This window comes from Rutidosis leptorrhynchoides, chromosome 4 (genome assembly GCF_046630445.1).
Source record: "Rutidosis leptorrhynchoides isolate AG116_Rl617_1_P2 chromosome 4, CSIRO_AGI_Rlap_v1, whole genome shotgun sequence".
In the NCBI taxonomy this organism is placed as follows: domain Eukaryota; kingdom Viridiplantae; phylum Streptophyta; class Magnoliopsida; order Asterales; family Asteraceae; genus Rutidosis; species Rutidosis leptorrhynchoides.
The window spans coordinates 503,007,020-503,079,108 of record NC_092336.1 but is presented as its reverse complement, the minus strand read 5'-3'; the positions used below and the strand labels follow the sequence as shown (position 1 = coordinate 503,079,108).

General features: G+C 34.2%; 1 protein-coding gene across 1 annotated transcript; it reads left to right on the top strand.

The window, feature by feature from the left end:
• Positions 1-42,868: 42,868 nt before the first annotated feature.
• LOC139844777 (protein PELOTA 1-like) lies at positions 42,869-63,533 on the top strand. Its single transcript, XM_071835000.1, has 16 exons — positions 42,869-42,995; positions 43,080-43,162; positions 44,960-45,035; positions 45,128-45,206; positions 46,737-46,789; positions 46,966-47,011; positions 47,108-47,183; positions 47,968-48,043; positions 60,124-60,156; positions 60,295-60,363; positions 60,505-60,611; positions 60,721-60,793; positions 60,948-60,986; positions 61,823-61,917; positions 62,342-62,448; positions 62,842-63,533. Exons 1-16 carry the CDS (start codon positions 42,945-42,947, stop codon positions 62,913-62,915), a joined length of 1,137 nt encoding a protein of 378 aa, XP_071691101.1. The 5' UTR covers positions 42,869-42,944; the 3' UTR covers positions 62,916-63,533.
• Positions 63,534-72,089: the final 8,556 nt, after the last annotated feature.

Below are 72,089 nucleotides of genomic sequence, written 5' to 3'. Positions count from 1 at the left end.
CTCGGCAAACCGTTGGTTATAAGCGTTGAGGTCGTTTCTGACCGCTTTCATACCTCTTAGCTCGCTTTCGAGCCTTCGAGTCTCTTCGCGGGGAAAGTATTCGGTGATCATCTTTTCTTTTAAATCGGGCCAAGAGAGAGCATGGGCTTCATCGGTACCCACCGATTATACATACGTGTTCCAACACGTGAGAGCGATACTGGCAAAAGTGTGGGTGGAGTATTTGACCTTGTCTTGGTCCAGGCAACCGCTTATGCTAAAAACGGCTTCCGTTTGCTCAAACCATCGAGTGAGAGCAACCGGTCCTCCAGTCCCATCGAAAGTGTGAGGTTTGCACCCCACGAAAGCTTTGTAGGAACATCCCTCATTTGAGTTACCGGCTCCATTATTGTTGTTGTGGTTGTTGTTATTGTTGTTGTTGGATGAGTGACCGGCCATGGCCACATCTACGGCGGGGGATTTCATTCGTTGAAGAGCTTGTTCGGGAGTTTCATTGCGTGGGACTCAGCGAGGAGGCATTGTTCCTTCAAGACACAAGAATATCATTGATTAGTATTCTCAATAATACTAATCGTGATATGAAATAAAGATAGAAAATTTTCCATGACTCGCCCTAAATTCTTTATGTTATAATGTCGGAACATCCATATGAGTCACCGTATCATAATCCCGGAAATTATATTACCCTAATTCATATGTGCATTCGACATTACCTCATAAAGTCAAGGTGGCGTGTCAATCAAATTAAACTACGAGAGATTAAGATGAAATAAGAGTTAGATACGAATAGAAAAGTTCGAGTATAAATGCACAAGTAGTCAAGTAATTCCTACTTCAAGTCTATATGCCAGTTGTAGTCTAAACTCACTAATGCCGTTTGTAGCGACCCAACAAAATCGTCATTGATGGCGCCGTCTACTTAGGTCCCGTTACGTGGTCATAAGTCTTTAAAATGACGTTTGACCAAAATATGTCGCATTCATTTCAAATGTAAAGATGTTTCAAGTTTACAAAAGTAGTTCAACGACTAGTTACATTACAACGTTTAACGTACAAATGAATCCTATGCGACACGATTTAAAAGTAAGTCAAAAGATGCTCCATGTATGCATGTATACTCGGCATCCAAGCAAGTATCAAAAATTGTGAGCGAAAGCATGTAACACCTATTGTTCAAGGACTTGAGAAAAACATAGAAATCTGTAAACGAAAACGTTGGTGAAATCATAGGTTTAAGTAAGTAAGTGAGTAAGTACAAATGAACCACAAGATTTATAACATTAAAATAATAGTAAACCATTATAAAATTGTTATCACGAGCACCCAATTATCAAGGCTTAACTTTTCACGAACCCCATACACATGGTGTTAGAACCTACACTGTTTCTCGAAAATATATTTCATCCGAATAACGGTAGCGAACCGTCCGAATGAGGGTTTGTCAAACCCATATGGCCATACAACATAAGTTCTCGCTTACACCCGGCAAGTGTAACTAATGATAATCGAATTGAGGATTTTTGTTCTAACTCGTACGTAGAATGTTTGTTTCCGTACTGTGTTCACTTTGTAAAACGAAACGTTTATGTTTTCTCATCCCAAATGTAAGTTTAAAAGAGTAAAAGTGGGACTATGATCTCACCTTGAGTGCACGAAGGTAAATGTACTTCACAAAGTAAACGTGTGAAAGAAATAATGCTAGTCTTGACCTAAACAAGTAGGTCGTATCAATAACGGTAAACACGATTGGTCAAAGTTGTTCAATTAGTCCTATGGCTCGTTACAACTCGATTATATATAGCATGTGAATCACGTTGTCAAGTTTCATGCAAGATACAAATATAAAAGCATGTTAGAATGATTGCATAAATATCTAGTTAAGTTTGAATGAAAGTCAACTTTGGTCAAGTCAAAGTCAATAATAAAGTCAACACGTTCGGGTCGGGTCTCGGACAATTTTTCTGAGTTTCATAATCATATATGAGCATGTTAGAATAAGTTACATGTTAATCGGAGGTGCGTAGCATAGTTGGAATTAAACGAAAAATGACCAAGCAAAGCAGAATCTGGCAGTTCATTTAGACGGCGTCCAGATTGGCTGGACGGCGTCCAAATGTGAAGGGCTGGACGGTGTCCCAAATGTTTGGACGGCGTCCAAACACCTGATCTGTTGCAGTTGCTGAATTTTCACAAGTGCTCGAACCAAACTTCAAACAATCACAATTTATGATCCGCAAACAATTAGAACATGTATCTTATATCATCGAAAAGGTATTTTGATGAGGAAAACAACTAAACACATTTTATCAATCAATTCAACATTTACAACAACCAAATTTGCATTAAATGTTCATCATTCATTGCATTCAAGACCATAAATGCACATTGATGATTCGGGAATTAAATGCACATATATAATACACTGTTTCGTAGGTAATTATGCATACAATACAACTAAACACTTACCAATAACATTTCAAGGCTTTTAATGGATCAAAAATCACATTCAAGGCTACCAAACCCTAACTAACAATCGATAAATCCTTAATCATGTTAGTGAAGTTTTCTTAATCAACCTACACATCAAAATGAATCTAGTGATGCTAGTAACACATTTAATACATGCACTTTTAATATCTAACAACATTTAAGCGACCAAATCTCAAGATCAAACACACCCATTTCAAGTTTAAGCTAGTTACATCAAAATGACAAGAACAAGCATACAAATCATATATTCGTGTTATACTTGAGCCATAGACACTAATTAACACTTTTATAAGTTAAAAACATCAAGAACAAAGAATCTAGTGATTTTAAAAAGTTACCCAAACTAGATGAAATCGGTATGGAATTGAAGAGGAAGATGCAAGGATTCCAAATATGTAAATTGTTTTGATGAGCGCTTGCTAGATCGGATTTAGATGATGATTCTTTGTTTAAGGGTTTGAGAGCAAAAGTTGGAAGTAAAAGGAAAAGTGGAGGATGAATGAATGGAGGAGGTGGGTGTTGACCATTTGACCTAGTCACATCTTTGGTCACTTGGCAACTTTAGTCCCTCAAGTTTAAAAGCGGGTGCGTGAATTACCTAAACGAAATATTTTAAAACGCGTATTAACGGAAGATGTTAAAATTACATAACGGACTTTAGAATAATTAAACGAAAAGTAAATGGAAAAAGACGGGATGTTACATAATACATATCATAAGTCTTTTAACAATATTAATTGCTTTTAACCTAAAGTTATTTTTATAGCTTAAGTTTTAATATCAACTTCTTCGGGTCATAACTTGGGTCTCGGGTGTCGGTTTTTGACGAGTCTTACATATATCCTTGTCTAAAAACCTTCCCGACACCTTAGGATGCTCAACAACATCCCAATTCAATTCATATGGTTGTGATGATTAGCCATATACCAAGCATCACTTTAACTCGATTCAAAGTTTGTTTAATTCATAACGGGTGATCCGTAGCTCGAATTTTGATGTCCCGAACATATAAATTCGTCCAATCATCAATCTTAATACAATGGTTCACCTAAATATATCATATTATGGCTCTAAAGTCAAGACAGAACCTAGTTTTAAAAGTTTATGCATTTCAATTCAACAAAACATTGATTCATGCATAGAATTTGATCCGTAACTCCAATTGAGACAAATCCTAAATGAAAAGTTATGTACTCAACATGAGAAACACATTGAGACACTTTAATTGTTCAAAAACATTTGTCTAATTCACTGATTTTAACAATATATCTGCTGTCCCAAATTGATCAACCGAAAACATATACAATAAAGCATTTCAAAGCAATATAACAACACCATAATAACATACAAGCACTAATACATTAACATACATATAAAATCAGTAAATAAATATAAAAATTAAAAAGTTAGGGTTTATGATTATACCCTAATCAAGAATCAAATGGTATGAGTGTGTAGAGCTTGAAAAGGAGATTCCGTATGTGAAAAGCCCCAATTCTTCAAGCCAAAAACGATTGAGAAATGAGATTATGATGTTGGTGGTGTCGAAGGAAATGGGAGGGAGAAAGGAGGAGATAAAAATTAAATGTTTTAGGTTTAGGTCAAATGTGCATCAAGTAGTGTAGAAATGTAAGTGTAGGAATAATTATAAAAATGATAAAATCAACCCCTTGTGTACATGGGGGGATTTCGGCCAATCCAAGGGAGAGGGATGGGCTCCCTTAGCCCATCTTGATACAATGTGTAATTGCTTGTGGCCCGAAAGCCTAAACGGATCTCGATTCGCGAAAACACGGTTACGTGATTAAATATTCGGAAAGAACACGCATACGCGGAAAATAAAATATAGAAATATTTTATATCTTCATATGATATAGAAATATCATAGATAAAATAATTCATATTTGAAAATCACGAAAGTCTGATCATTGGTTTGAAACCGAAACGATTTACCGGATAGAAAACCGAAACACGTAGAAACGTATAAATATATAAACCACACATAATCATATAACATATAATAAGGAAAATATTATTATTTAAATAATAATATAAGTCATAGAAATGACGTGGCAAGAATACCAATTAACATAAGTTAAATATTAACGGAACATAATAACGGAAAAAGTAGGGTCGTGACACTGCAGATCTCAATTCTCTCATGATCATTCTGATATGATCATAGTTGTTTAATATAAACATTTTGTCCATGACCATTGGTAGTTTCACGAATTTCGGACCCTGACTGTTGGTCGGAATGAGTTTGGTAGTTGATATGGCCAAAACAGACGGTTTTATTTGTGCGGTGTCGTTAGGTCGCGACACGTCAAAATTAGCTACCACAAGGGCGTAATGGTTTTATCATTTATATTTAGATGGGGTTTCCTAGTTATAACTTACCTATTTGTGTTCCTTTTAATGAGTAAGTGGTAAATATAACTCAGGTTCGTATTTTTGTATGTTTGCTCAGTAATGTGGGACCAAAGTGCCTATATAGCTAACCCTAGTGACAAGAGGTGATAGATTAAGATTAACTACGAATTATATTAGTATAACTATAAAGATAAGGATAGATAGGTATGAAGAATAGAGTTCTGATGGGGAGTTATCACAAGAGTTGTCTTCCTAGAATAAACACTAAACCTCAATCAATTGGGCTATGAACCTAACCGATTTGTCACTAAGAGTTTAGGCCTTGAAGATTCTGGCTAAGACGGATATCCCTACTCCCAACGTTAACCCGGAAGGTTTAAACGACCTTATGGAAAGAATCCTAGGTACATGAACAAAGTGGTATATCCCTAAAGGAAAGTCTCAGCTTTTCTTAATCCTAGTTGGTTTAACTAAAGTAATATTTCACCACTTAATACTATGCTATGCCTTAACATTAATAGATGTTCAATCTTAGATATTCTAAGGTACTGTTAGTTGGGTTATAAGTCTCTCCTTTTGCGATCACTTATTCAACCCCGAATCATCTTACAACATCTCAAGAACGTTGCTTCTGACGCGAATCATGCTTCTAAGCAGACCAGTGTTCACTGAACTCTATATTGTCTACTCTAATCACAACCTAAATGGGCAGCTCTTCTTTGACGAATAAATGATTATTCGTACCTATGTACTATATCCCTATTGTGACGTTAAGCACACATAACTACTTACCCGTATCCTAGGGTTGATCAGGTCCTAATACTAGGTTATAGCCACGTGAATAAGCGGAAAGGGTGATCCGTAAATTAAACTTCTAAACCGTCAAGGTTTTAGCATAACAATAGCATAAGTTTCAGATAACGTATTCAACATATAATAAACATTTGCAATAGATAGATAGTCATGCAAGATGAAAGCAACTTAAGATAACAAGATAACTTTATTAAATTAAGGAAAGCATTCACCGTTTACAGACGAGATCTGGACCATTACAAGTGCTGACATCCTCTAGACCGCTCCTATTACAATCTTCGGCGTTCGCCTCCGGGTACTTAATTTCCTGCTCGGAGGTGAGAAGACCTTGAAAGCTCTAGTGAGAGAAAGTGTATTGTAGTGAGAGAGTGCAGACAAGTGTGTTGAAATTGGATGACAAAAAGCCCTTTAAATAGACTTGAATTTTGCCTGCAAACGGCTGGCAGGCCGTTTGCCAAGCCAGCCCGTTTGCAGGGGCCGTTTAATCTGAGCGTTTGGCAGACCATTTGCCATACTGGCAGACCGTTTGGCAGCCCGTTTGGCTTGCTGAATCCATGGATCGTAACTTGATTTCTTGTCTTTCACCGTTTTCACTCTAGAATCTTCGTTTTAGTTCTGATTTTCTCGATTCTTTTTGCATCGTCTTCGTAATTACTTTACCTACAAATCTAACCGAAAAAGTGATTATTTTGCCGACAAAGCTTTGAACTTTATGCTTTTTGGGACTCAATATCGGGGGTAAAAACATGACTTTTTAGCCGATATTAAATATCTCACACTTAGACTTTGCTTGTCCTCAAGCAAACTTTTGAACTTTAGACACCGAGGACTTTTATTCGTAGAGATCAAGTGATTTTTGATCCGCAAAATGGAGGAGCGAAAACTTGGTGTTATTTCTTTTTGTTATTCCCAAACCTTTTTCCCGCAATCATGAGAGGAGGTTACATAACTGAGGCTATCTCACTCGGGTCACTCAATTCACTAAAGTGTTGTGGGTGTCCTATAGTTCTAAGAAATGAAATTGCGCATAGCCAGTCATGCTATCATTCTTCGTAATACGCTTGGTCGAGACTCAAATCTCCATCACTTATTTGAGAGAACTTTCGGTCATGAACCCAGATTGTATCGCGAAGATATGGTGGTTTGGAAGTTTTCTGAGATGTGAAGGGTTTGATAGATAGAAGTTCCTTTGAAAGATCGAATTTTTGATGATCCTTTTCAGCTTTTTGTAAGGAATTTCAGGATCGAGCATCCCTCTTTTTGACTGCCAGGAGTTCTTTTCTCGAATCTTTCTTTGGTTCTGCTATTATTAGAACCAGTTTTTTTTTTTTTTTTTTTTGCAAGCATCTTTTGCTTCTTTCTCCGAGGTCTCCTTTTGGAGGTCTCTTTGATAGTTTGGCTTGGGTGCTTGCGTTTTCTGAAACGGTTTTTATAGAGGTTTTCCCGAAAGAAATGATTTTTATCGAGATTTATTTCTTTATTTATGAGGTGGCTAGAATGGATGGGTAGTGGTGAATGGAATTGTAGAGCGGAGATGGAAATGGTTGTGTGAAACAGGGGTGTTTTTGTCTTCACGAGTAGCTGAGGTTCTAGCTTAGTAATCCTCGTCAAAATGTGTGATTCCGAAATGTAGATCAAGAGCAAGTTCTGATTCCGAGATGGTAACATCGGCGCGCTCAACGGAAATATAGTGAAGCACTAAAAATGAGTGCTTATAAAGCCTTATTTGGGGGTGCCTCACGACAATTATAATGGGTCGAATAGCGCCTTTTGTTATGCAATGCTCTTTTGGAATACTTGGTTTGATTTTTCGCAAAAAGTTTTAACCTCGTTTTACTCTTTGGTCTATTTTGTAGCAAAAACTTTTGATCTTTTATAGAATTTTATAATCCTTGGTGTTTTTATAGTTCGAAAAGTTTTAAATTTTTGTGAAAAACTTAGTTTATCAAGGTTTTACAAGAATCGTCATGTGCAACGTTTGCTATCCCACACTTTAAAAATAACATTGTCCTCAATGTTAGGGATACGGCGTATCCCACACTATAGGTTTTGAAAGAGGCATTTTGTTATTAAAAGTTTATGTTGGTGGGGTTGCCAATCCCACACTTAGTTTTTAAAGTGGTATAGTAGTTTGCGTATATTCTATTTGAAAAAGTGGTGAAGACGTAGTACTCCCCTATGGTCGCAAGGCGTGCAGTCGGATAGCGTGCCAACTATGGGGTCTTCAATCCTTGTGCCGGTGTCATCCTCGTTCGATTCGTCCTTGCTCCAAGTCATGCTTCCATCTCGTACAGTCTCAATCGTCGTTTGTTTGTGACGTTTTATTCATGCAATTCTTATTCTAAATACCATACATACTAAAGACATAAAATAGTTATGCCCGAAGTCAGGCGTACAAACATAGAGTAATAGAGTATCATAAATAATTACCCAAATATTCAAAAATAAATACGGTCATGGCTGAGGTGGTGGGTACAGAGGAGAGTAGATTACACTGGTGCGCGGCCTCGTCGGGTTTCTCAATGCGGACTGACCCTCGTCGGTCATCTCCTCGTCTGTGGTGAATTGTTGTGCCAATTCCTCCGTATTCACACCTGAGGATATCCTGAACTGTATCTCGTCCGAGCGTGCGATCAACCCTGTAAGTGATGAGGTGCTTGTGTAAACCATAGTCCCTGTACGCCAACCCATACCTTCCTGTAGATCCCTACCCCACTACGGGTTAACATCCATACCATCTATACCCTATGCGATTCCCTCAGTCGTATACCTGTGTGCAACCTGATCCCATACCGATTTCTGAGCATCGGTGGATGTATCTCTGTTAATGTTCAAATGGGAGGTGTCGAACAGGTTGTCGACAAAACTTGCAGCCCCTGTGCTCTGTTCCCTAGGAGGAGGCGGAGGTAGAATGACTGTGCGCTGTGTGTAGTGATGCCGAGGTGGAGATGGATGTCCTGTTCTGACGGCTTGGGCCTGCACCTCTAGGGTCCCTGTGGGCATACATTACTGGATACTCGTGAGGATATGGTGGAACATTGAGATGTCTGCCTGCATAATGTGTGAAGTGGTCCAGTTTTTGAAAGATAGCGTGCTGGGCAAACCAACTTTCATGCCTAGGCAAGTCTCCCATATGATAGTGGTACGGTGGAAAGCGCAGCCTATCCCCTTATCCTACTGATGAGTGTCGGCGGGTGTCAGTGGGCCTTCCCTGTATGGTGGGATCATCCTCATCCCTTGGTTCCTGAGAACCTCACTGTCTCCTACCATCTCTTATCCTTGTATCAGGCATGAACCCTGTTACTCTAACCCCTGGCCCTGTCCGGTCTTCAAAATCCGGTATTGCCGGATTAGCTGTAATGATCAACTGTTCACCCTCAATACGAATGTATTCCCAAGTGCTCAGTATCTTATACCCTATTTATTTCGACTCGACCCCGATTCTATACCCAAACCTCTCAATACTCCCCAAAACATGCATCCGACGGAGGAGTTTAGTAACAACTGCTCCTAAAACTGGCACAACTGTCCTTGCTGAATTCTTTTCATTAGTAAATGCCTGGGCCAAGAGGTGCGCAACTTGCATATTCTGGTTGTGTATCATGGCGTGCATTAGGCGCATATCATTAATGGTAACGGCACCACCATGTTGGGCTTTTAGGTGAAGGGTTTTAGTGATAAGGTGGTGAAGGATGCGGTGTACGGGGTTGATGAATTTTGAGGCCTTTTTAATTGATCCTACGGCTCATCATCGGAGGTGTATTCGTGCCAGAAAGCTTGGTAGTCTATATTGTTCAAGGTGGTGTAACCCCTCATGAATAAAGTACTGTTGAGCTGTGATGGTTTGTATAGTTCCAAATACCTTGCAAACCGTGCAAGAGATAGGCGGTACATCTGATTTTGGTGGTGAAAGTGGATACACTCTTGATCACCGTAATCCTCTTGATCAACGTCTGAATTAAACCTCCAAGTAGCCATAAATTCCGCGTATGGCTCATTGTACGTTTCCTCATTTATTTCAAACAAGTTTTGCCAGGCTCTGTGTGTTCTCCCGATTGCTCTAAAGTTCAAGATTACCCTAAGCTCTTCGGCCCATCCACACTGTTCCATAATCGTCCAGTTAATATACTTGTTACCCCTTTTTGGCCGATTAATCCAGGTACTCATAAATGGCTCATTATCTACTGGATCATCTTGCCCGCGAAGGTAATGGGGCAACTCATATTCTGCTGGTATGCGATTAGCCATCTGCGAAAGTCAAGTAACGTAGGTTATGTTCCAAAAGATTAAGACTTAGAATTTAAAAAATGCATATATTTTTCGAAAAAAATTCGAAATGAGGGCTTTGAAAATGGCATTTTCCAAATTCCTGTTATAGTCAAATATAGCCAAAATTACCACAAACAATATCTAATCCAACTACAAACTTATTTTTAAGCAAAATTCAAAGTGTACCCGTGATTACAATAAATAATGCTAAAAATAATAATTATAGCGAGTTAGTCGTAATAAGCAACTTTGATCAAAATGTGGTGATTTTTAAGTATACAATGGTTCTAATGACCACTTTTGATTACCTTAAATATTTTCAATCACCAATCTTGAGCTATAACATTCTTAAGTCAAAGATTAAAGCCGTTTTTCCAAAAAATATTCATTTTGTTCAAAACGTACAAAATAAGGGAAATCAAAGACTATGCTATATTTTTATGAGCAAATCAATGATATCTTTATTTGAACTAGTTTTAAGGCAATCCTAAGTTTTAAAAACGTTTTAACTATAGGAGAAACCCTAATCCTAATTTAGTGTAGTTTTACCAAAATGTCAAATTTAAGCAAACAAGCATATTTTGTTCCAAAATTAGTTTCTAAGCATTCTAAATGAATCACTAAGCCTAATTAGGTTAGCAAAATATCAATTTTCCAAAAATTTCGCCAATTTCTACCCCAAAACCTTAACTAACGAATCGAGAGCTAAAACTATCTAAAATGCTTCAACCAAGCCTAAAAACTAACAAATAACAATCACATTATCTAACTAAGCATAAAGGAATTCAAAATTCGGTCTAAAACAAAGTTTTTCTCAAAAGTCAAAAATTTGACTTTTGGTGAGTGATAATGCTAAAAACGAACATATATTTTATAGCATTATCCCTCAAGAAAGACAAGCTTTTAGTTGCAATTGTTCTATTTACAAGTGATATTCGTTTAAATAATAAAAGGTGAAGACAAAAGATAGATTCGACGAATTGAAGACGCAAACGACCAAAAAGCTCAAAAGTACAAAATACAATCAAAGTGGTTCCAATTATTGATAAGAAACGTCTCAAAATTACAAGAGTACAAGACGCGAAATGCAAAGTACAAGATATTAAATTATACGCAAGGACGTTCGAAAATCCGGAACCGGGACCAAAGTCAACTCTCAACGCTCGATGCAACGGACTAAAAATTACAAGTCAACTATGCACATAAATATAATAAGATATTTAAATAATTCTTATAATTATTTATATATTATATTTATTTATAAAAATCGTCGGCATACAAAGAAACAAAGTCTTGTGAGCTGGAAAAAGTGGCCATGCGATCGCATGGCCTGGAAGCACATTTTCCATGCGATCGCATGGCAGTAGGTGAGAGGCCACATGCCTATAAATTCGCAGTTTGGTGAACGATATATCCATCTATTTCTTTCCTTCTCTCAACGTAAACATATATATATATATATATATATATATATATATATATATATATATTAATTTTAATTTTAATTTTAAATTCTAATAATAAGGGTATGTTAGCGAATGTTGTAAGGGTGTAAGTCGAAATTCTGTCCGTGTAACGCTACGCTATTTTTAATCATTGTAAGTTATGGTTAATGTTATTTTTAAATTAATGTCTCGTAGCTAAGTTATTATTATGCTTATTTAATACCGAAGTAATCATGATGTTGGGCTAAAAATATTAAGATTGGGAAATTGGGCTTTGAACCATAATTGGGGTTTGGACAAAAGAACGACACTTGTGGAAATTAGACTACGGGCTATTAATGGGTTTTATATTTGTTTAACTAAATGATGGTTTGTTAATTTAATGTAAAGATTTACAATTGGACGTACCTATAAATAACCATATACACTCGATCGGACACGATGGGCGGGATATTTATATGTACGAATAATCGTTCATTTAACCGGACACGGGAATGGATTAATAGTTAATAGACTTATTAAAACAGGGGTGAAATTATGAACAAGGACACTTGGCGTAATTGTTAACAAAGTATTAAAACCTTGGATTACACGCAATCGATATCCTGGTGTAATTATTAAACAAAGTATTAAGACCTTGTTACAGTTTAAGTCCCCAGTTAGTTGGAATATTTGACTTCGGATATAAGGATAATTTGACGAGGACACTCGCACTTTATATTTATGACTGATGGAATGTTATGAACAAAATCCAGACGGACATATTGAATAATCCAGGACCAAGGATAATTAACCCATGGGAATAAACTAAAATCAACACGTCAAACATCATGATTACGGAAGTTTAAATAAGCATAATTCCTTTTATTTCATATTTAATTGTACTTCTAATTATTGCACTTTTATTTATTGTCATTGTATTTAATTGCACTTTTAATTATCGTACTTTTTAATTATCACAATTTTATTTTATAGCACTTTTATTTATTGCAATTTCATTATCGTTATTTACTTTACGTTCTAAATTAAGTCTTTTATATAATTAATATTTTACATTAGGTTTTAACTGCGACTAAAGTTTTAAAACCGACAAACCGGTCATTAAACGATAAAAAAAACCCCTTTTATAATAATATTATTACTTATATATATTTTTGTATTTTTACAAATATAGTTTAAACTAATATAGCGTTAAGCTTGTTTAATTTTCCTTGTGGAACGAACCGAACTTACTAAAAACTACACTACTGTACGATTAGGTACATGCCTATAAGTGTTGTAGCAAGGTTTAGGTATATCCATTCTATAAATAAATAAATATCTTGTGTAAAATTTTATCGTATTTAATAGTATTTCGTTGTAAAAATAATACTATTTCCTAGTACCCCTCACACACATCAGTGAGAATTCGAATTTTAACCAAGAAAAAGTACCTTTTACACCAAATTGATGATGGAAACGTGTTTAGGAGGCACGAGAGAATAAGATTTGAGCTTTGAATCGCTAAAAATGATGAAGATTTGATGGTGTTGGTGATGGTTTGAGGCCGTCGGCCGTGGGTGCCCAAGGGGGAAGAAGAAGAACAAAAAGAAAAGAGGAAAAAGAAGGAGAAAGGAAAGAAAAAGGAGAAAGAAATTGGCCCGTGTGGCTTGCAGGCTTATTTTCCCGACCCGACTCGCGAATTTTTTTTATATTTTTAAAATTTTAAAATTTTAACTGTATTAATAAAAGGTAAATAAAAATTTGCTTCGGATCTTAATCCTGTTATTTTATTAATTAATTTAAAAGACAAAGACAAGGAGTAAAATTAAAGAGAAATTTAATTTTATTAATAACTTAAATTACACAGGTTCCACAACTAAGTTTCAGAAATGAAGCTGAAAGAAAGACAAGTTTAAAGCTTCTTTGACCATCCAGAGTAAATCAGCGGAGTGTACTGAAAATATATCAAAATCACTTAGAATTTGATGCTCGCGCTTTTGTAAATCTCCAATGTCGTCTATAAATTTAACCAAAGCCCTTCTAACTTTTTTAATGTTTGAAATTCCATCCCTTGGTCCAGTATCTCGATAATTAAGTTCAAAAAGAAGTTTTGATACTGTGTCTTGAAATAAAAGATCTTCCGCGCAGTCAGTTTCAACGATACTAAATTTAAAATTTGTAGATATTTCTCAAATGATCTTCCTTTGCGGGATTGTAAATGGAAATTTTGACATAGTGAGGATTTGTACGAGTTCAGAATATATTTTCTTTCTTTTAGCGAACAAATTCTGATGTATTCTTTCCTCGGTGGAATCCGGAAAAACTTCAATTAATCTTTTGATAAGAAATGAGGCTGGATCAAAGTAAAAGAAATCTCGATTTCTGTATTTTGAAATAAGGTTAGGTTTCTTGCTTTCAGTCCAAAATTCTAATTCAGTAATCATTGCGGCAACATAGCGGTTGATATGATTTGGAGAAACTTCCTTATTGGTGAAATGAGGGAGAAAACTGACGAATGACTCTAAATCAAATTTGAAATCAATTTTTGCATCCCGATACTTGACAAAAATATCATCCCCACATTCTTTTAATAGTTTATGAAGAGAACGAATTTGAGAACGCAGCTCTTTTAACAGATTGATTTGAAATGTTGAGAATGAGAAGTCTGAGGAATAGAGGTACCTAATGAATTCTCTATAGACGTCTAACCTTCTACTAGGATTTAACAGATTTCCAGTAAACGGAGCTTTTGTTTTATCAGTGTTTCGTTTCTCTTTTGGGACATATTCAAACAAGTCTGGATATTTGAAAATAGTGGGATATTCTTCCCGTATTTCATCTTCCATAATCAGGAGTTCATTAAGGCTGAGTCTCCCTTTTGGATCGTAAAGAGGGTTGAATCCTGGTTCATTTGAGTAAAACTTATCCAAAAGCAATGAAATCTCAAAGTCAGATGAAATTATCCGGCTTCTTGGACTACAAGGATCAAGAACTAATTCTTGATGAGATTCATCAGGGTTTAGATTTGTTTTTGGTTTATAAAGAAAAACTTCTCCGGTTTCCGAAGTTGCGGGAGAACAACTGACATTCGCACTTTCTTCGTAGTCGGTTAAGTTGAAATCTACAGAAATTAAGACCATAATTAATATTTTATTTTTATTGTTTTGAAAAGGGTTTACTGTAATGGCGACTTTAAATCCTATACTGACAAACTCTCTGTGTAGTGACTCGAACTTTTCCATGTTTATATATATATTAAATGAAATTGTTATTTACATGATTAAGTGTTTTCAACATGTTAAGCAATCAAACTTGTTAAGACTTGATTAATTGAAATAGGTTTCATATAGACAATTGACCACCCAAGTTGACCGGTGATTCACGAACGTTAAAACTTGTAAAAACTATACGATGACATATATATGGTTATATATATAGTTAACATGATTTTATTATAAGTATGTATCTCATTAGGTATTTTAACAATGAGTTATATACATAAAAATGAGACTATTAATTTAAGAAACTCGAAAACGATATATATAACGATTATCGTTATAACAACGTCTTACTAGGTACATATGAATCATATTAAGATATTGATACACTTGGTTAATTATGTTAAATGATAAGTAAATATATTATTAAATGTATTAACAATGAAATACATATGTAAAAATAAGACTACTAACTTAATGATTTCGAAACGAGACATATATGTAACGATTATCGTTGTAACGACATTTAACTGTATATATATCATACTAAGATATATTATATATCATAATATCATGATAATATAAAAATTTAATATCTCATTTGTTATAATAAACAATGGGTTAACAACATTCAACAAGATCGTTAACCTAAAGGTTTCAAAACAACATTTACATGTAACGACTAACGATGACTTAACGACTCAGTTAAAATGTATATACATGTAGTGTTTTAATATGTATTTATACACTTTTGAAAGACTTCAATACACTTATCAAAATACTTCTACTTAACAAAAATGCTTACAATTACATCCTCGTTCAGTTTCATCAACAATTCTACTCGTATGCACCCGTATTCGTACTCGTACAATACACAGCTTTTAGATGTATGTACTATTGGTATATACACTCCAATGATCAGCTCTTAGCAGCTCATGTAAGTCACTTAACACATGTGGGAACCATCATTTGGCAACTAGCATGAAATATCTCATAAAATTACAAAAATATGAGTAATCATTCATGACTTATTTACATGAAAACAAAATTACATATCCTTTATATCTAATCCATACACCAACGACCAAAAACACCTACAAACACTTTCATTCTTCAATTTTCTTCATCTAATTGATCTCTCTCAAGTTCTATCTTCAAGTTCTAAGTGTTCTTCATAAATTCTACAAGTTCTAGTTACATAAAATCAAGAATACTTTCAAGTTTGCTAACTCACTTCCAATCTTGTAAGGTGATCATCTAACCTCAAGATATCTTTGTTTCTTACAGTAGGTTATCATTCTAATACAAGGTAATAATCATATTCAAACTTTGGTTCAATTTCTATAACTATAACAATCTTATTTCAAGTGATGATCTTACTTGAACTTGTTTTCGTGTCATGATTCTGCTTCAAGAACTTCGAGCCATCCAAGGATCCGTTGAAGCTAGATCCATTTTTCTCTTTTCTAGTAGGTTTATCCAAGGAACTGAAGGTAGTAATGATGTTCATAACATCATTCGATTCATACATATAAAGCTATCTTATTCGAAGGTTTAAACTTGTAATCACTAGAACATAGTTTAGTTAATTCTAAACTTGTTCGCAAACAAAAGTTAATCCTTCTAACTTGACTTTTAAAATCAACTAAACACATGTTCTATATCTATATGATATGCTAACTTAATGATTTAAAACCTGAAAACACGAAAAACACCGTAAAACCGGATTTACGCCGTCGTAGTAACACCGCGGGCTGTTTTGGGTTAGTTAATTAAAAACTATGATAAACTTTGATTTAAAAGTTGTTATTCTGAGAAAATGATTTTTATTATGAACATGAAACTATATCCAAAAATTATGGTTAAACTCAAAGTGGAAGTATGTTTTCTAAAATGGTCATCTAGACGTCGTTCTTTCGACTGAAATGACTACCTTTACAAAAATGACTTGTAACTTATTTTTCCGACTATAAGCCTATACTTTTTCTGTTTAGATTCATAAAATAGAGTTCAATATTAAATCATAGCAATTTGATTCACTCAAAACGGATTTAAAATGAAGAAGTTATGGGTAAAACAAGATTGGATAATTTTTCTCATTTTAGCTACGTGAAAATTGGTAACAAATCTATTCCAACCATAACTTAATCAACTTGTATTGTATATTATGTAATCTTGAGATACCATAGACACGTATACAATGTTTCGACCTATCATGTCGACACATCTATATATATTTCGGAACAACCATAGACACTCTATATGTGAATGTTGGAGTTAGCTATACAGGGTTGAGGTTGATTCCAAAATATATATAGTTTGAGTTGTGATCAATACTGAGATACGTATACACTGGGTTGTGGATTGATTCAAGATAATATTTATCGATTTATTTCTGTACATCTAACTGTGGACAACTAGTTGTAGGTTACTAACGAGGACAGCTGACTTAATAAACTTAAAACATCAAAATATATTAAAAGTGTTGTAAATATATTTTGAACATACTTTGATATATATGTATATATTGTTATAGGTTCGTGAATCAACCAGTGGCCAAGTCTTACTTCCCGACGAAGTAAAAATCTGTGAAAGTGAGTTATAGTCCCACTTTTAAAATCTAATATTTTTGGGATGAGAATACATGCAGGTTTTATAAATGATTTACAAAATAGACACAAGTACGTGAAACTACATTCTATGGTTGAATTATCGAAATCGAATATGCCATTTTTTATTAAGTCTGGTAATCTAAGAATTAGGGAACAGACACCCTAATTGACGCGAATCCTAAAGATAGATCTATTGGGCCTAACAAACCCCATCCAAAGTACCGGATGCTTTAGTACTTCGAAATTTATATCATATCCGAAGGGTGTCCCGGAATGATGGGGATATTCTTATATATGCATCTTGTTAATGTCGGTTACCAGGTGTTCATCATATGAATAATTTTTATCTCTATGTATGGGATGTGTATTGAAATATGAAATCTTGTGGTCTATTGTTACGATTTGATATATATAGGTTAAACCTATAACTCACCAACATTTTTGTTGACGTTTAAAGCATGTTTATTCTCAGGTGAATACTAAGAGCTTCCGCTGTTGCATACTAAAATAAGGACAAGATTTGGAGTCCATGTTTGTATGATATTGTGTAAAAACTGCATTCAAGAAACTGATTTCGATGTAACATATTTGTATTGTAAACCATTATGTAATGGTCGTGTGTAAACATGATATTTTAGATTATCATTATTTGATAATCTACGTAAAGCTTTTTAAACCTTTATTTATGAAATAAAGGTTATGGTTTGTTTTAAAAATGAATGCAGTCTTTGAAAAACGTCTCATATAGAGGTCAAAACCTCGCAACGAAATCAATTAATATGGAACATTTTTAATCAATAAGAACGGGACATTTCAGTTGGTATCCGAGCGTTGGTCTTAGAGAACCAAAATTTTGCATTAGTGTGTCTTATCGAGTTTATTAGGATGCATTAGTGAGTCTGGACTTCGACTGTGTTTACTTGAAAAATGATTGCTTAACAAATTTTGTTGGAAACTATATATTTTTAACATGTGAATATTATGTGATATATTAATCTCTTAACGCGTTTGATATTATCTGATAGATGTCTACCTCTAGAACAAGTCCCATTGACTCACCTAATAATAATAAAGAGTCAAATGTAAATTGGAATGATTCGTGGACTGATTCACAAGTTCCCGAAGAGGAACCGGAAGAAGAGTCGGAACCGGAAGAAGAATCAGAACCGGATGAAGAAATAGAACTGGTGGGGGAAATAATAAAATGGTTAAGTAAAAGAAAATCCTCAACCAACCGACCAAGGTTAATTATGGTCAATGGTGTTTCCGCCAAGGAAGCAAAATATTGGGAGGATTACCAATTCTCCGATGAATCGGATTCCGACGAGAATTCCGATGATGTTATAGAAATTACCCCAACTGAATTTAAAAAGGCAAAAGAAAATAATTAGGGAAAGGGCATAAAAATAGAGAAATCTAATTCCAACCCCGATGAACTGTATATGTATCGTCAACCCTCGAAGTCCTTAAGTTGTAACAATGACCTGGGAACCTCTAAACCACCAGGTTTTTCTAAACCAATGTGGAAAACGACGGCTCGTATTAGGGGAACATCATATATCTCTAGAAACTTGGCAAAACGAACCAAAACCGAAGAAGAAGAAACAAGCGAGTCGGAATAAGATAGTTGTATTCGTGTGGTGTAATATATGTAATATAGTGTGCTTATACTTTATGATATATGTAAAAATTTCTTGTATTAATAAGTATTTTTTTTTATGAATCTAACTCTTGTCTATTTTACAGTATAAAAACACAAAATGGATAGACAACCCAATATTTTAAGAGACCTACCCGGAGACATGATTGATGAAATCTTGTCTAGAGTCGGTCAGAATTCTTCGGCACAACTATTTACGGCGAAATCAGTTTGTAAGACATTCGAAGAACGTTCCAAGAATGTCTTGGTTTATAAGCGACTTTCGTTTGAAAGATGGGGGATATCACATTGGGAAACCCATAAGTTACGATGTGTTTACTTTGACGCATATATTGCGGGGAACCCAAATGCTATTTTACGCAACGGGTTAAGAAATTATTTTGACTCAATGTATCCGAATATAGGACTTTATGATTTAGAAAAAGCGGCTAACATGCAACATAAAGAAGCATGCTATGCTTACGGGGTAGTAATGTTCGCTTCTCACCAAAGTGAGAAAAAGAACATTGGGCTACAACTATTAAACAAAACGTTCCCACAAGTGACAGAGTCGGTAATTGGGGTAAGAAATGAGGTTTTTAGGTTATTACGAGACTGTTGGTCATTACGTAACCCTCGTCCCTTTGACGACGTTACAACACGCTGTCTTATCAACGGCCATAACGGTTATGTTCCACAAGACCAAGGATGGGAAGTAATCCTAGTAAAACCAGAATGCATGACTTGTTTCTGGACGTATGAATTACGTGTATTAATTGCCTTTGCTGAACGACTTGTGTACTAGCTAGAATTATCTTCACAACCATCTTGTATCAAATTTATTGTGTGCTATATTTCATGCTATATGTAAAATAAGCGGTATTGTAAGTTTGTAAAATATTGTGTAAAAGTTTGAACGCGAAATATTATTATAATCAGTTTTTCATATAGAATTGTAGTAGTTAAATTGTATATTAGCTACTAAGTATGAACTTAACGGGTAGGTACTACCCGAATTTAAACTTATAAAACGCTAATATGAAGAAAAAGCTTTTATAAATGAGTTCATATTATGCTACGAAATACTATTAACTACTCTTAATATTCTGTATGATTAACTTGTTCCATTTGACTATTTTGAAGGAAATGGCACCGACTACTCGACACACCATGAATATGAATGAAGAGGAATTCCGTACTTTTCTAGCTTCAAACATAGCCGCAGTACAGGCTGCGCTACATACCAACAATAACCTTGGATCTAGTAGTACAGGAAATCGTGTAGGATGCACCTACAAAGAATTCACTGCCTGCAAACCTTTGGAATTTGATGGAACCGAAGGACCGATCGGATTGAAACGGTGGACCGAGAAGGTCGAATCGGTGTTTGCCATAAGTAAGTGTACTGAAGAGGACAAAGTGAAGTACGCTACGCATACCTTCACAGGTTCTGCGTTAACTTAGTGGAATACCTATCTAGAGCAAGTGGGACAAGATGATGCGTACGCACTACCGTGGTCAGCATTCAAGCACTTGATGAACGAGAAGTACCGTCCCAGAACCGAGGTCAATAAGCTCAAGACAGAACTTAGAGGGTTACGAACCCAAGGATTTGATATTACCACGTACGAAAGACGATTCACAGAATTGTACCTATTGTGTCCGGGAGCATTCGAAGATGAGGAAGAGAAGATCGACGCGTTTGTGAAAGGATTACCAGAAAGAATCCAAGAAGATATAAGTTCACATGAGCCCGCCTCCATACAACAGGCATGTAGAATGGCTCACAAACTAGTGAACCAGATTGAGGAAAGAATTAAAGAACAGACGGCTGAAGAGGCCAATGTGAAGCAAGTCAAAAGAAAGTGGGAGGAAAACGGTGATAAGAATCACCAATACAACAACAACAGCAATTACAATAATAATCGCAAAAATTATCCCAACAATCGCAACATCAATCGCAACTACAACAAACGGCCCAACAAAAACAACAACAACAACAGCAACTACAACAATCATCCCAACAATAATAACAACCGCAACAACAACAACAATCAGAAGCAGCTATGCCAAAGGTGTGAAAAGTATCACTCGGGGTTCTGCACCAAATTTTGCAACAAGTGTAAAATAAATGGTCATAGTGCGGCGAAGTGTGAGGTCTACGGACCAGGGGTTAACAGAACGAAAGGAACAAATGGTGTCGGAACGAGTAATGGCGGAGCAAGTAGTGTCGGAGCAAGTTATGCCAATGTAGTTTGTTATAAATGTGGAAAATTGGGCCACATTATTAGAAATTGCCCGAACCAGGAGAACACGAATGAACAAGGCCGCGGAAGAGTTTTCAATATTAATGCGGCAGAGGCACAGGAAGACCCGGAGCTTGTTACGGGTACGTTTCTTATTGACAATAAATCTGCTTACGTTTTATTTGATTCGGGTGCGGATAGAAGCTATATGAGTAGAGATTTTTGTGCTAAATTAAGTTGTCCATTGACACCTTTGGATAGTAAATTTTTACTCGAATTAGCAAATGGTAAATTAATTTCAGCAGATAATATATGTCGGAATCGAGAAATTAAACTGGTTAGCGAAACATTTAAGATTGATTTGATACCAGTAGAGTTAGGGAGTTTTGATGTGATAATCGGTATGGACAGGTTGAAAGAAGTGAAAGCAGAGATCGTTTGTTACAAAAATGCAATTTGCATTATACGAGAAAAAGGAAAACCCTTAATGGTGTACGGAGAAAAGGGCAACACGAAGCTACATATTATTAGTAATTTGAAGGCACAAAAACTAATAATAAAAGGTTGCTATGTTGTTCTAGCACACGTCGAGAAAGTACAAACTGAAGAAAAGAGCATCAATGATGTTCCCATTGCAAAAGAATTTCCCGATGTATTTCCGAAAGAATTACCGGGATTACCCCCACATCGATCCGTTGAATTTCAAATAGATCTTGTACAAGGAGCTGCACCAATAGCTCGTGCTCCTTACAGACTCGCACCCAGTGAGATGAAAGAACTGCAAAGCCAATTACAAGAACTTTTAGAGCGTGGTTTCATTCGACCAAGCACATCACCGTGGAGAGCTCCTGTTTTGTTTGTCAAGAAGAAAGATGGTACATTCAGGTTGTGTATCGACTACCGAGAGTTGAACAAACTTACCATCAAGAACCGCTACCCACTACCGAGAATCGATGACTTATTTGATCAACTACAAGGCTCGTCTGTTTATTCAAAGATTGACTTACGTTTCGGGTATCATCAAATGCGGGTGAAAGAAGATGATATTCCAAAGACTGCTTTCAGAACACGTTACGGTCATTACGAGTTTATGGTTATGCCGTTTGGTTTAACTAATGCACCAGCTGTGTTCATGGACCTTATGAACCGAGAGTGTGGACCATACCTTGACAAGTTTGTCATTGTTTTCATTGATGACATACTTATTTACTCAAAGAATGACCAAGAACACAGTGAACATTTGAGAAAGGTGTTAGAAGTATTGAGGAAGGAAGAATTGTACGCTAAGTTTTCAAAGTGTGCATTTTGGTTGGAAGAAGTTCAATTCCTCGGTCACATAGTGAACAAAGAAGGTATTAAGGTGGATCCGGCAAAGATAGAAACTATTGAAAAGTGGGAAACCCCGAAAACTCTGAAACACATACGACAGTTTTTAGGACTAGCTGGTTACTACAGAAGGTTCATCCAAGACTTTTCCAGAATAGCAAAACCCTTGACTGCATTAACGCATAAAGGGAAGAAATTTGAATGGAATGATGAACAAGAGAAAGCATTTCAGTTATTGAAGAAAAAGCTAACTACGGCACCTATATTGTCATTGCCTGAAGGGAATGATGATTTTGTGATTTATTGTGACGCATCAAAGCAAGGTCTTGGTTGTGTATTAATGCAACGAACGAAGGTGATTGCTTATGCGTCTAGACAATTGAAGATTCACGAACAAAATTATACGACGCATGATTTGGAATTAGGTGCGGTTGTTTTTACATTAAAGACTTGGAGGCACTACTTATATGGGGTCAAAAGTATTATATATACCGACCACAAAAGTCTTCAACACATATTTAATCAGAAACAACTGAATATGAGGCAGCGTAGGTGGATTGAATTATTGAATGATTACGACTTTGAGATTCGTTACCACCCGGGGAAGGCAAATGTGGTAGCCGATGCCTTGAGCAGGAAGGACAGAGAACCCATTCGAGTAAAATCTATGAATATAATGATTCATAATAACCTTACTACTCAAATAAAGGAGGCGCAACAAGGAGTTTTAAAAGAGGGAAATTTAAAGGATGAAATACCCAAAGGATCGGAGAAGCATCTTAATATTCGGGAAAACAGAACCCGGTATAGGGCTGAAAGGATTTGGGTATCAAAATTTGGAGATATGAGAGAAATGGTACTTAGAGAAGCTCATAAAACCAGATACTCAATACATCCTGGAACGGGGAAGATGTACAAGGATCTCAAGAAATATTTTTGGTGGTCGGGTATGAAAGCCGATGTTGCTAAATACGTAGGAGAATGTTTGACGTGTTCTAAGGTCAAAGCTGAGCATCAGAAACCATCAGGTCTACTTCAACAACCCGAAATCCCGAAATGGAAATGGGAAAACATTACCATGGATTTCATCACTAAATTGCCAAGGACTGCAAGTGGTTTTGATATTATTTGGGTAATAGTTGATCGTCTCACCAAATCAGCACACTTCCTGCCAATAAGAGAAGATGACAAGATGGAGAAGTTAGCACGACTGTATTTGAAGAAAGTCGTCTCCAGATATGGAATACCAATCTCTATTATCTCTGATAGGGATGGCAGATTTATTTCAAGATTCTGGCAGACATTACAGCAAGCATTAGGAACTCGTCTAGACATGAGTACTGCCTATCATCCACAAACTGATGGGCAGAGCGAAAGGACGATACAAACGCTTGAAGACATGCTACGAGCATGTGTTATTGATTTCGGAAACAGTTGGGATCGACATCTACCGTTAGCAGAATTTTCCTACAACAACAGCTACCATTCAAGCATTGAGATGGCGCCGTTTGAAGCACTTTATGGTAGAAAGTGCAGGTTTCTGATTTGTTGGAGTGAAGTGGGGGATAGACAGATTACGGGTCCGGAGATTATACAAGAAACTACCGAGAAGATCATCCAAATTCAACAACGGTTGAAAACCGCCCAAAGTCGACAAAAGAGCTACGCTGACATTAAAAGAAAAGATATAGAGTTTGAAATTGGAGAAATGGTCATGCTTAAGATTTCACCTTGGAAAGGCGTTGTTCGATTTGGTAAACGGGGGAAACTAAATCCAAGGTACATTGGACCATTCAAGATTATAGATCGTGTCGGACCAGTAGCTTACCAACTGGAGCTACCTCAACAAATCACGGCTGTACATAACACTTTCCACGTCTCAAATTTGAAGAAATGTTTTGCTAAAGAAGATCTCACTATTCCGTTGGACGAAATCCAAATCAATGAAAAACTTCAATTCATTGAAGAACCCGTCGAAATAATGGATCGTGAGGTTAAGAGACTTAAACAAAACAAGATACCGATTGTTAAGGTTCGATGGAATGCTCGTAGAGGACCCGAGTTCACCTGGGAGCGTGAAGATCAGATAAAGAAGAAATACCCGCATTTATTTCCAGAAGATACGTCAACACCTCCAACTGCTTAAAATTTCGGGACGAAATTTATTTAACGGGTAGGTACTGTAGTGACCCGAACTTTTCCATGTTTATATATATATTAAATGAAATTGTTATTTACATGATTAAGTGTTTCCAACATGTTAAGCAATCAAACTTGTTAAGACTTGATTAATTGAAATAGGTTTCATATAGACAATTGACCACCCAAGTTGACCGGTGATTCACGAACGTTAAAACTTGTAAAAACTATATGATGACATATATATGGTTATATATATAGTTAACATGATTTTATTATAAGTATGTATCTCATTAGGTATTTTAACAATGAGTTATATACATAAAAATGAGACTATTAATTTAAGAAACTCGAAAACGATATATATAACGATTATCGTTATAACAACGTCTTACTAGGTACATATGAATCATATTAAGATATTGATACACTTGGTTAATTATGTTAAATGATAAGTAAATATATTATTAAGTGTATTAACAATGAAATACATATGTAAAAATAAGACTACTAACTTAATGATTTCGAAACGAGACATATATGTAACGATTATCGTTGTAACGACATTTAACTGTATATATATCATACTAAGATATATTATATATCATAATTAAAAATTTAACATCTCATTTATTATAATAAACAATGGGTTAACAACATTCAACAAGATCGTTAACCTAAAGGTTTCAAAACAACATTTACATGTAACGACTAACGATGACTTAACGACTCAGTTAAAATGTATATACATGTAGTGTTTTAATATGTATTTATACACTTTTGAAAGACTTCAATACACTTATCAAAATACTTCTACTTAACAAAAATTCTTACAATTACATCCTCGTTCAGTTTCATCAACAATTCTACTCGTATGCACCCGTATTCGTATTCGTACAATACACAGCTTTTAGATGTATGTACTATTGGTATATACACTCCAATTATCAGCTCTTAGCAGCCCATGTGAGTCACCTAACACATATGGGAACCATCATTTGGCAACTAGCATGAAATATCTCATAAAATTACAAAAATATGAGTAATCATTCATGACTTATTTACATGAAAACAAAATTACATATCCTTTATATCTAATCCATACACCAACGACCAAAAATACCTACAAACACTTTCATTCTTCAATTTTCTTCATCTAATTGATCTCTCTCAAGTTCTATCTTCAAGTTCTAAGTGTTCTTCATAAATTCTACAAGTTCTAGTTACATAAAATCAAGAATACTTTCAAGTTTGCTAGCTCACTTCCAATCTTGTAAGGTGATCATACAACCTCAAGAAATCTTTGTTTCTTACAGTAGGTTATCATTCTAATACAAGGTAATAATCATATTCAAACTTTGGTTCAATTTCTATAACTATAACAATCTTATTTCAAGTGATGATCTTACTTGAACTTGTTTTCGTGTCATGATTCTGCTTCAAGAACTTCGAGCCATCCAAGGATCCGTTGAAGCTAGATCCATTTTTATATTTTCCAGTAGGTTTATCCAAGGAACTTAAGGTAGTAATGATGTTCATAACATCATTCGATTCATACATATAAAGCTATCTTATTCGAAGGTTTAAACTTGTAATCACTAGAACATAGTTTAGTTAATTCTAAACTTGTTCGCAAACAAAAGTTAATCCTTCTAACTTGACTTTTAAAATCAACTAAACACATGTTCTATATCTATATGATATGCTAACTTAATGATTTAAAACCTGGAAACACGAAAAACACCGTAAAACCGGATTTACGCCGTCGTAGTAACACCGCGGGCTGTTTTGGGTTAGTTAATTAAAAACTATGATAAACTTTGATATAAAAGTTGTTATTCTGATAAAATGATTTTTATTATGAACATGAAACTACCAAAAATTATGGTTAAACTCAAAGTGGAAGTATGTTTTCTAAAATGGTCATCTAGACGTCGTTCTTTCGACTGAAATGACTACCTTTAAAAAAATGACTTGTAACTTATTTTTCCGACTATAAGTCTATACTTTTTCTGTTTAGATTCATAAAATAGAGTTCAATATGAAACCATAGCAATTTGATTCACTCAAAACGGATTTAAAATGAAGAAGTTATGGGTAAAACAAGATTGGATAATTTTTCTCATTTTAGCTACGTGAAAATTGGTAACAAATCTATTCCAACCATAACTTAATCAACTTGTATTGTATATTATGTAATCTTGAGATACCATAGACACGTATACAATGTTTCGACCTATCATGTCGACACATCTATATATATTTCGGAACAACCATAGACACTCTATATGTGAATGTTGGAGTTAGCTATACAGGGTTGAGGTTGATTCCAAAATATATATAGTTTGAGTTGTGATCAATGCTGAGATACGTATACACTGGGTCATGGATTGATTCAAGATAATATTTATCGATTTATTTCTGTACATCTAACTGTGGACAACTAGTTGTAGGTTACTAACGAGGACAGCTGCCTTAATAAACTTAAAACATCAAAATATATTAAAAGTGTTGTAAATATATTTTGAACATACTTTGATATATATGTATATATTGTTATAGGTTCGTGAATCAACCAGTGGCCAAGTCTTACTTCCCGACGAAGTAAAAATCTGTGAAAGTGAGTTATAGTCCCACTTTTAAAATCTAATATTTTTGGGATGAGAATACATGCAGGTTTTATAAATGATTTACAAAATAGACACAAGTACGTGAAACTACATTCTATGGTTGAATTATCGAAATCGAATATGCCATTTTTTATTAAGTCTGGTAATCTAAGAATTAGGGAACAGACACCCTAATTGACGCGAATCCTAAAGATAGATCTATTGGGCCTAACAAACCCCATCCAAAGTACCGGATGCTTTAGTACTTCGAAATTTATATCATATCTGAAGGGTGTCCCGGAATGATGGGGATATTCTTATATATGCATCTTGTTAATGTCGGTTACCAGGTGTTCACCATATGAATGATTTTTATCTCTATGTATGGGATGTGTATTGAAATATGAAATCTTGTGGTCTATTGTTACGATTTGATATATATAGGTTAAACCTATAACTCACCAACATTTTTGTTGACGTTTAAAGCATGTTTATTATCAGGTGAATACTAAGAGCTTCCGCTGTTGCATACTAAAATAAGGACAAGATTTGGAGTCCATGTTTGTATGATATTGTGTAAAAACTGCATTCAAGAAACTGATTTCGATGTAACATATTTGTATTGTAAACCATTATGTAATGGTCGTGTGTAAACAGGATATTTTAGATTATCATTATTTGATAATCTACGTAAAGCTTTTTAAACCTTTATTTATGAAATAAAGGTTATGATTTGTTTTAAAAATGAATGCAGTCTTTGAAAAACGTCTCATATAGAGGTCAAAACCTCGCAACGAAATCAATTAATATGGAACGTTTTTAATCAATAAGAACGGGACATTTCACTCTGTTGTTAAGCATGTGTGGTTCCAGTCAATTTATCTTTGAAACAAGTGGCCAGGCTGACAATGGAGAGGCAGGATCCTTTTGGTTCCAATATAATTGGAGACTGTTCGGAAAATCCAACAACCAAGTCCGTGTATAATTGTCTTTCTTAGACACCACTCAATAATCTCGGATATCTTGACAGAATCAACGATTACCTTAACAGACAGAAAATAAGTCCCCGACAGTGGCGCCAAAAACTTACTTCCCTCGTGATATGGCCAAAACGAACGGTTTTATTTGTGCGGTGTCGTTAGGTCGCAACACATCAGAATTAGCTACCACAAGGGCGTAATGGTTTTATCATTTATATTTAGCTGGGGTTTCCAAGCTATAACTCACCTACTTGTCTTCCTTTTAACGAGTAAGTGGTAAATATAACTCAGGTTCATATTTTCATCATTTCCAGTAGGTTTACCTACTACACTTGAGGTAGTAATGATGTTCATAACATCATTCAATTCATATATATATATATAACTATCTTATTCGAAGATTTAAACTTTTAATCACTAGAACATAGTTTAGTTAATTCTAAACTTGTTCGCAAACAAACTTGTTCGCAAACAAAGTTAATCCTTCTAAATTACTTTTAAAATCAACTAAACACATGTTCTATATCTATATGATATGCTAACTTAATGATTTAAAACCGGGAAACACGAAGAACACCGTAAAACCGGACATACGCCGTCGTAGTGAAACAGGGGGCTGTTTTGGGTTGGATAATTAAAAACTATGATAATCTTTGAATTAAAGTTGTGCTTTTGGAAAAATGATATTTCATATGAACATGAAACTATATTCAAAAATCATGGTTAAACTCAAAGTAAAGGTATGTTTTTCAAAATAGTCATCTAGACGTCGTTCTTTCGACTGAAATGACTACCTCTTACAAAAACGACTTGTAACTTATATTTATGACTATAAACCTATACTTTTTCTATTTAGATTAGTAATCTTTGGTTCAATATGAAATCATAGCAATTGGATTCACTCAAAACGGATTTAAAACGAAGAAATTATGGGTAAAACAAAATTGGATATTTTTGCTTGTTTTAGCTACGTGAAACTTTGTAACAAATCTATACTAACCATAACTTAAGTAACTTATATTGTATTATACATGTATTCTAACATATATTATGTAATCTTGATAGACCATAGACACGTATACAACGTTTTGACATATCATATCGACGTCATATATATATATTATTTGGAATAACCATAGAGACTCTATATGTGGTAATGCTCGAGTTAGCTATACAGGGTTGAGGTTGATTCCAAAATAATATATATACCTTGAGTTGTGATCGAGTCTGAGACTTGTATACACTGGGTCGTGGATTGATTCGAGATAATATATATCGATTTATTTCTGTACTACTAACTGTGGACAACTAATTGTGGACTACTAATGTTGGACTGTTAACTTAACAAACTTAAATCATTAAAATGTAATAAAATATGGTATGAATATATTTATATCATACTTTGATATATGTATATATTTGTTATAGGTTCGTGAATCGACCCGTGGCCAAGTCTTATTTTCTGACGAAGTGAAAATACGTGAAAGTGAGTTATAGTCCCACTTTTAAAATCTATTATTTTTGGGATGAGAATACATGCAGTTTTATAAATGTTTTACAAAATAGACACAAGTATTCGAAATTACATTCTATGTTGAATTATCGAACCGAATATGCCCCTTTTTAGCTTGGTAGCCTAAGAATTGGTGTTTACTATAATTGCCACCAATCGACGCGAATCCTAAAGATAGATCTATTTGGCACAACAAGCCTCATCCGAGTTACAGATGCTTTAGTACTTCGATTTATCATATCCGATGAGAGTCCCAGAATGAGGGGGATATTCTATATGCATCCTGTTAAGGTCGGTTACCAGGTGTTCATCATATGAATGATTTTTATGCAGATTCTATGTTATTGAAAAATGGAAATGGAAATCTTGTGGTCTATTATTATGATTTGATAAATATATAGGTTAAACCTATAACTCACCAACATTTTTGTTGACGTTTTAAGCATGTTTATTCTCAGGTGATTATTAAGAGCTTCCCCTGTTGCATGCTAATTAAAGACAAGAAATGGAGTCAGCATGCTTGTATGATAATGTTTAAAAACTGCATTCGGAAAAAATAAATTGATGTATAATATTATTGTAAGCCATTATGTAATGGTTTTGTGTAAAAGTGTATTTTAGTTTATCATTACTTGATAATCCATGTTATGTCTATTAAACCTTTATCGACAAAATAAAGGTTAAGGTTTGTTTTAAAAACGAATGCAGTCTTTGAAAAACGTCTCATATAGAGGTCAAAACCTCGCAACGAAACCAATTAATATGAAACGTTTATAATCAATATGAACGGAACATTCATTATCTTCCTAGTATAAACACTAAACCTCAATCAATTGGGCTATGAACCTAACCGATTTGTCACTAAGAGTTTAGGCCTTGAAGATTCTGGCTAAGACGGATATCCTTACTCCCAACGTTAACCCGGAGGGTTTAAACAACCTTATGGAAAGAATCCTAGGTACATGAACAAAGTGGTATATCCCTAAAGGAAAGTCTCAGCTTTTCTTAATCCTAGTTGGTTTAACTAAAGTAATATTCCACCACTTAATACTATGTTATGCCTTAACATTAACAGATGTGCAATCTTAGATATTCTAAGGTACTGTTAGTTGGGTTAGAAGTCTCTCCTTTTGCGATCACTTATTCAACCCCGGATCATCTTACAACATCTCAAGAACGTTGCTTCTGACGCGAATCATGCTTCTAAGCAGACCAGTGTTCACTGAACTCTATATTGTCTACTCTAATCACAACCTAAATGGGCAGCTCTTCTTTGACGAATAAATGATTACCCGTTCGTAGGTACTATATCCCTATTGTGTCGTTAAGCACACATAACTACTTACCTGTATCCTAGGGTTGATCAGGTCCTAATACTAGGTTATAGCCACTTGAATAAGCGGAAAGGGAGATCCGTAAATTAAACTTCTAAACCGTCAAGGATTCAGCATAACAATAGCATAAGTTTCAGATAACGTATTCGACATATAATAAACATTTGCAACAGATAGATAGTCATGCAAGATGAAAGCAACTTAAGATAACAAGATAACTTTATTAAATTAAGGAAAGCGTTCACCGTTTACAGACGAGATCCAGACCATTACAAGTGCTGACATCCTCTAGACTGCTCCTATTACAATCTTCGACGTTCGCCTCCGGGTACTTAATTTCCCGCTCGGAGGTGAGAAGGCCTTGAAAGCTCAAGTGAGAGAAAGTTTATTGTAGTGAGAGAGTTAAGAAAAGTGTGTTGAAATTGGATGACAAAAAGCCCTTTAAATAGACTTGAATTTTGCCTGCAAACGGCTGGCAGGCCATTTGGCAGGCCGTTTGCCAAGCCAGCCCGTTTGCAGGGGCCGTTTGATCTGGGCGTTTGGCAGGCCATTTGCCATACTGGCAGGCCGTTTGGCAGCCCGTTTGGCAAGCCGTTTGGCTTGCTGAATCCTTGGATCGTAACTTGATTTCTTGTCTTTCACCGTTTTCGCTCTAGAATCTTCGTTTTAGCTCCGATTTTCTCGATTCTTCTTGCATCATCTTCGTAATTACTTTACCTACAAATCTAACCAAAAAAACGATTATTTTTCCGACAAAGCTTTGAACTTTATGCTTTTTGGGACTCAATATCGGGGGTAAAAACATGACTTTTTAGCCGATATCAGTAGTGGTATGGGGTAACTGGGTAAATATGACGCCCCCTACAAAATCAACGTGTACGGATCATCAACAACAGGTCTATTACACGGTACAATACTACATGCTGTTTTAAAATAAGTTTTGCATTCATGAAAAGGTGACGTCTTTACCAACATCAAATGTTTTACAAAGATAACGTGCTTCTACGAATAGAAAGCATTAACATAAGTACGTGACACAAATGTCATTACAAAGCCATTGTTCAAATGTAACATAAGTTGTGAATGCAAAGTAAAAGTTCCATGATTGAGACATCTCTAAGTAATGCAGCGGAAGTCTAACACAGCGAGTCTGTAACAGCAAGTCTATAACACCAAGACTATAACAGCAAGTCTAACAGAAAAAGCAACAACGTCTAAGCACCTGAGAAATACATGCTTAAAAAGTCAACACGAATGTTGGTGAGCTATAGTTTGTTTGTAATCAGTAATGTAATATAGACCACGAGATTTCAGTGCTTCAAATCATCATTTCAAATCAGTATTTCAAATCAGTATGATAAAGTATATGCTTATCCCTGGGCACCCGGTAACTAAATTAATAAGTATAAATATCACTCCCTAAAAGTACACTTGGAGAGTGCGTAAGTTTAGGAAGTATTAAACACCCGTTGAATGCTAGCGCGACTAGCCCGAGTGGGGATGTCAAACCCTATGGATCCATATCTAAGATTCGCGTTCACCGGTTCATAAACCAATGACTAAACGTTACCGAGCTAAGGGGAATCTTTGTGCCGTTATGTCACCCACACATATATAAAGTTTAAGTACTCGTGTCTAGTAGGTAAAACATAAAAAAACGCATGTATTCTCAGTCTCAAAAATAGTTAAAGTAAAAAGGGAGCTATAACTCACAGTAAATGTGCGGTAAAAGTTGATATGAAAAGTATGGAAGTAGTAAGTCGGTTCAAAAAGTCCTCAACCTAAGTCAAAGGTTACTAAGTCAGTATATTGTCCCCAAAAGTTTAAAAGTGAATAAATTAAGTCTTAAGTATCATCATCATGATCATCATCATTCGTAAAAGATAAAGTAAGTTTTCATCAAGAATAGAGATCGAAACAAAAGGCTGACTTCAGACAGCTGCTATGACCTCTATACAAACCGAAAAGACGCGTGGTTAGTGGCCAAGGCTCCGTATGTGAGTCCTCTAACCGCTGTCCAATTTTCAGATCCTAACTCGATGTCGTTTGACCGTGGCGACGGTTCAAGTGCGAGTAGGTCAGAATTTTCAACACGTTGTTACAAGGCGTAGTGATTTTCGGAAGACTATAAATCCTAACCGTATATCGGATTTAGGCGAGTCTAAAACGAAAAGTCATCTACTCGAACCGAACTATCTGAAAATCAACTTTCCAGAAGTCCCAGGAGTCTGATCAGACCCCGAAAAACAGTAAACAAGTGCTTCAGTGGGTTTCTTGGTGCTTGATGCTCATCGCGGTTCTCATCCTTGATGCGTGTAAGCTTCAAGTGTACAACTCTTTGATGTTTTAGCATCACTTCGACCAAGTTTCAACCATCAACACACAAGGTCAAGACTAGGAAAGAATACAACTCACTTAAGAGTTTTAGAAGGATGATGAATCAAGGTTACATCATGTTCTTAGTCTTAACACAAATACAAGTTCTATTCAAGATTAAAGCTACAAACTTTGATTCAATCAAACAAGCAAGATATAATTTTGATCAAACAAAGTAATGAAACCCTAAGCTAAAAAGCGTGGATCCCTTAACAAAATTATGAGACTTCAAGGCTAGAAAGCTTGAATCTTTTATATTCTTGAAGATCTTCAAAGCAACAAGCTAGATCTTCAAGTTTCATGAAGATCATAAACACAAGTTTTGATCTTTTAGCAAAAACAAAGTGATCTTAATCTATAAAACTTAGATCCATCAAAGTAATGAAGATCCAAAGCTAGAAAGCTTGAATTTTTTATGTTCTTGAAAATCTTTAAAGCAAAAGGTTAGATCTTCAAGTTTCATGAAGATCATAAACACAAGTTTTGATTTTTTAACAAAAATAAAGAGATCATAAGCTAGAAAACTTAGATCCAACAAAAGTAATGAAGATTCAAAGCTAGAAAGCTTGAATCTTTCATGTTCTTGAAGGATTCAAATCAAAGTTTGAATCTACAAGATATAACAAGATCAAAAAGGTAAAAAGCTTGATCTTTAGATGATGATGATGTCGTTTTTATGAAGAGAAAAAGAAGAAGAAGAAAACTTAAAACTTACAATTTTTAGTGTGAGAAAGACTAGAGAGAAAATTAGAGAGCAAGTGTGTGTAAAATGAGAATGAGATCAAGTGTGAAATGGATGGAATAAGCTTGATATTTATAGTGGTGGTGAGGGCTTTAGGCCGTGGGTTTCATCGGGGGACAAAGGGATAACTTTTTGCTTTTTGCATGGTGGTGGTCTAAAGGTGATGCTTGTTGTTGGGATCCCATGCAACATTTGTAGTAATGGTTAACAAAAATGCTAGTATGTTGGCTCATCTTAATGGGTTTTTGTCCTACTTCTTAATGGGTCATAATCCATTTAAAATTGAGCTAACTTAAAAGTCCAATAGCTAGAGTAGGGTGGGCTTAAGTCCAATAAGGTAGAAAGTCCAATAAGACTAACTAGTGTGCATTAGCAAATTACTAAGCGTAATTAAGCAACCAATAAGCCAAGTAATTGTTATTAATAAATAACAATTAGTATTATGTAGTCATAATATTCCAATTATGACAAAAGTTAAACGTGTACAAAGTACGTAGCTCGTTCAAAATGACAAGTGACACTAACGGTCGTAAAAGCATTCGAGGATCAAGTTAAGTGATTAAACACTTAATAACACGTTGTAAGATATTAACGAGAGTAATTAATCATGAATAAAGATCCCAGAGCATAAACTAGCTCAGTACACACATATACGCAGATTCGTGCAAGTATAGAGCACAAAAATATAAGTCGAAAAATTCATGTCGTTACAGTAAGTGTTCCCACTTTCACATGCTCTTCCTGTGGCTGATTTGAGGTAGGTATTTCTCTGGGTGGTGTGAACCCAGATGGTGCATGACTGAAATTGGTCATGGCGCTGGCTTTGTACTTTTTTAAACATAATATATGTGTTATGAGTCCCACCGGGTGTGCCAATTGTTTGTACAAATTCTAACGGGACTTATCCAGGGGGTAATGGCGGAGCCAGTAGGGGGAGAGGGGGTATCCAGCCACCCTCAACTATGGTAGTCTATCTAATTTTGAACTGTGATTTAAAGATGAAAAAGTGAAGGTGCCAATTTATGACAACCCGAAAATTTTTGACTAAATTTAAACCTAATCCTTATGTGATTCTGACACGATAATCAAAGTCAGTTAAACTGAATCTCAAAAATTTTGAACTGTGTTCATAATTTCATTTAACCTCGACAAATTTCCGACGATTCACGAACAATTATTTGTAAATAATTACGCAATTATTTGATATATTAATATTATTATTATTAATATCCTTTTTAACAATATATCAATAATTAATAGCATTATTATTAATTATAATAAAACTTATCATTTTTATTGTCATATTAATATTATTATCATTATTCTTATTTATCATTAATAATATTATTATTATAAATATAATTATTATTAATTAGTATTATTAATATGATTATTAATTATTTATATCAATTAAAAATAAAAATAAAATAAAAAGTCAAATAAAGAGTACTATAATTATTATTATTATTAGTACTTTATTAAAAGTATTATTATTTATAAATATATTTATATTTAATTATTAATATATATATTTTTCTCTACGTTTTATTTTTCTCCTGCTCTTGTTGACTAAAACTGCTTTTAATTTTTTTAAGAAATCTTCTTTTAATTTATTAATCCATCGTGATCCATTATTTTTATATCTTCTGATTATTATTTTTTATATCCTACTGGCCTAAAATTTGTTTTGATCGACCTCTATCTGTCTATATAACAATCAATTAGACATAAATCATTCAAGTGTATCACCTATATTATCAATTATCAATTATAAGTTTTTTTTTAATCAAACAAATTAATCAGAAAATGAAGAAGAACAGCTGTTCCTCTATACGCGTAATTTTTTCTCAAAGCTTGATTTTGAATGAATTCACAAAATCTATTAATGCAGTCGTGTTAGGATTTTTTTATTCAACTATCTACAAAATTTCAAATTCCAATTCTCTTAATTGATCACGAATTTTGAAGTCAAACTTTAAAATTAAAAAGTCAACCGTTTTGTTCATTGAGAAATTCATAATCGTTTTAATGTTTCTGGACTCAATTAATGATTGAGAAAGTTTCTATGAGTGATTTAAAACCTTTTTCATGAAAAAAGTATGATCTAAAACATCCTGAAATTCGAAATTCGTGTTTGAGTTGTTTCGCGTGTTCATCAGGCTGCTACTACTGATTTTTTATTTATTTATTCTTTTTCTGTTAAATACAATCATCACAACAAGTTGTTTCTGATTCGTTTTCAAATTCTAAAACAATTAATTCGATGTTACCATTAGTCTTTGGTCGTTGGAATTCTTGAAGAAGAAGTAGAATATAGAACATAATAAGTTTGGGTTAAATAAATTATATACGCGGTATAAATCAGAAATGTTAAAACAGAAGAATGGTTAGGGGTGTTTGCGGGTGAGCGAGAGGTCACGGGTTCGAGCCCGGTCTTGGGCATTTATTTCTTGAAGAGCTCCTAAGGTAGTTTTTATTATTATTATTATTATTGTTATTATTATTATTGTTATGTTATTATTATTATTATTATTATTATTATTATTATTATCATTATTATTATTATTATGATAATTATTATTATCATTAATCTAATTAGTATTATTGTTATGTTATTATTATTATTATTATTATTATTATTATTATTATCATTATTATTATTATTATGATAATTATTATTATCATTAATCTAATTAGTATTATCATTATTATTATTGTTACTAGTATTAAAAGTATTATTAGTATTACTAATATTATTATTATAATTATTAGTATTATCATTATAATTATTGGTATTATTATTAAAACTATCATTATTATTATCATTTTAAATATCATTATCATTATTATGATTAAAATTATTATTATTATTATTATTATTATTATTATTATTATTTTAACAATACAAATTATTGTTATCATTATTATTATTAGTACTAGTATCATTTTATATTTATAAGTATTATTATTAATGTTATCATTATTATTATTACTAATATGATTATCTTTATTAGTATTATTATTATTATTATTATTATTATTATTATTATTATTATTATTATTATTATTAAAAAGTATTATCATTTTTACAAAAATTATCATTTTTGCTATCATCAAAACTATATTATTATTATTATTATTATTATCATTATCATTATTATTTTTACTACTAATATTATTATTATTATTATTATACTATTATTATTATTATTACAAAATAATACAACTCTTTATTCATTATCATTATTAAAATCATTTTATCAAACAAATACTTATATATAGAATATATATAAAAGTATATATATATATATATAGAAATATATAACAATCGAAATAATATATATAAACTTGTTCGATTACGAGTATATGTGCTAATATATATACTTGATATAGGTTCTTGAATTCGAGGACAACTCTGCACTTGTTCAGTGCCATCATACTCGTAAAATACGAAATACAGTATCGTGAGTTTTCATATGCTCCCTTTTACTCTTTACATTTTTAGGCTGAGAATACATGCGCTACTTTTATAACTGTTTTTATGAAATGAATACAAATACTAAAACTGATTTTCGTGAGTTTATTTGATTCCCTTTTACTCTTTACATTTTTGGGCTGAGAATACATGCACAACTTTTATAACTGTTTTACAAGCTAGACACAAGTACCAACTTTAAACTATGCTATACCCGGCTATGTCCGACTAAGTCCCTAACCGACAAGTATAAACACAACTTGTCTTTGGGGCAAACTTTGAACAACTTTTGGATCTGCATGATCTACTAATTGGTCCCTGCGAGACCAAGCTTATGAACAACTTTTGGATCTACGTGATCTACTAATTGGTCCATGTGAGACCAAGCTTATGAACAACTTTTGGATCTGCGAGATCTACTAATTGGTCCATGTGAGACCAAGCTTATGAACAACTTTTGGATCTACGTGATCTACTAATTGGTCCATGTGAGACCAAGCTTATGAATAACTTTTGGATCTGCGTGATCTACTAATTGGTCCCTGCGAGACCAAGCTTATGAACAACTTTTGGATCTGCGTGATCTACTAATTGGTCCCTGCGAGACCAAGCTTATGAACAAAAATCTTGTGGTCTAACACTATTACTGAAATCATTATTTATGACAAACCTATGAACTCACTCAACCTAGTGTTGACTTTTTAAGCATGTTTATTCTCATGTACTTAAATATTGCTGCCGCTGTATATCTGATGCTTTGATGATGATTGCTTGCCATGCTTGGAGTTATGCATTTCATATCATATCAATTAAAGACATTTAATGCATTGTTCATTAAATACAATGTAATCTATTTATCTTCTGCTGCAAAACTCAATAAAACGTCTCATATAGAGTCGTTCTCGTTTATACAATTGTGATTTGATATATTTAGTGACGTTATTCTTCCAGGCCCTATCTGGAGGGCGTCACACAATTGAATATTTTGAGTATCAAATTGGGAAAGTAGCGTTGCAGGTTCTTAAGGAAGAAGATGACTTACTTTATTACCCTCTCCGTCCCATATTAATAGTCCACAGACAAAAAACATACAGTTTAAAAAAATGTCATAAAGATACTGTACTTTCTGTCTACTTTCCACTTTTACCCTTTTTCTTTTTCTTTTAATCATATTCACATACACAAGGGCATAATAGAACTTTACCTTATTATTCTTATCTATTTATGGAAGTTGACTATTAATTTGGGACAAACCAAAATGGAATACTGGACTATCAATATGGGACGGAGGGAGTATATATTACAGTTTAGATCCCTTAACTAGTATATTATATACCACTTTCACCCCTCAAATTTATAATTTACAAATTAAAACCCATAATGGAATTTATTATGTAGAAATAAATTTGTACTCCGTATCAGTTAATTAGAAATTTAAAAATGAACATAACTTGCGAGGAATTAACTATTTTAACTCTTAAATATAATTCAAATTATCTAAAATATTTTATACATAGATATTTTTTTTCTAAATCTTTATATACACGAAACTTAATTAGAGAATTAGTGTTTGTCAATAATTCATCTATTCATCTATAATAAGCTTGATCGATTCCTTGTCAATGATGTTTTCCATAATTTATGGTCGTGTTTGTCGGTAGTTGCTTTAGATCGCGGGAAATCCGACCATTGTCCAATTGTTCTCAAAGAGATGAAAAAATTTTTGGCCCGAAACCAATAAAAGTGTTTGACGAATGGCTTGAAATTGAAGGCATTGACGATACCATAAAAGAAGTGTGGTCCGAAAATGGTGGTGGGGGTTCTCGTTTAGATTGTTGTCTTAGAAATAAATAAAAGAAGACAAAACTCGTGTTAAAGGAAAGTTCTCAAAAGTTTGGCAATTTAGAGGGGGAAATTGAGATGTTCAAGTCAATAGCCAATACACTTGAACTTAGGGCTGAATTGGGTCAAGTTAATGATGCGGAAAGATTACAATAGTTAGATGCACGGAAAGAGTGGTTTCGTAGAGAAAAGGCCAAAACAAACATGTTAAAACAAAAATCCCGGGTTCGTTGGATCCTCGGTGGGGATGAATATACCAAGTTCTTTCATTCGATAATCAAAAGAGGGCAAAATAAAAATAATATTAGGGGATTATCTATTAATGGTGTTTAGTGTGAAGACCCTCATGCTATCAAAGATGCGGCATACAATCATTTTAAGAGTTTTTTTTTTGAAAAGAGAGCGGGTCATAGACTTAGACTCTATGAGTTAACCTTTCCCTCTTTGTCTAGTGATGAGGCTAACGGTTTAGAAGTGCCTATAAATGAAGGGGGATTTTAGAGGCTATTAATGATTGTGGTTCTACAAAAGCCCCGGACCCGGATGGTTTCAACCTAAGATTTTTCAAGAAATATTGGGGTGTTATTAAAGTGGACGTGATAAATGCTATCAAATGATTTTGGGATAAAGGTGAAATTTCTAAGGGGTGCAATGCTTCCTTTGTTACCCTTGTACAAAAAAAAAAGTGATCCCATTATACTTGGTGATTACCGGCCCATAAGTCTTATCTGTACTTTTTATAAAATTGTTGCTAAGATTCTTTCGAATCGCCTCAAAAAGGTAATGCCGAGACTTGTTGGTTTGGAGCAAAGTGCGTTTTTAAAAGAGAGGTATATTCTAGATGGTGTTCTCGTAGCAAATGAATCGATAGAATTCTTAAAATCCAATAAAAAGAAAGCTATTATTTTTAAGGTCGACTTTGAAAAGGCTTTCGAAAGCCTAAATTGGAATTTCCTAATGGAGGTCATGTCTAGTATGGGGTTTGGTGTTAAGTGGCGAAAATGGATTTTGGCATGTCTAAGTTCGGTTAGTATATCGATTCTTATCAATGGGTCGCCAACTAGTGAGTTTACAATTGGTAGAGGGGATCCGCTTTCCCCCTTTCTTTTCATTTTAGCCGCCGAAGGTCTCAATATTCTTACTAAAGCCGCGGTTTCGAGAGGTTTATTTAAAGGAGTAGATATTGGTAGAGATAAAATTACAATTTCGCATTTACAATATGCGGATGACACTATGTTTCTTGGAGATTGGTCGAATGTCAATGCCCGCAATCTCATTAACATCCTAAAATGTTTTGAATTCTCTTCAGGATTGAAGCTAATTTCCACAAGAGTTGTATTTACGGTGGAGGGGTTAATTTAGTCGAGGTTGAGAACCTAGCTAGGCGTATGGGGTGCCAAGCCGGTAAATTCCCATTCGTGTATCTTGGCCTCTCCATTGGTGCTAAAATGAAAAAAATTGAATGATTGGGATCCAATAATTTCGAAAATTAAAAAGAGACTTGCGGATTGAAAAATGTGTGCGATGTCTTTTGGTGGAAGATTAGTTCTTTTAACATCGGTTCTTAATAGTCTCCTTTTATATTACTTTGCGCTCTTTCGGACTCCGCCATGTGTGCTTAGACTTCTTGAGAGTGTGCGTCGATCTTTCTTTTGGGGCGGGGATCTTTCGGGTACAAAAATTCATTGGGTTAAATGGGGTGACACTTGTATACCATATTGTTTTTGGGGGGGGGGGGGGGGTCTAAACATTGGCTCTTTAAAGAGCAAAAATCTTTCACTTTTGGCCAAATGGTGGTGGAGGTTTTATACCGAAACTAATTGCTTTTGGGTCAAAATTATTCATAGTATATATGGAATTGACGGTGGCTTACGGTCGGATGTTGGGCTTGCTCATCATTCGTCCGCGGGTATTTGGCGTAACATAATTTTTGCAGGTAATCAAACTGAGAATCTAAATATCCCCTTCAAGAGTTCGTTATCGAAAAGTATAGGTGACGGTAGATCCACGTTATTTTGGGAGGATACATGGTGCGGCTCAGACAGTTTCAAAAATCTCTTCCCGAGATTACATGCTTGAAAACAATAAAACCCCAAAGATTAGTGATCGGATCAAAACTGTGGTCGATGTCCAGGATCGTGCAACAGCTTTTTCATGTATTCAGCAACGGTTTTCAGCTACTGGTCGGCCCCCGGATGCAGCCTCAGCAAGTGATGCAGTCCCAAGTCAATTTCGTGATGCAGGTCCAGCAGTTCCAGCAGCTCCAGTTGTTCCAGTAGGTGATGCAGCTTCAGATCAACGTCAGTATATAGATCCAGTTCATGTCCGTGATTCTGCCACTTTGGCAGCCTCTTTTCCAGCTTGTTCGCAACCCTCTGATTCAGTCCCAGGTTCCTGGCCAAACAGTAACATCAACATTCGATTTAATTGGTCTTGGGTAAGAATTCGTACATGGCGTACGAGTGATGAATTTATTGAATTAAAAAACCTTTTGCTTGCAATTCCATCTGACTTCTCAAAAATGATTCATGGAGGTGGTCTCTTGCTAGTAATGGGTTATTTGAGGTAAAAAAAACTATCACATTTGATCGATAAAGAGTTACTCGATAATACTTCCCACTCCCCACAAGAAACTTTGAGAAATAACCTTGTTCCTAAAAAGATCGAAGCTTTTGTGTGGCGGGCATTAAAAAAAGAATTCCGGTTAGAGTAGAACTCGACAAAAGAGGGGTTGATTTGCATTCCATTCGTTGCCCCATTTGTGATGATGGCCTTGAATCGGTGGAGCATTCTCTATTCGATTGTAAGTTCTCATTTGATGTTTGGTCTCGTGTGTATAAGTGGTTAAATCTTGGTAATAATCCGTCTCTTAATATTTCGGATTCTCTTCGTGGCAAATCTTCGCTCGGTATGTCATCCCTTGGATCCAAAATTTGGCAAGCCGTGGAGTGGATTTGTGTTTACCTTTTATGGAAGAAATCGCAACACGTTAATTTTCCAAGGTAAAGGATGCACCGCCCCGGTTATCGTTAATGAGATTCAAGTTATGTCGTTCGAATGGATTTCGTTTAGGCTTAAAGAAAAAGTCGTCGATTGGCATTGTTGGTTGTCTAATCCATCATTGTATTTAGTTTCATAATGTTGTCGTTGTTAAGGTAGCAATCTTTGCTCTCTTGTAGAATCGTTGTTTTTGTATGTTCGGTACTTGTGCTTGGCTTCCCTTTGTTCAAGCTTTGTAATCGTTGGTTTGAATTAATAAAATTTCACTTGTTTTTCCAAAAAAAAAATGGACGACCACGAGAGAAAAAATAAATAATTATGGAAACGAGGAGCGAAATTTGGGGCACAAGTCTAATATTAAAATACTCAGTATTAATTCGTAAAATAGTGCAGGGACTATAAAGGTACGATATTTAGGGCACACTGTACATTATTTTCCTTTAAACCACGAGATAAAATAACTGACTCCATCTAATCTAAATTCAACTCCACCGAAAACAATAGAACGAACTGTCGTTGAGATGAAAATCGTTAAAAGAGATTTCGTTCCCAATGGATCTGGCAGCGTCAAGGTAAATAAATCCTCTTTGTATTTTATGAATGAATAAAAAAAATTCAATTAAACTCTATTTTAATTTAATTCCAACTGTAAGTAGATGACTCCAGACGAATCAGACGATTTGTGGGTGGCGTATAATCTAATTTTGCCTGGTGATTCTGTAAAGGCGGTTACAGTTAGGTAGGGTTTTTTTTTTTTTTTTTTTTTTTTACGATGAATTTATATAAAGGGCCGTAAATAATAAATGGGGATTGATTTGTACAACATATTTTCTGTCCATATGCATTAAAGTGTTGTATTGCAACCTAACATGTTTAGTTTTGTATGAATTAAAATAGTTTGTGTACAAATCATCACCTCTAAAAAGAGATAGTAGAGTATTTTAATGCTGTGTTTATAATTGTGTATGAATAAACATAGGTTGGGTACAAAACATCATCTATAAATAATACTAATAATAAGTAATGGAGTATATAATAATAATAAATATAGTAATAGTGATAGTAACTAGCGTAAGGTCCCCAGCAAAGAGCGCACAAGTTTGTGTTTGCAATTTAGAACTGTTTCAGCACTTTAAAATAGTGTATACGATTCTAAATAATGATAATGCAATTTCAATACGCAAAAAATAAATAGTTTTATGACCCGTCATAACGTGTGTTAATTAAAAAAATAAGGGTTAAGGCTACTGAAGGGTCGTATACTTTTTTTTTGTTTGTCCCGATGTTGGCCATATACCCAAAAAATACTATTGTAGGCTATATACTTTCAAGAAACTTGTTAATATAAACCATAACAACTTGTTAACCGGGAAACTAAATTAAAACCCACTTAAAATGTTTACATTGATACACATTTTGAAAGTATAAAGCCTACAACGATACACATTTTGAAAGTATAAAGCCTACAATAGTATTTTTTTAATCGGTTAAAATACCAAAGTATTAAATGCAACGGGTTCAGTCGGTAACCGGTTAAGATTTGTTTACATTGATACATATTTTGAAAGTATAAAGCCTACAATAGTATTTTTTTGGGTATCTGGCCTACATCGGGACAAAAAAAAAGTATACGACCCTTCAGTAGCCTTAACCCAAAAAATAAATTATTCAAGATAAGTACAATGAACAACAACAAAACCCAATCCCACATATGTGGGGTCTATGGGGGAGGTAAGATGTAGACAATCATTCCCCTATCACATAATAAAGAGAAGTCATTTCTCTACCCAAAACACCCTAGGAGTAGAAAAATCTCAATGTTCTATGGATAGTGAGATTGCTTTCGAATGAACCTCCACCCAATAGGTAGGTTAAAAAGAAAAAGGAAGAAAAAGTGTGCCATGAAAATGATATAATCAAATTTCCATGGGTTTTAAACCTGTATGAAGTTCAATGTAGACTTTAAGTGGCAGTCAAGTCGCCAATAAATCGACGTTTGATGTTGACTCGATCAAATAGAGCCATAGATAAGTACAATGAACACTACAATGAAAATTTCAAACTATTATAATCATTATAGAATTTCTTTATACCCTAATAATATACACAAATCCTTCAAATTCCAACATAATACTTCAGTACCTAAGTACTCAAAATTTTGCAGCATAAAATCACAAAGTAATTGTGCATAGTTTCGGAAGTTACTAATAAGATTCATTTATATTGAGTCACGTTTCCTTCATATCATATTATTGAAAATTTAAGCAACATAAGTTAACTGAACAAGTGTTTTAGAGAACACATATATTGAATCTTATATCTATACTATATTGATCACATCCTAATAATACGAGTAATATGATAATCACGTTTATAAGGTTCAATGTGAGTCAAGCCATATAGTAGTCAATCGTGGTTTCACAAGATCGTATAGGAGTCAAGACAACCACACCTGCATTACAGAAAAGATAGAAAATTTTGTCCAAGAAATAATATGTACCTAGTTTTTATGTTTTTGTTTTTGTATCCATTACAGAAAAGTTCTTAGAGAAGCGGCTTCTGGATCAAGAGAAGCAGAACGTGTGAAATTAGAACTAGAAATTAAAGTTGTGGTAAGTTTTGCTTATCGTTTACAACACTTATGTGTTAGCATCATTAATTACTTGTGTTTTTTACTAATTAAATTCTGTGAATTTGTTTGCAGAATGTTGAGTATGACAAAGAAGGTTCTGTGCTGAGAATACACGGGAAGAACACCAAGGAAAATGAGCATGTTAAAGTAGGTGGTATCTTGTTTTAATTTGTTTACTATTAAAGTAATCGGAGGTTTATTAAGTTAGCAATAACTACTCACATTACCCCTTTTACTATATTTATGCGGGATGTAAAATGATATGATAGTCAAGATAATCATGATGATGATAATATATATATATATATATATATATATATATATATATATATATATATATATATATATAGAGAGAGAGAGAGAGAGAGAGAGAGAGAGAGAGAGAGAGATATTTAATCAAGAGCGAAGCACTTTTTTGGGGAAGGTGGAAGCAACATTTTTTTTCTTATTTTTTCGTTTTTTGAAAAAACTTGTTCACTAACATTATAGATTGGATGAAAATATGAGCATTTAAAAAAGACACTTTGTGATAAATGTTATTATTTTGGCGGGAAAACGGCTTGAAGAAAATAATACACGGTGCATGTAATGTTTTGCTGCTGAGTTTTTTTTTTAGGGTTTAGAGATTAGGATTTAGAAATTAGGGGTTAAAAATTAGGGTTTAGAAATTAAGGTTTAGGGTTTAGATTGAATTAAACACGAATGGTTTAGAGTTTACGGTTTAGGATTTAGGGCTTAGGGTTTTGGGTTTAGGATTTATATATATATATATATATATATATATATATATATATATATATATATATATATATATATATATATATATATATATATATAGGCAGGATCAATGGGGAAGTAACCAATCGGGGGGAAGCGGGGAATTTTTTTTTTTTCGTTTTTTTTTGAATTTTTTTTTTACGACATCAAGATCACGCGAAAATATGAACATTTAGAAGAGATACTTCGTGATGAATGTTATTATTTAGGCGGGAAAACGATCGACAAAAATAACATTCAAGATAATATTGTTCGTGAAGAATATGAACGCTTTTTTTTTTATGTTTTGTGAAGTAAAATTTAGCCCGATTTAGAGTTTAGGGTTTAGGGTTTAGGGTTTAGGGTTTAGGGTTTAGGGTTTGGTGTTTTGGGCTTATTCCATAAGCCCAAAACACCAAACCCTAAACCCTAAACCCTAAACTCTAAACCGTTCGTGTTAAAAACTCAATCTAAATCCTAAATCTAAACCCTAAACCCTAAATTTCTAAACCCTAATATCTAAACCCTATAAACCCTAATATCTAAACCCTATAAACCCTAATATCTAAACCCCAATAGCTAAAACCTCAAAATACGCTCGAAAAACACGATAATTGTTATATATTACTTCTTCGAGCGGTTTCCCGCCAAAATAAAAACATTTATCACAAAGTGTCTCTACTAAATGTACATATTTTCATCTCATCTATAATGTTCGTGAACAAAGTTTTTTCAAAAAACGAAAAAAAAAAAAAGTTTTTGCTTCCCCCCGCTTCCCCCCGAATGGTTACTTCCCTCTTGATCCTACCACTATATATATATATATATATATATATATATATATATATATATATATATATATATATATATATATATATATATATATATATATATTATTTTTATATTTTCTCTTTGTCACAGAGAGGGCAGTTTCATACACTTGAAATAGAACTGCATCGTCCTTTTGTGCTAAGCAAGGTATTCTTCACTTTAATGTTTATTTAGCAATATCTGTCAAACGTTTTGACTGTTTGTTATTTACACCTAATTATACCACACAGATCTTTCTCTCAGTCATGATCTTGTTTCAACCAGAAAAGTGCTTCTTTGTATAATTTAGTTGTTTCTGAAGTGGGTTACCTTTTACATTACAGGAATTGTGGGACTCACAATCAATCGACGCACTTAAAGAAGCCTCGGGTATTATATTATTATATATGTAATATATATTGCAGGCGTCAAAGTTTGGTTTTCTGATTATTTTATTCGAGCTGACGGTTCTCTCTTCTGATTCAGATCCTTCTGCCAGTGCCGATCTTGCAGTGGTGCTAATGCAAGAAGGATTAGCGCATATTCTTCTTGTGGGCAAAAGGTAGCTTATTGATTTTATATAACAAAAATAATAATGATATATTCTTATGTATTATGTTAAATATGAAGAATTTTGTTTCGTCAGCATATATACAAACTAATTATCTCATATTGTATTTTATTCTACTTCCATGTGCAAACGTATACACAGTTAACTAAGTTAGCTTTAAGCCATGAGGACATTAAGAAGTTACTCTGAAATTTTGTAATGATTGTTATAATCATTACGTTCATCATTGACAAGAGCAGCCTAGACAATTTAGGGAGGTTTTTATAGTGCACTTTGACATTATTTTTGTTTGAAGCTGTATTGTGGTCGGTCAGATAGTCTAATGTTTGAATATTATGACAAATTCTGAGTTATCTAAAAAGTTAGTATAGCGAATAAGATGACTATAATGGAAAATGTTTTGAAATAGTAAAAGGTGTTTTGAGAAGTAGAAATGAAAGCCTTCTCAAATCTCAAATAAGGTTAAAATACAGTATTAGATAGTGACTTGCGTTTCAGCTGGTATAAGATGATTAGTACCATTTTTACCTGCTATTTACCGTTTATCGGATATATAGTAATAATTAGAATCAGTAACTTTATTATGATCAGTTTCATAGTGCATGTTCAAACCCTCAAAAAGTTACGAGTCTCTCATTTCCAGGCATTCGTTCTCCTTTTTTTTCTTTTTTTTTTTTTTTTTTTTTTTTTTTGGTGGTTGTTGTTGTTGTTGTTGTCTATATCAAACTTATGTCTTCGAGAGATACACATGCTAATCTGGATAACTTTTCATCAGTTTGACCATCACTCGTTCCCGGATAGAAGCTTCAATTCCTCGCAAGCATGGGCCTTCTGTTGCTGGATATGACAAAGTATGTTACAAAATTAAGCTGTTAACTATTTGTATTTATAGAATTATAGCTTATAACTAGAAAAAGGCTGGCCGCGCGTTGCGGCGGCGTACAAAAGTGTGACTGCAACCCGTAGGCGTGCCCAAATCAGCCTGTTTGCGCACTGATTGCTATTCTCTAATGGTGACCCTAATGTGATGTGATTACAAACCTATTACATGCTACTTTGAAACAACTGAATGCTATAACTACCTTAAATGAGATGATTGTCCATTAACTCCTCCAATACTTTTCTTGTTCTCTTGAAATCAATGTTGACTGAATCCATCTGTTGAGAAAAATTGCTCCTTTCAAAGCTAATAACCTCTTATGTTTGAATATGGTCTTCTTCTACTTGACTACAACTCAATACATAAATCAACTCTACCATTCTCTTAGAAATAATAAAATAACAAAACAAAATCAATTAAATATTTTTGAAATTGACCAAATATAACTAAAGCAAATGTCACCGAACAATAATTAATTTTTGAACACTTCATTTCACCTCAAAGTACATGATAACTTGTGTGTTACTGTACAGAAAGAAATGGAAGTTTGTGTAAGGTTACTTTTAAAATCAATCCACATTCCTTTTGATGTCATAGCTTTATGAATGGCCTTTAAGACTTCAAGCTCGCTATAGAGCTTAGAAACGCACTGGTACATGTGCGTGACTGCACCCTGCTGCCCGCGTTGTAACTACCTGTGAAATGAGTATGATTTGAGGAAGGAAGCCGGATGGGCAAAGATTTCACTAAATCAAACTTACATAAAAACGAAACCGCCGATTGAAAAACTTAAATAGATACATAAACAAATATCATATATTGATTGACAAATAATAATCATAGAATAAAAAGAAGTGTTACATGAGGAATACCTTGAAGCGTTTGAGACGGTGGAGATGGTGGTGGCGAGAACCACAACGGCAGAAACTCGGGGACTACAATCAACAGCATCATAGATGCGAAAATTTGAGATCATTCTCATGAACCCTACAACAAAAATTCGGTTGACTTTCACTGTTTTTAGGCCTCATGTGGATTGGCCGTTGTTCTGACTTCATCAATATCATCTTGTATACATCCAATGTAACCTGTTGAATATCAATGTTAGATATTAGTTAAAAATTCATTTACATATATATGCCATTGTAGCAGGGTTGAGTAAATCTCTCGACAAATATTTATATTAGTGTGCCAATAGCTTCAAACCCTTCAACCCTCTTGACCCATAAAAAGCACACCAGTTTACCGAAATTCGTTGGATCCTAATATAAACTTCTATTAACAACCAAACAAATAATCATATTTTGTAACACTATTAATATGAAAAGCAGCCATTATAATAAAAGTGAATGCAAAGATATACCTCCAGGCTTTAAAGGAAGAGATTACAGATATCGACGGACGCTTCCTATCTACTGTACAAACCAATAGCTGCAAACACTACTGTAGTGCCGCCTCAGATGACACCAGCTGCAATTCCTGCTGACAAATAATATAAGCATTCAATAGAAATTTCAGTGGAAATTTAATCCAAACGAAAATCAACAAATTAATCCAACAATTGGTCTACATTGTTAATTCAAACATAAAGCACAATCCGGTAAACAATTACATAAAAAAACCTATCTAATACCTGCAACATCCAAATTTCACCTTTAAAATCTTAATTTTTTTTTTTTTTTTTTTTTTTTTACAATCCAATCGCTCGGAACAACAGAGGGCAGTAGCAACCTGAATCAAAACCTAAAAAAAAAACGACAACCTCATAGCAAACCTAACAACATATTTAACATATTACAAAGGAAAGACATCTCATTATAAATTAAATAGTCATTTACCAAATGAACATCAAAAACAGAGAACATCAACTTCAAAAGCAAGTCAACCCAAAAAAAAAAAAAAAAAAAAAAAAAAAAAAAAAAAAAAAAACTGTGGGAATATGTTTTAAAAAGTCAGCGAAATTGTATAGCTATCATGACCAATCATGACCTGTAGTTGTGAAGCCAACACAATATGAGTCATTTACCTTAAGGTTCTTGAAAAATGTTCCAAGATGTTACCTCTAGTTGTATAGGTTGTACACTATCATCACCTCCTGCATAGATTAAGGGTCAAAATCAAAATGATTCCACGAACGTCCGTAGCCCCTTTAATAATAAGGAAAACAAAGTTCCTGAACAACATGCACAAAAGAAATTATATAACAAACATAAAAATATTGAAATTGAAAGCATAAAGCAATAAGAAAACATCATGCAATTATCAAAACAGTTACGATTATTAGAACCTGCAAATAATCGAAATTCAGTGTATTTTCAGCTGGATTGGAGTCAAATGTAGAAAACTAAAAGAATTGAGGCTCAGACATGTGTGTAAAACCAAGCAAGAGAACATGAATCGCCATGGTTGCAAACTGTAGGTTGCCCCGCCAAGATACGAAACCATTTTTCTCATTGCTTGATTAAACTCCAACAAAATCATCATCACAGCCTACCGAAACCTCAAAACAATAGTGAAGGTATTTCGTATGCCCGAGAGACATATTAAATTAACGTGGCTGACGTGTTATGATCCAAGTCGGGTCATACCCAATAACAAACTTACCGACACCTTATTGGTATTTGATTTTAACGATTGGTTCGTTGATCAAATACGCGACACTTGAACTTTAAGAAAAATGGTTTTCTTAAATATTACTTGATGTGTATATATATAAATTATGAAATAATTTATATAACAAGAGTTTAAATTATTTATAGGTTAAATAATTTATTTTGTTATGTTACATTTTATAAAGTTTTGGTTTTATAAAAATATATGTACATAACAAATATATAAATATGGAAGTATTATAAAGAGTTTTATAAAATCTAATCCTTTATTTTATAAAACTTATTTTATAACACAAATGTGGAAGTGGCATGGGAATGAGAAACACATGCTCTAGTCTTAGATTCCTTGACCCATGCTTTCCCATTTCCATATACAAGCAACATGACTCTTTGAGAAAAAGATTCATGCATTCATACTTCAAAAATCTGCACAAAAAACCTCTATATTCAGCTGCTACTGCCGTGGGTATTTGGGAGCTTCAAGGGGTTCAAAATTTGATTTTTGCAAGTTTGATTCAAGTGTTAACAAATCCTAACCAAAGTACAAGGTGTTGGTACAAAGTTTGGGGTATAACTACTTGAGGTTTCATAGTTTTGGAGCTCCTTTCATCATCATCTTCATCATCATCTTCATCATCATCTATCAACAAGCTAGGAGAAGGTATAAACACTTTTCTTACTTGTAGTTTGTAAGTATGTTTCACAACTTGATCCTAATTGGGATTTAACTTTAATTGGTTAAAGATTAACATGTTCTAAAATGGTAATTACATGCTTCCGCTTTTAATTGATTCTTAAATGGTTTTAAGTATAATGGAACTTGTTAAATCCCAACAATGGTATCAGAGCCGAAGTTGTTGAAATATGCTTCGAGATGGTTATTAAACTCACTATATATTTTGCATTTTATGTACATGCATGAAAGTAAAATGCAAAAATTATAAATTTTGGGTGGGTTTATGGTTAGGCCGAATTCTTGGACACCCAAAATGGGTTTTGGGTTGTTCCATTTTGGTCATATTTGTTGTATGTTAAAGTTCACAATCAAGCCTTGACCTTGTGTTTGAATGGTTGCATGTTTGGTTGAATTAATCTATTCATTTGGTATGTAATATTAATTCATTCATGTGGTTGTAATATTCATGTAATTTGATTTGTAATAATTGTTCTTTTGGTTATGTAATTTATTTTATATTTGGCATGTAAAATAGATTAGGTTGTATTTCATTTTCTAGACAAAATGTATTAGGATATATTTTGTAAAATGATGAAGATGATGAAGACTTGAAGAACACAAGAAGAAGCATTTGGATGCAAGATTAAGTGGGAGATTTAAAATCTCCTACTTTGTGTTATTACCCTTAACCGGTGGCATTTGTTTTCGGCTAAACAAATGTCTACCAAAAATGGCTTGATTGTGAACATATGATTTTGCATGCGTGGTTGTTTTGTATGATTATGTGGATTGTATGTTTGTATGCTACAAGTTAATCACACAAGTTAACAATAATCTAAAATGGCAATTTAAATTGGTTAAAATTGACATTATTAACGACATGCAAAACGTCAATTTAAATGGTTAAATTAAAAACGGCTAAAAGGACATTAATAATCGGTTATTAAGAACATGATAAGGATCATACATATAAAATGGTTTATATCAAAGTAATAAAATTGGCTTTATTACATAACATGAAAATGGATTTTCAAATAAACCATACACTAAATGCATGTTGGTGTATGGTGCAAAAGTTTTCTCAAACTAGAATTAATGAAAACTTAAAATCCCTTATTAACAAGGCAAACAAGTTAAACGCCATCCTTTTGTGGAAACACTTAGACGTATTAGGAAACTCTTGATGGGATAAAGGTCACCTAACCGTCATGAGCGAACTAATATGAATAAGGTACACTTCGCATACATGTGGGATAAAGGTCACCTAACCACTTGTATGTTAAGTCTACAAGTCTATACAAGTAGGACGACTTGATTTGGGAATCATGAACTTAGGGTCACCGAAGCATGAAGAACAAATAGGCGTTGATGGGATAAATATGCCATACAAAAGGATTGCATGATCCCATAACTTAGAAGTTGCAAAAGGATTGCAATTGTCATATAATGACTACCTAGCTAAATCAAATAACGGGATAAAGGTCACCTAACCGAAATTTGATTTACCGTTGGATTCTAATATTTAATAAGTCAATTAAAATTTAAAAGGGTATTGAATGTTAAATTAAAAATCGATACTTAAACGAACTTTGTTAATTTTGTAGATGGCCGCCAATAACAACAACAACATTCAAAACGCACCACTTAACCTAAACCACCTATCATTAAGGTCTCTCTTAGAGAAAGACAAACTCAACCATACAAACTTTATGGATTGGTTCCGCAATCTTCGGATTGTCCTCAAACAAGAGGATAAAATGTATGTGCTTGAGGACCCCATTCCCGATCAACCGGATGAGAATGATGTGGAGGCAATGGCCTCTTACGATAAGTATTGCCACGACTCCCTTCAAGTCTCATGCTTAATGCTTGGGACTATGATACCCGAACTCCAAAAGGATTTCGAGCACCATAGTGCATACGACATGATAACGCAATTGAAGGAGATGTTCCTCCAACAAGCGCGTGTCGAGCGCTTCGAAACGGTTCGGGCGCTACATGCTTGTCGTATGGATGATACCCAATCGGTTTCATCTTATGTACTCAAGATGAAAAGCCTTATCGATCGTGCTAACCGACTTAACCTAAACATATCCAATGAGTTAGCCACCGATCTTATCCTTAACTCCCTATCAAAAAGGTTTGATCAATTTGTAATTAATTACAATATGAATGGGATGGATAAGAGCATAGGTGAGCTTCACGGTATGCTTAGAACGGCGGAAACTAGCATGGGTAAAAGGGCTTTACCCGTGTTAGCAATCGATCAAGGTGGGTCCAAAGGTAACACCTCTAAGCCAAAGGTGGCTAAGAGAAAAGGACCCGCCCATCAAGGCAAAGGGAAAGGGAAGATGGTTACCCCAAACATCAACAAGGCTAAGAAGCAAAAGGTAGCCGAGAAGGCAAACCCCAAGGAAGACCCATGTTTCGGTTGCGGTGAGATGGGTCATTGGAAACGAAACTGTCCGGTTTATCTTAAGGAGTTGAAGGACAAGAGGGATGCAGGGCAAACCTCAGGTAATATATATATGGTATATATAGAGCTTAGTATTACTTCTTCTAATACATGGGTATTAGACACGGGATGTGGAACTCATATTTGCAATTCTTTGCAGGGGTTCAAAAGAAGTGATCGTATGGCGGGAACATCAAATCTCTATATGGGCAATGGTGCAAAGGTGCATGTTAAAGCTCAAGGAGAATTTGTTTTGAAGCTTCCAAGTGGATTGGAGCTTATTTTAGAAAATGTTTTGTATGCTCCGGATTTGTGTAGAAACATTATTTCTATTTCTCGCTTAAAACAATGTGGTTACGTTGTTAATTTTATTGATGATGATATTCATATTTCTAAAAATAATGTATTCTATTTCAAGGCTTCGCCTTCAAATGGAATTTATGAATTGGTTCATGATGACGCATCATCGAGCTCTATATACCACACTAGCACCAAGAAACTCAAAAGGGATTTGAGTGATTCCTATTTATGGCATTGTCGCCTTGGTCACATAAACAAGAACCGAATGCATACACTTCAAAGGAATGGACTTTTGAAATCAAATGAAATGGATTCGTTTGATGTATGCGAATCTTGTTTACAAGGCAAGATGACTAAAGCACCTTTCAAAGGGACTTATGAAAGGGCTAAAGATTTATTGGGATTAATACATTCGGATGTATGTGGACCCTTTAAACCCATGACTAGGAATGGTGAAAGATACTTTGTTACTTTCATTGATGACTTTAGTCGTTTCGGATATGTCTACTTATTAAGACACAAGGACGAAACGTTTGAAGCATTCAAAGAATATCAAAACGAAGTACAAAATCAACTCAATAGGACAATTAAGGTACTTCGTACCGATAGAGGAGGTGAATACCTAAGCGATGCCTTCCAAGATCATCTTAGGAGTTGTGGGATTATCTCACAACTTACTCCACCCGGAACACCCCAACTCAATGGAGTTTCCGAAAGGAGGAACCGAACCCTAATGGATATGGTTCGGTCTATGATGGCAAGAAGCTCGTTACCTCTATCATTTTGGGGTTATTGTCTAAGCTCCGCGGTTCGTATTTTAAATATGGCCCCAACCAAGAAAGTGGAACGAACTCCTCATGAGATGTGGTTTGGAAAACCTCCTTCTCTTTCATACTTGAAAGTATGGGGATGTGAAGCTTATCCTAAGCGCCATGTAGCTAATAAGTTACATGCTCGATCCACAAAGTGTATCTTCATAGGATATCCCAAGGATGATATGGGATACTATTTCTATGATCCGACCGAGCAAAATGTATTTGTTGCTCGAAAGGCGGAATTCCTTGAAACCAAATTCCTAATGGAAGGTGATGGTGAAAGGAAAATAGATCTTGTAGAGGTACAAGATCAAGTTGATGATACACAAATGGTTGACACTAGTACTCAACATGAGGATGTTGAAAATGATCAAGTGGATGATCAAGGTACACAAGACGTTCGAAGATCTAGTAGGATTAGTAATCCTCCCGAGAGATATGGGTTTCTCGTGGATGGTTGCTATACGGTTGATTTGGATGAACCGACAAACTACGAAGATGCTTTATCAAGGATTGATAAAGATAAATGGCAGGATGCCATGAACGCCGAGATGCAATCCATGTATGAAAACCAAGTGTGGGAACTTGTTGAGCAACCTCCTAGCTCTAAGCTAGTTGATTGCAAATGGCTTTTCAAGAAGAAAACCGACATACATGGAAACTTGGATACATATAAAGCTAGACTTGTAGCAAAAGGTTTCACTCAAACTCAAGGGGTTGATTATGATGAAACTTTCTCGCCAGTGGCAATGCTAAAGTCTATTAGGATATTATTTGCCATTGCTGCTCACTACGACTATGAAATATGGCAAATGGATGTCAAAACCGCTTTCCTAAATGGATATCTTATGGAAGATGTCTATATGGTCCAGCCTGAAGGTTTTGTTGATCCAAAATATCCTAAAAAGGTATGCAAGTTAAAGAAGTCAATCTACGGATTGAAACAAGCATCTAGAATGTGGAATCATCGTTTTAATGAGGAAGTCGAGAAATTTGGCTTCATTAAAAATGGTGATGAAGCTTGTGTATACAAGAAGGCTAGTGGGAGCTCTATAATGTTCCTTGTGCTATATGTGGATGATATATTATTATTTGGGAATGATATAACCACAATGCAAGAGGTCAAAACTTGGCTAAAGAGTTGCTTCTCCATTAAGGATCTTGGAGAAGCACAATACATTTTGGGGATAGGGATCTATAGGAATAGATCCAAGAGATTGATAGGTTTAAGTCAAAGTACATACATTGATAAAATCTTGAAAAGGTTCAAGATGGAAAACTCCAAGAGAGGTTTGGTACCTATTCAAAAGGGAACCGTTCTCAGTTCATCTCAGTGTCCTGCCACGAAAGATGAACAAGAGAGAATGAAGAAAGTCCCATACGCATCTGCTATTGGGTCTATCATGTATGCAATGATATGTACTAGGCCGGATGTGTCATGCGCTCTAAGCTTGACAAGTAGATACCAGAATAACCCAGGAAATAGTCATTGGATTGCTGTTAAAAGCATATTGAAATACCTTAGGAGGACTAAGGATATGTTTCTAATATATGGGTCTGGTGAGGAGGAACTCGCCGTAAAAGGTTACGTGGACGCGAGTTTCCAAACTGGTCGAGATGACTCTCGATCACAGTCCGGTTATGTCTTCATGTTAAATGGTGGTGCGGTCTCTTGGAAGAGTTCGAAACAGGAGGTTGTTGCGTTATCCACTACAGAGTCGGAGTACATTGCCGCCTCACTGGCAGCTCAGGAAGCTGCATGGATGAAGAAATTCATCGACGACTTAGGAGTGGTCCCTTCCATTCAGGACCCTCTTGAGATCTTTTGTGACAACGAGGGTGCGATTGCTCAAATCAAGGAACCTCGTGCCCATCAAAAGACTCGTCACATTGAGCGGAGATTCAACTACATAAGGGATGAAGTTGAAAAAGGAAAGATATGTATTCGCAAAGTTCATACAGATCATAATGTTGCGGATCCACTCACGAAGCTTTTACATGGGCCAAAACATGAGGGACATGTTTGTGCATTAGGGCTTCGATATTCTAGTGATTGGATATGATCTATTTTATGTATTGTACCGGAACGAAATTATTCAAACTCATTAATATAACTATGGTGTTAATTTATTTGAGTTATGTTCCTATTTTGCATATTTCATCCATGAATAAGCAATTATTCTAAATTTCCGTAGTCGATCACATTTGTGGAAACAAGTGTGAGGTTTAGACTATTATGAACTTGGATTGGTACACATTCAGGTTGAATGTAGGGCAAGGTTGCTACCAAGGTTCATAGATATTTGTGGGACACAAATATTGGAAGACCCGCTCTCAAGATTTACTGTATGGAGCCTTTGTGGTTGATCACATGTAATCTTGAGTAAAGGCGAATATCATAGTATCCTCTGACCTGAGATACATATTGGGTCCTAATATTCACCGAGTATTATGCCTTGATTCTTTCCTTCGCTATTCTGAAATATGGTAGTACATAAGGGAGAACTCAGGTATATTACAAAGTGTATATCTAGGACGTATGTAGTCAAGATGGAATTTGTCCCTCTTATTCGTTGAGAGTCAGATGTCTAAGGCCTGAAAAGTTAAATCTATAAGAGAGTGATCACTCTGTATCTCTTGGATTGAACATGACATCTAGGACGAAAGGAAATAATGAAAGATTCACCTAATCATGTTCGAGATGGGAACTCGAAAGGGATGATGTTATTGAATGGCACAAAGTCATAACATATTAGGGGTGATGGACGGTGTGTTAGGCTGTATCCATCACTTGCATTAATTTCTTATGTTTCTCGTGCAAGTGGGAGATTGAAGGTATTTCGTATGCCCGAGAGACATATTAAATTAACGTGGCTGACGTGTTATGATCCAAGTCGGGTCATACCCAATAACAAACTTACCGACACCTTATTGGTATTTGATTTTAACGATTGGTTCGTTGATCAAATACGCGACACTTGAACTTTAAGAAAAATGGTTTTCTTAAATATTACTTGATGTGTATATATATAAATTATGGAATAATTTATATAACAAGAGTTTAAATTATTTATAGGTTAAATAATTTATTTTGTTATGTTACATTTTATAAAGTTTTGGTTTTATAAAAATATATGTACATAACAAATATATAAATATGGAAGTATTATAAAGAGTTTTATAAAATCTAATCCTTTATTTTATAAAACTTATTTTATAACACAAATGTGGAAGTGGCATGGGAATGAGAAACACATGCTCTAGTCTTAGATTCCTTGACCCATGCTTTCCCATTTCCATATACAAGCAACATGACTCTTTGAGAAAAAGATTCATGCATTCATACTTCAAAAATCTGCACAAAAACCTCTATATTCAGCTGCTACTGCCGTGGGTATTTGGGAGCTTCAAGGGGTTCAAAATTTGATTTTTGCAAGTTTGATTCAAGTGTTAACAAATCCTAACCAAAGTACAAGGTGTTGGTACAAAGTTTGGGGTATAACTACTTGAGGTTTCATAGTTTTGGAGCTCCTTTCATCATCATCTTCATCATCATCTTCATCATCATCTATCAACAAGCTAGGAGAAGGTATAAACACTTTTCTTACTTGTAGTTTGTAAGTATGTTTCACAACTTGATCCTAATTGGGATTTAACTTTAATTGGTTAAAGATTAACATGTTCTAAAATGGTAATTACATGCTTCCGCTTTTAATTGATTCTTAAATGGTTTTAAGTATAATGGAACTTGTTAAATCCCAACAAATAGTACCAGCAATCTCTTTTGATAAGATTAGCAAACTTTAGGAACTTCTCATTTGTGAAAAATTGAAGAGATATGAGGCTCAAGTATGTGTGTAAAACCAAGCAAGAGAACATGAATCGCCATGGCTGCAAACTATAAGTTGCCCCGCCAAGATACGAAACATTTTTTTCTCGTTGCTCGACTGAACCACAACAAATTCATCATCACGGCCTTTTTATTAATCTTATTTGTTATGAATCTCATTCATAATCAGTAAGCTGAACACAACAGCTTCTCAGCAAGGCAAGAGTACCACCACTCACAACCTGTAATGATATGAAATTTATAATCAATGACATTAATTTATTTATTTACTGCTACAATATATGTAGTAGACCAAATTTATATATCCTTATTTTTTCCGCAATTCATCTAAAATATATACAGTAAATATCATAGAATCAAATAATCAAATTTGATAGACATATAACAAATGTTCACATCAGTTAATAATTACTTCATAAGTTAATCATACAATCAACTTACTGATTATGATCCTAAATATGGACTGCAAGCTTAAAAATATTTTATTAACCAAGAACATCCAATGTCCCGTCAAATACACTTGCACCAGCAACAATATTCGTTTGACGCATCTAATTCAAGACTATGCAAATGAAGAAATTACACAGCAAGCTTGAAACAATTAATTAAAATATTAACAAACCTACATTTAACATACAATCAACAAACATATAGAGCAAGAACTAATATATTTGTACCAATTTATTTGTTACCAACACCACTTTTGATATAAATCTATTAAAGATCCAAATATCAAACAATAAGGTGATCAAATAATCATTTTTTCTACAATTAATTTATTATAAGCATAGAAAATAGCATAGGAGATATACCATTCATCATTTACGAAGGCGACGGGACCATTAGCACAGCAACAACAACAAAACAAATGACGATTTAGATCAACAGCCACAAACCCTAATTTCATAGCGAAATCTTCAATCAATTAAAAGGTACAGATGCAAACCGTAATTAAAAAACCACGGCAAGATCAAATCGAGAGCGGGCCAGAAATCAGCCTCAAACCATGGTTGATTAAAGCGACAACATACGAAATCGGGGCTTTAAACCACCGGAAAAACATCGATTTCATGGCGGGTGAAGGCTGTGTTTTTTTATTCAGTCGAGTGTAGAAACGGGGAAGAGAAAGTGGATGAAGAGAATAAATGGGGAAGAAGAGTCTGGAAGGTAGTATAAAAGAGTTGGAGGATTGTCGTTTGATAAGCGTGGGGAGGGCAAAACGACCAAAACCTGCGTGGCTTTTAGTATATAGGGGTAATAAAGAATCATGGAATTTTAACTATGGATACTACATTCCTTGGTGCTTGATTCTACATTAAGACTCTGTCATTTTTTGGTTACAGGCATTTAGCAAGTTCTACGATAATGTTCTACAGGTGAGTTGATTTGTAAGATGCTTAAGCTGCTTTTTTTGCATTAATTATTGTACCAGTTACAACTAATTTTCTTTATTAATTTGTTGTACTTTTATTTACACAAAACACCTTTTATCTTTTTTCTTTCTAAATCTCCAGGCATTTTTGAATCATATTGACTTCAAGGTTGTTAGATGTGCTGTTATTGCAAGTCCAGGTTTCACTAAGGTCAGTATTCGACATAACCTGATCATCAATTGACGAAGATGTATAATAATATAATATACAATTATGATATATCTGAGAAGATTTTTTTTATTTTAATAATTAAAAAAAAAAGTAAATAATAATCATATGTATGTACATCAGGATCAATTTCATCGCCATTTGATGTTGGAATCCCAAAGGAGAGAACTGAGGAACATAATTGAGAACAAATCGCGTATCGTCCTTGTGCACTCGACTTCAGGATACAAGTATGTTTATTACGAAGGTTCCAAGATCTTAGTGTAAAATATATATGTGCCTTTCATATCCTCCTACTTTTGCATTAAAATCTCATATTTTTTGACATTTATTGCACAGACATAGTCTGAGAGAAGTTCTGGATGCTCCAAATGTGATGAATATCATCGGAGATACGAAAGCAGCTCTAGAGGTAGCCACGAGCCTATTCCAAATATCTTTGAGACCTTTAATTATTCACTGTTTTTTTCTTTTTATTATTTTTTTATTATTATTATTTTTTTTTGTTGCTTTTCTCTGGTTTGTGACTTAAAATTTATTTTATTTTTATTTACTTTATTATTTAGGTCCGCGCTCTCAAGGATTTTTTCGCAATGCTTTCTAATGTGAGGTTCCATCATTGATTCTGCGCTCTTAACTTGTGTTTAAATGTTATTGTATCCATCGGTATCTTGAAATACATTTGACACATAATGTGTCCAATTCAGGATGAGAAAAATAATCGCTAACCAGATGGATATAATCACTTTCTTTTTGTGACATATCTAATTAAACTGAATATGGTTTTAAGAGCTGTCAAAGCGATTATATAAGTGATACAGAGTATTATGATTATAATAACGCAGAAATATCAATTGTCATTGTTTCGTACTCCCTCCGTCCCAAAATAATTGTTCCATTTTGACTTCTTTTGAGGTCTTTCTTATTTGACTTTGGCTTCAAACATCTTTGTTTTTGTGTTATATAATATTTGATGAAATTTATATAAATGAATTGAGTTTAAAATGTATATTCATTTGTATAACTTTTATCGAGTATTATATAATAGAAATAAAAAAAAAAAAAATTAAAGTCAAAGATGTAAACAAATGACTTTCAAAAGACAAATAGGATGATTTTTATAGGAAGGAGGGAGTACATATTATGTAATTTTTTATTTATTTTTAAATTGTACATGATAACATTTACCCACGTTAATTTACTGATCGCGGTACTAGAATTTCTATGCATCATTGATTTGGCTGATTCTAAAAGTGAATATCTAAGTTGATAGACGCCCGTGTAATGCATCATAGGGATCGTAAATCATTTCATGACCTAGAACGATAAATGATAACATAACCTCGTAAAGTGTGTGTAGCGGCGAACTGGCATTATATGAACTTACTTATATCAAAGGCAAGCCATCATTATTATATCTTATTTGGTGCATTTTTTGCAGGATCCACATCGTGCGTGTTATGGACCAAAGCATGTTGAAGTAGCGCATGAAAGAATGGCTGTTCAAACATTACTTATCACCGACGAACTTTTCAGGTTTGTACTTCCATATTTCTTTTAAAAAATTCATTATTAGTGAAATGCGAACAATCTAAGCTTAATTATGATGCTATCCCTAACTGTTAGGTTAGGAGTTTTTTAAAAAAGTACTACAATTTTTTAATTTTTGTTTCCTTGTTGTTTGGAACAAGAACGAAATATTGGCCCATCAGTTAATTATTTGTTGACCCATATATTAATTGTCTTCATCCTCTTTGGTTCAAAGTTTTCCAAAAGAACTGTATGAATGAAGTGAGTTGTAGATATTATTAATCTGCCGAGAGCACTACATGTGATATAAGTGTTCACGTATTGCTTGGACGATGTACCTATTCTTTATCAGCTGGCCATTGAGTATTTGTTATTTGGAGTCTTCAATTCAATCACACTTATTTTATTTCTGCTTTGTATGTTGCTCCAGGAGTTCTGATGTAGCTACTAGGCAAAGATATGTAGATTTGGTTAAAACGGTCAAGGATTCTGGGGGCACGGCTCAAGTATTTTCTTCAATGCATGTTTCGGGGGAAGGTAAGTACAGTTTTTTTTTTCCATGTAAACAGGATCCGTATTTACAGTACTAGATAGGCAAGGATGGGCATGTTGGGTAATGTGCCAAACCGGTATTGGCTAAAACGGGTCAATTTTCTAGTAAAGATTGAAACGGGCTTTGGATGACTTTCAGTCCACCATGAATTCCCTGTTTTAGTTATGTTTTCCGTTTGACCTGTCCATGAATAGATTGATGTTCTTGTGTTCTCGCAAGAGGTTTCGGGTTTGAACCTTTCTAGACTCTATAGGCAAACATCTTGAGTTATCTCTAACCTTTTTGAACGACTACTAATTATATACACCCATTGTCAAGCCTTTCATTATTACGTTACCCATTTGAGTCTTGCGTAGTTATATTTTCCATTGTTACAGAATTGGCACAACTGACGGGAATTGCTGCAATACTTCGATTCCCCCTGCCGGACCTTGATGACATAGAGTTGTAATTTTATGTGGTCCCTGTGGTTTACAAACGTCTGCTCGGTGATATCTTATTATTCGCCATATCTTATTCTTTTCGGGTATAATTTGATGAAGAATGAAGGCTTTGGTTCGTGGTTTTGTTAGAAATTGTATTTTAAGCTAAAGAAGTCTTCATGGGCACATTTTGGATGTTTTCGGCGAGTTTCAGTTTTAAATGATCAAGTGATGGTGAAAATCAAAGAAGAAAACGATGTCTGCTGTTTCAGCTACATCTCGCGGTCGCAAGGTTATTTCTCGCGGTCGCGATCTTTCAAATCAGGTCGCGAAGTTTTCTAATGCGGTCGCGAGATTTCAACAGAAGTTCAGAAACCAAAGAAGAAGCACCTCACGGTCGCGGGGTTATTTATCGCGGTCACAAAGTCATGTTTTCAGCACCTCGCGATCGCGAGGTTATTTATCGCGGTCGCGAGATTTAAGTCGGCCAGCAGTTTATTTTTACACTCCTATAAATAGGATTTATACCCCAAAACTCTCATTGAGTTTTTATGTTACGAATATTTTAGCTAGGGTGATGTTAAAGCGAAGGGGTACGTAATACTATTAATTTTATTACGAAATACTATTAAATACGATACAATTTTACACAAGTTATTTATTTATTTATTGAATGGATATACCTAAACCTTGCTACAACACTTATAGGCAGTGTACCTAATCGTAGAGTAGTGTAGTTTTTAGTAAGTCCGGCTCGTTCCACAGGGATCTAGCTGAGTTTAACGCTATATATATTTTAAACTATATTTGTATAAAAATATATATAAGTAATATTATTATTTATTTATATATATACTAATAGATAAAACACTATTTCACTATTCATCAATAGTAATCAAGGTATTTTCGTCATTTCACCTGCTTTTTTTTTTTTTTTTGGTCCCCAACGATAAAATAAGCAACTTTCGTAAAAGAACTAACCCTTCAATGTTACCAAAAGATGTCAAAAAAAATATTTTTTTTACAAAAAAATAACTAACTTTTTTGTTTTTGTTTTTTCTCTCTTTTCTTCCTCAACAATAAAAGAGACAACTTTCATAAAATGAACAATCCTTCAATGCTACCAAAAGATGTCAAAAACATTCATTTTTACAATTTTTTTTGTTCCAACGATAAAATAAGCAACTTTCGTAAAAGAATCAACTCTTCAATGTTACCAAAAGATATCGAAAAAAATACTTTTTTACAAAAAAATCAACTAACTATTTTTTTTCTCTCTTTTCTTCCTCAACGATAAAAGATGCAACTTTCATAAAAGGAACAACCCTTCAATGCTACCAAAAGATGTCAAAAAACATTCTTTTTTACAATTTTTTTTTCCCCAACGATAAAATAAGCAACTTTCGTAAAAGAATCAACCCTTCAATGTTACCAAAAGATGCCGAAAAAAATACTTTTTTACAAAAAAATCAACTAACTTTTTTTTTTATCTTTTCTTCCTCAACGACAAAAGAAGCAACTTTCACAAAAGGAACAACCCTTCAATATTAGATGTCGAAAAAAATTCTTTTTTACAAAATAGATCAAGACTTTTTTTTTTTAACTCGCATTCAAAACGGAGCCCCCGGCGCGAAGCGAGGGCTCCACAACTAGTTATTATAAAAAGGGGGTTTTACCGTTTAATAACCGGTTTGTCGATTATAAAACTTAAGTCACAATTAAAACATAATGCAAAATATTAAATATAACTTAATTTAAAGCGTAAAGTAAATGACGATAAATAAAGTGCGATAAATAAAAGTGCGATAATTTAAATGACAGTAAAATAAAAGTACGATGAGATATAAAATAAGAGAATTATGCTTATTTAAACTTCCGTAATCATGATGTTTGACGTGTTGATTTTAATTTATTACCATGGGCTAATTGTCCTTTGTCCTGTTTATTTGATACTTTCATCTGATTTTTGTCCATAATAGTCCATCGGTCATAAATATAAAGTGCGAGTGTCCTCGTCAAATTACCCTTATACCCGAAGTCAAATATTCCAACTAATTGGGGACTTAAACTGTAACAAGGTCTTAATACTTTGTTAATGATTACACCAGGTTATCGACTGCGTGTAACCTAAGGTTTTAATACGTTGTTAACAATTACACCAAGTGTCCTTGTATGTAATCTACCCCTGTTTTAATGAGTCCATTGACTATTAATCCATTCCCGTGTCCGGTTAAATGAACGATTATTAGTATTTATAAATATCCCGCCCATCGTATCCGATCGAGTGTATGCGGTTATTTATAGATACGTCAAATTGTAAATCTTTATATTAAATTAACGAACTATCATTCTGTTAAACAAATATAAAGCCCATTAATAGCCCATAGTCTAATTTCCACAAGTGTCGGTCTTTTGTCCAAACCCCAATTATGGTCCAAAGCCCAATAACCCAGTCTTTAATATTTAGTCCAACATCACGATTACTTCGGCTTAAATAAGCATAATAATAACTTAGCTACGAGACATTAATTTAAAAAGGTTGAACATAACTTACAATGAGTATTAATTGCTTAGTGTTACACGGACAGAATTTCGACTTACAAACTTAAAACATTCGCCACTATAACCTTATTATTAAAATTATAATTATAAATATATATATTTGAGAGAGAGCAGAGAAGATTGAATAAGGTGTGTATAATTCGTCGAATTACGCTGCTATTTATAGATGTGTCCTGAGTTTGGGAGCCATGCGATCGCATGGCTTTCCCTTGTAATTCCCATGCGATCGCATGGAAAGGCTGGCCAGCATCCTTTCTTGCTTAAAACGTGGGCGACTTCTTTTAAATAATATATAATATAATATAATATAATTATATATAATTATATATATATTATATTATATTCTTGTGCATAGTTGACTTGTAATTTTAGGTCCGTTGAGTCGCGCGTTGATAGTTGGTTCAGGTCTCGGTTCCGAATTTTTGAACGTCCTTTCGTACGATTTAATATCTTGTACTTTGCGTTTTACGGCTTGTACTCTTGTAATTTTTAGACGTTTCTCATCAATAAATTGAACCACTTGGATTGTACTTTGTACTTTTTAGCGTTTTGGTCGTTTGCGTCTTCAAATCGTCGAATCTGTCTTTTGTCTTCACCTTTTATTATTTAAACGAATATCACTTGTAAATAGAACAATTGCAACTAAAAGCTTGTCTTTCTTGAAGGATAATGCTATGAAATATATGTTCGTTTTTAGCATTATCATAGGGTTACGAATTTTTAAGCTTTTCAAGGTGGTTTTAAGGTATTCTAACACTTGGATTAATATCAAGGTTTAATCATTGGTAACTATCTTTTCTTATCTTTGATTTATATCATGATGATTTTTGATCTATCTTTGTGTTTAATTTCTTTTATCATTGCCATGAGTAGCTAAATTCCTATTATTTGCTTAGATGATTCAACCTAGGTGAATGATTGCTTGATCTTTTATATGTATTGATAATTACTATTGATTGTGATTCTTAATTACTCCCATTAATTGATCTCATTGATTACTAGTTTGTTGGTTGATGTAATGAGGGTTACTAGGTTAATTAATTTATCTAGGTTATTGAGAAATAAATAGATAAGTTGAATTACATACGGGAGACCGGTGTAATTAGATTAGTAATTAATCTCATCAATTGAGTAGGTAATTGTGAAGCCTAAATAGGGACGCCGATTTACCCTTCAACTGAATTATAATCTTGAGTAGTTAATATTGATTGATTGTGTTCTTCGGAAGCGTATGAGAGACCAACGTGAAAAACTGACACTTTCATGATAGAATTAGTATCTAAGTGAGGGACACCAGCTTATCTTACTAATTGATTAATGAACTTAGTTAACTAGAGTTATACTTAGGGATTTAATTACATTGTTCTTAATAAAAGCAATTCGGAACCTAGGGAATTGAATCTAAGTGAATACCCCTTAATCTATTGAATTCGTATTTTCTTTCTTTGTTTTAATTAGTTTTAAATCAAAACCACATTATACAACTTAAATCTCTAGAATAATTGTTAGTCTTTTTAATCCTAAACTCTGCTCCATGTGAACGAATTCGTAAGTATATTACGATAAGATTATGTGTGTTTTACTCATATCAATTCTTTAATTAAAGTTGTATTCAATAGAGATGATTTATTGATTAAAGCTGTTTTCAACAGAGATTCTTCAATTAACGTTGTATTCAATAGAGATGCTTTATTGATTAAAGCTGTTTTCAACAGAGATGCTTTAATGAAAGTTGTATTCAACAGGGATGCTTTATTGATTAAAGTTTTTTTCAACAGAGACGCTTTAATTATTAAAGCTGTATTCAACATCATTATTCTACCTCTATAAATACAACCCCTCATTTCTCATCAAATCACACCTCATACACCTTCTTAATTTACTAAACTTGCCACATTCAAGTTCAAAATAAGTCAAATGTCTGTTATGCTACAGGTTAACTTCGGTGGAGAATTCGACCGTGAGGTCAAGAATTATTCCGGTGGTGAGCAAAGGGTCTATTGTTTAACGTCCGCAATCATCAATTGTCTGATGTGCTTGAATTTCTCAAAGAAGACATACCTGTTGACCACAAACAAGCATGGTTTTTCAAGGAGTCCGACATTCCAGCCACTCTTCTTCGAGATGAAGAAGACTGGAATGAGCTTGTTGGTCGAACAGTGACCCGTAATGAAACAATCAAGGTGTACATCGAATTCCGAGATGACAGCGAATACGTTGTGTATTCTGATGAAGAGGACTATGTACCTTCCGGGCCACAATACGACACGGATGGCAAGTTCTATTCGGATGATTCGGATGACAAGTTCCCTTCGTATGATTCGGATGATTTCTAGATGTTTAACTTAATTCTCGTTGTGATTGTGTTAACCATGTTTGTGTTTATTAAAAAAAAAAATGTAACCGCGTTTGGTGTTTTAATAAAAGTGATGTTAAAAAAATTAATTTGTTATAATTAGTAAAAATAATAATTAATAATAATAATAATAATAATAATAATAATAATAATAATAATAATAATAATAATAATAATAATAATAATAATAATAATTCAAACAAAATTGAAAAATAAAATTAAAAGGTGGGACGAATTTAACCCATCACACAACCATCACGCCTACAACTACAAACTCTATCACGCCATCATCTTTGTCACATCAGCACTATACCCCACAAAAACACCCATCACATCCCATCATGCCCACCACCACTAATAATGGTCTTAAACGGATGATGTGCTGGGGATTTATTATACTCCACGCGGAGACCAATTTCGATTTCCCAAATTTCACATTAAAGTATACACTGCCAACTTCCCTTTTCGTTTCCCGACTTCGCCCGTTCATTTTCCCAATTTTTGGCTCAAATATTACATTCACGTTTTGATATATTAATAAGTCGTGAACTCGTGATTTCATTCATTTTACCAAGTTCCATTATAAAAAGTTCCAACTTTCTCCAAAACAACAGAGTATACGATTTATGATCTAAGCTTACCTAAACATATTAATTAACGAGCTCGAAATTTTACTTAACGAGCCGAACTTAATCAAAGTTAAAGCAGATTACAACCCTTCTTAAAGTAAAACGAGCTATTTTCTACCCGAGCTCGAGCTATTAACGTGAATCACGAGACCGAGTTCGAGCTAAAACTTTAAGACTCGAACCAAGCCGAGCACAAGGTCGAGCTTTCTGAAAATCAAAGGAGTCGAGCTTGAACACTATCAAGCTCGGGCTCAGCTCGCCTCCTTTACATCCATACCAAAAACAGACCGAAACACACGAAAACCATCGAATAAAAGCCACTAAAAATTACCATAATATATATTGATCTCGAGACATCTTGAAAAGGCGTAAACAAATCCATGAATAACATATACTCTCGATAAATTTACCGAACATAAATCCGATAAACCAAATCGTCATCCGAGCTCAAAATGTCATCAATTACGCAACAAACCTCAAATCATGCTCAACATATATAATCTTCATAATTCAACCAATTATGAGCTAAATATATGCAAATTTGCACCAAACCATAGATAAATAAGACCGATATTACGCGTAAGATTGTATGTGATTTGCGCAATATAAATATCCACACCAAATAAACCATGGACAACTCCTAGATTTTACCACTCACCTTACAACTCGATATTTCCACATGCTCGGAATCAATAATTGCGCTATTTTTAGAAATAGTTAAAGTAGAAAGGATCACAAGTAAAGTGCCTAGAATCAGTTTAGAAACCCGCGTTTTTAAAAGATAGCACATGCCTGCCTACTAGATATGAGAACTTTCTAAAAACCTTATCTTTTCAAGGCCTAACGAAAGTTTGCTTGAGGACACCCAAAATCCCAAGTGTGGGATACTTGATAACGCGCTAAAAGTCATGTTTTTAACTGCGTTATATTTCCCGTTTAGAATACTTTATCGAATACAAAGTCCAATATTTACCTTTTCTTGGCTTATTTTGTAAATATCGCAAAAGCGAATCCAATGGCGCAAGAATCGAAGAAAGCGGAGTTATAACGAAGAAACCAGGGCCAAACCAATAAACGACCGAGAAACGCAACGCCGAACAACCATCGAATCCGGTACCCAACAAATAGTACCCATATCCATGGAGTAAAAACCGACGGATACCTTTCTCACACGTATCAGAACCGACACCATGGCACAGTGTCGGAACCGAGGGTCCAAAATCGCCTGATTTTACTCCCGTGGATGTCGGAATTGACAACATGGAAATGTGTTGAAACCGAGGGCCTGCACCAAACCGACATGCTGCATGTTAGATCCAAGGAAAAACAACCTAACCGACACCTACAAGTGTTGGTTTCGAGGGGTTGGAGTGTAAATTCGGAATTTATTTTCAAGATTGCATTTATATTCATGTTTTCAGACCCACTCTTGCAGCCTACCGAGGAATCCGAGGACCAAATAAGACCAAGGTTTTGGGTGTTCAGACATACTGAAAGCATATACAAGATTATACAGACTCGATAATTTAAATCTCACACCACTAAATATTATATTTGCGCACTTAGCTATTTATAGAGAGTGCCGACAACTGCTGCAGAAAGTACATGGCTCTCCCTTGTTCTTAAGCTATTTTAGGAACACCCTAAAAATGTTGGACATACTATTTGAATAAACGAATAGAATGTTTAGAGACTTAGAATAATTCAAGTAAACGTATGTTGACCGCACATTACAATTAGTGTTAATTATGTGATAATTAAAATTATTAATTACTTAAGGGACTCAACAAAATTGTCACATGTATACTTTATCAATCTTAACTCTTATTTTTTACATAGATTTTTTTATGCTACATGAATAAAGGAAAGGCACAAATTTTTTATCATATTATTTTGTATTCGGTTTAATTTTTGTCTATGCCAAATTGTTCAAAAAGGGTGTGACTAGAGGGTGTGTATAATGCACAATTCACCTGGTACCAGGTCTCGCGCTCGTGGGGCTTGATTACCCAAGGTTTTATCTTCTATGTGGGAACCAATGTGCTCGTTCATACGAGGGTTCCTCGCTTAAAAAAATAGAATAGAACATTTAGGGTGCGTTTGATAAAACTGAATGATTTAGTGTTGAATGATTCAGAATCTGAATGGTCTAGAGCTTCTGAATAAGATTTGCTCTGAATGAAAATAAGCTGTTTGATAATCATTTAGAATGAACGATATGAACTGACTAAAACTACCTTATTAACGTGTGACATGCCAATATACTTGTTAGTTAGGTGATCAGAATATGATTTGAGGAGAATATTATAGATAATTTAGGCTCTTAGTGGTTAAGAGAGTGTTTCATCTCTGAATGGTTCAAAGCTGAATTTTAAACGATTCAGCACCATATGTCATTCAAAGATCATAAACAAATGCATTGAATGCTGAATGGTACAACATTCAGTGCTGAACCATTTTATTAAGAAGAAAACAAACGCTTCCTTAATTTAGTTTCCGTAAATAAAATAGTGTAGAATATATTTGGAAGGAATGAAGTATATGTTTAGGTATTAAATATTACTCCTTCCTATTAGACTAGAATATTTTTTCATCTTTTATTCTCTCTCATCAAAATCTCTCCCTTCCTAAAAAACTTTCAAAACCCGATCTGATTACCTTCTTTTCCGGCAACCTCCTTCTTCCCACTCCTCTCTATCCTTTGCCGGTTTGTAACCGTTCCCGGACTCTATCGTCTCCGGCCACCGACATCTCGCCGGTGGTTCGGTTTTTACGCTTTTTTGTGTGGATAAGGTTGTTAGCCTCCGTTTCTCCAATTTCGGCGGCAGGTTTAACCGGTTGGCATCTCCGTTCTTTCTGCGAAATCCAGGCGACGCATCTGTGTTTTTACTCGGGATCTGGGTTCGTTTGGGTTAGGGTTGCTGTTTAACGGGTTAGGGTTCGTTTGTACATGATTGGGGTTCGGTTGGTTTATTGCTTAGTGAAATGTCCCGTTATTATTAATTAAAAACGTTCCATATTAATTGATTTCGTTGCGAGGTTTTGACCTCTATATGAGACGTTTTTCAAAGACTGCATTCATTTTTAAAACAAACCATAACCTTTATTTCATAAATAAAGGTTTAAAAAGCTTTACGTAGATTATCAAATAATGATAATCTAAAATATCCTGTTTACACACGACCATTACATAATGGTTTACAATACAAATATGTTACATCGAAATCAGTTTCTTGAATGCAGTTTTTACACAATATCATACAAACATGGACTCCAAATCTTGTCCTTATTTTAGTATGCAACAGCGGAAGCTCTTAGTATTCACCTGAGAATAAACATGCTTTAAACGTCAACAAAAATGTTGGTGAGTTATAGGTTTAACCTATATATATATATATATATATATATATATATATATATATATATATATATATATATATATATATATATATATATATATATATATATATATATATATATCAAATTGTAACAATAGACCACAAGATTTCATATTTCAATACACATCCCATACATAGAGATAAAAATCATTCATATGGTGAACACCTGGTAACCGACATTAACAAGATGCATATATAAGAATATCCCCATCATTCCGAGACACCCTTCGGATATGATATAAATTTCGAAGTACTAAA

Bases quoted from the DNA above. Each gene is read 5' to 3' on its own strand.
- LOC139844777 (XM_071835000.1), top strand. From the start codon at position 42,945: ATGAAAATCGTTAAAAGAGATTTCGTTCCCAATGGATCTGGCAGCGTC. The intron at 42,996-43,079 runs GTAAATAAATCC...AACTGTAAGTAG, and splicing joins ATGGATCTGGCAGCGTCAAG to ATGACTCCAGACGAATCAGA. The intron at 60,987-61,822 runs GTGAGGTTCCAT...CATTTTTTGCAG, and splicing joins TTTTCGCAATGCTTTCTAAT to GATCCACATCGTGCGTGTTA.